Raw genomic sequence first — 60,948 nt, 5'->3', positions numbered from 1 at the left:
AAGCTGTGTGTCATCTCTTTTCAGCTGAAGTATTTGAAACCATGGGTACGAGCTGAAAAGACAGCTCAACTGCACAGATCACCTCCTGACATGAGAGCCTTTCTCCCTGCGAGTCTGTGCCCTTCCATGGGATCTCCCTTGAGATCTCCCAAAAGCTCTGCCCAAGAGGACAAAGGGGAAGAGCTGCCCACAGGGCCAGCTGGGGTGAGACCAGCAGCTCACAGGCTGTGTTTCCCCTTCTGTGGTGTGTCTACATTTAGGGAACAGCAAATACTTCTGACAAACTCCAGCAGGACCACTAAGAACCAATCAATAAAAAAAGGTGGGCTTATGAGGAGTCCTTAGATAAGAGGCCCCATGTGAAGCCCAAGAGATGCTAGGTCATTCTCATCCCTATGACTGATGCTCAGACCAGATTTATATGAGGTTTATTGTTATTTCCTTGATAATGTTCCTGCAAAGTTTTTGTTGGGAAAATTTAGTGTTTATCTTTGCAGGATTTTGTTCATTCATTTCCTAGACTCAGTTGGATTCCGATTGGACCAGCCTAGTAGATCACCACTCCAATATGGTTGGAGAAATATGGAGGAAAATGCCTTATCCTGAAACAGCCTCTTCTGTGCAGATGTCATGGGATCTAAGGGCCCACCACGGGTGATTCATAATAGCGATCACTTAATCACACATTTGTATACGAATGCCTTTTTGCCTGATCCATAGTATTTCTGAACAGCCTCCCATCCTCGTACTTAGCAGGCTCAGCAAACTTTAGCTGCCACCTAAGACTTGTTCAAGGTGGCACATCTCAAGGACATACAGCATTTCCATGCTTTACTAAGGTGTTTTCATATACGACCTCACTTCTGCTTCATTTTCTGAGGGTCCCCTGCATCATCCACCCCCACATGGCTGTGGGTGGGAGCGGGGGCACCCATTCATCTCTGGTCCAGCCCTGAGTAGCTCTCCCCGCTGCACTGGCTGATGATGGAAATGGTGAGAGGAGGTCAGACTGACGGCCCAATAGGCACAGCCCTGACCATCGACAGACATAGATACAACCAAGTCGGAAGCCCTAGTTGTCTGCGTGACTAGTGCCCATGAATTATAGAATTGTCTACTGGTGTTGGATCTGGGTCAGACTCACCAGCTCTTAGGTGATCTCATACAAGTTAACTTTGCCTCTTCCCTCCCTCAGTTTCTTTGTAAAATGGGGTTGATAACAATGCCGTTTACTAGGGGTTCGGTGAGGATCACAGGTGTTAACACACGTCCAGTGCTTGCACTCTCCAGCACTGATAATAGGTGCTCCTTAAATTACAGCTTCCTTTCCCTGTAGGGTAGGTTTGGAAGGCCCCATCGCCCTGGAACTTTAGCACTGGAATGGGCTTAGGGATCACCTGGTACAGTGGGTGGTTTCCAGACTTTTAGATTTCAATCATTAATAAAATTAAAAAAAAAAGGATCAGCTTGAGAGTTGCTGACACTTTCTTTGTGGTAAGGGCACAAAAATAAGTATAAAAGACTGCAACCTACTATTATTATTATTATTATTATTATTATTTTTTTTTTTTGCGGTATGCGGGCCTCTCACTGTTGTGGCCTCCCCCGTTGCGGAGCACAGGCTCCGGACGCGCAGGCTCCGGACGCGCAGGCTCAGCGGCCATGGCTCACGGGCCCAGCCGCTCCGCGGCACATGGGATCCTCCCAGACCGGGGCACGAACCCGTATCCCCTGCATCGGCAGGCGGACTCTCAACCACTTGCGCCACCAGGGAGGCCCTATTATTTTTATTTCATAAAAAAATAATCTTAACCACTCTGTTTAAAAAAAAAACAGGAAGGGCATACTATCCAAATAAATGTAGCTTTGTAAAAAAAAACTCTTTACATTGCCTTTTCTGAAAATCAGTGAAAACATCACAGACCAGTGTTAAGGAATCTCTGATTGTCAAACCATACCTTCGCTTTATGGATGAGGCAGCTGAAGCCCAGAGAGGTAGAGTGACATGCCCAAGGTCACACAGTGGCTCCATGTCTCACTGTTATGTAGGACAACACCCCTGGACATAAGAGTTCCTTTCATGTCGCTGAGACAGGTGCTCCGAGCCGAGAGTTAGTAGGTCTGGGCTCTACTCCCAGCCATTTGCCCTCAAGCCACACTTTACGCCTTTATCTGTTTTTCTAAAATGGGGATGATAATCACCCCCTCACTAAGACTGTCTGAGAACCTAATGAAAGATGAGCTTCAAAACTGCTCGGAGATGCATACCAGGGTATTAGAGAGTGAGGTATTAGGAGTGAAAAGTCTCACTGTCTGTGATCTACTTGAAAGTATTTCTGCCAACAAAAATAGATGAAGCAAATATGGCAACATATGAACAATGGTTAAATCTAGGTGATAGGTTTATAGATAGGTGTTGTTACTCTAGTCTCTCCACTTTTCTGCATACTTGAAATTTTTTAAAATAAACATTCCATCATCATAAAAAGTGCTCTGGCAAGGTAAATGGGAGGGATGGTGTTACTCACAGAGAAGACGCCCTCAGGGAGGTCCGGTCCTGGGCTCTTCAGCCAGGTGGGGCTCGCCACCCCAGGAGCTGGAGCAGCAACACAGCCACAGTCCTGAAGTGATTTTGGTTTCCCTGCTTCCTCCCCAGGCAGGCCTGGTGCCTGTGGCTGGGTAAGGGGAGCCTCCCACCTCTTCTCAGTGCAAGGCACCATCTGACAGACCCAGCCCTGCTGCAGCCGCTGGCACTGGGGACAGTGAGGGCTGCCTAGCGCAGCCAACCAGTGTGGGGGGGTTATGAATATGCAGATAGAGGCCAGAGCTGGTTGGCTGCCCCCCTGCCATCTCCCACTCCCACCGCATCTCAGATGTCCAGAAAAGCCAGCTCAGAGAGGACCTTCTTGAAATGCCATCTCTTCTGTCCTTGCCTGAGGATCCACGGAGCCCCTTGATATTTTGAGACTGAGTTACCCAGCTTCACCCATTACACTGGCTTCCAGCAGGGAGCTCCTGACCTCAGCTTCTAGATTCTCCAGAGAGTCAGCTCCAAAGTGAACATCTTTCTCTCTAACCCTCACGCATCCTGAGGATATGGAAACCAGGCCAGCACCAAAAATATGGCATCTCAGCTCTGCAGGAAGGCTATGCGGCTTCCCCCTCCAGCAGAGGTCTGAACACTTTTGGGGAGGCTGTTTGCTGGGCCAAAAGCCCCCTTCTTTGGCAGAGCTGGGGAGAACTCACTGGCCAAATCATTTCCCCCCAACATCACTAGAATTTTAGCAACTTCTCCTCCTTCATTTTGGGAAGTGGAGTGAATGTTGTGAAATACAGCAATGAAAATCGATGCACTAAAGCTGAATTCAACATGGATAAAGCCTCAAAATGTAATGTTAGGTGAAAGATGTAAATCACAGAATGACACAGGTACTGTGATTCCATTTATATTACGTTTAAAAATAGGCCAAAATGTCTAGATTTTCGCTGAGTACTCATCTATCCATTATTTTTAATTACAACTGAATGAAGAGATAGACAGATGGAATCTAGGTATCATGAGTAATTCAAAGTGAATATAGGGTATAGTCTTTATTTTATGGACCCCAGGCTCTAGCTCCATCTATCATCTGGTCAATAATATTAGAAAAAATATAAGTAAGGATGTGAGTGTATAGTTCAGACCACACTTATGAATACTGGGGAGTTTCAGTTAAAGAAAAAGAATGTTGTGTGTATTATTTAAGCTGAGCTGCCCTCTCTGTGGTGTTTTTATAAATTAACTGAGCCATTTATTCTTCCTAGAAACATTTCTTTTTCTTATATAATTTGAAACTAAATACATCTTTTCCTCAATTTAAAGAATAAACAAAAACATGTGTACAGTTTAGGACACATGCATATTGAAGCTGCAATGGAAGCCTGGGGATGGTTAATATATAATTCAGTATAGCAGTGGTTAACTCTGGGACAACCAGCAAGGAGGGTCACATAGTGCTTTGCCATTTCTTCTTCTTTTTTTTTTTTTTTGCGGTACGCAGGCCCCTCACTGTTGTGGCCTCTCCCGTTGTGGAGCACAGGCGCCGGACGCACAGGCTCAGCCGTCATGGCTCACAGGCCTAGCTGCTCCGCGGCATGTGGGATCTTCCCGGACTGGGGCACGAACCCGCGTCCCCTGCATCGGCAGGCAGACTCTCAACCACTGTGCCACCAGGGAAGCCCGGGCTTTGCCATTTCTTTGCCATTTCTAAGCTGCATGGTGAGTGTGGGTATTCTGTTACTTTTCTTTAACTCATACACATATATTTGTACACCCTTTTGAATATATATTTTGCCATAAAAATTTTCTTTTGAACCCTGCCATAAACACAAGTTTATGAACTTGTATTCATCAACTCCTGTCCCAATAGATGATGCTGTGTCCTGAAAGGCTTTAAATACAGAAGAAGGTGTGAGCTTATTGAGTTGGACCCTGGGCTCCACGGAAGCTCGTATGTAATTCTCAAGAAAATCAGTTTTAACCTTTATCCTGTGAGAGAAATTTTGCACGCAACTGTGTGTGTGTGTGCACTCCTACGTGTGTGGTGTCTAAGACTGTAACATCTAATTAACTTAGGCAATCACTGAAACTCCAGGAGAAATGCTTTGCCACATTATCCAGGCCTGAGCTTCTAAACTCTCAATCAGAATCTCAAAAATTAATTATTTAAAACTGAAAAAATTAAGTAGTTATCTAAGAAATATTAACAGCAACCCCTGCAAAGGATTGTCACAAGTCCTGATTACTGGTTTTGGACTCTTTAGCTGCATCCAGCAATGCTGTCAGCATGGCAGTATTTAATCATTCCACTGTATTTATTGAGTACCTACAGAGTACCAGCCACTGTGTCCTGTGCAGGGGATTTAGGAAAATAGAGTCATCTCTTTCCTTCTGCTGTTGTGCCCAATAGAGGAGACAGACAGGTAAAAATGACATTACAATCAAGGTGGAGATACAGACACAATGCTTTGGAAAAACAGAAAAGATATCTGTTAACTCTGCTAGAGGGGATTAGGAAGGGATTCAAAAGACTTTTAGAGGATGATTAGGAGTCCCTAGGCAAATAGGAGTTGGGAGCAGCCCGGGCAAAGATGTGGAGTGAAATAGAACTAAAGCTCAGCACCTGGGAGAATGGGGGTGGGGAAGGTAGGGAGAGGATCACAATATAGCCAGAGGCCAGGTTATCAGGTGCCTGGTCAAGTTGAAGAGTTTGGACTTTACCCTACTGACAGAGAAGCAACTTTAAGCAACTTTAAGAAGGACTTTAAGCAGGGGAGTGACAGGATTAGATTTGCATTTCAAAGACATCTTTGACACAGGTGTGGAGGATAAGTTAGAGGAAGTAAGAGTGGAGGCCCAGGTCCTTTCAGGAAGCTTTTTAAATTTTTTACTTTTTATAAATTTATTTATTTATTTTTGGCTGCGGGTGGGCTTTCTCTAGTTGCGGTGAGTGAGGGCTACTCTTCGTTGCGGTGCTCGGGCTTCTCATTGCGGTGGCTTCTCCTGTTGCGGAGCACGGGCTCTAGGGGCCTCGGCTTCAGTAGTTGTGATGTGTGGGCTTAGTAGTTGTGTCTCGCGGGCTCTAGAGCGCAGGCTCAGTAGATGTGGCGCGTGGGCGTAGTTGCTCCGTGGCATGTGGGATCTTCCCGGACTAGGGCTCGAACCTATGTCCCCTGTATTGGCAGGGGGATTCTTAACCACTGCACCACCAGGGAAGTCCCCAGGAAGTTTTTTAAATAATCAAGGTGAAGGATGCTGAGGACTTGATCAGAGGCAGCTGCAGGACAAGGATGTTTTCTCTATTTAAAGTTAGGGCTTCTGCTCATCCCTCCAGAACTGCAGTGGAAGTGCTTTCAGGGTTTGGGTGAGTGAAGGCATCATAAAGCTCCTAAGGATCAGGCAAGAAGACTCGGCTAAAGAAACCAACATGAGGCTTGCCTGGTGGCGCAGTGGTTGGGGGTCCGCCTGCCGATGCAGGGAACACGGGTTCGTGTCCCGGTCCGGGAAGATCCCACATGCTGCGGAGCGGCTAGACCCATGAGCCATGGCCGCTGGGCGTGCGCGTCCGGAGCCTGTGCTCCACAACGGGAGAGACCACAGCAGTGAGAGGCCCGCGTACCGCAAAAAAAAATAAAATAAAAGAAACCAACATGAGTAGGCACCAAGTGGCTCATTCATTCATTCATTCTTAATTCAAACTGAAGCTTATAGAACACCTTTTCTAATAGGAAGGCGAACTATAAAAGTGGATACTCAGGGGCCTGGGGCTTTACGGGGAGGATAAACTAAAGAGTAGAGGGAGTGCTACCTGCTTTCACTTTGAAGCATGGTCTTCCCAGAGCTGGGAGGCCCAAATTCAGCCCACAAATATTTATTGCACACCTAAACTGTGACAACCTCTGTTCTAAGTGCTGGGGATACATTATACTTCAAAAACAAGCAAACAAACTCATAGAGAAAGAAATCTTATTTGTGGGTACCAGAGGTGAGGGAGGTGGGGGAATTGGATGAAGGTATAAACTTCCAGTTATAAGATAAATAAGTACTAGGGAGGTAACGCACAACTTGATAGATTAACACTGCTGTAAGTTATATATGAAAGTTTTTAAGAGCATAAATCATGAGCTCTCATCACAAGAAAAAATTCTTTAATTTCTCTAATTTTGTACCTCTATGAGACAACGGATGTTCATTAAACTTTTTGTGATAATCACTTCATGATACACATAAATCATTATGCTGTATATCTTTTTTTAAAATTAGTTTCTGCTTTATAACAAAGTGAATCAGTCATACATACACATCTGTTCCCTCATCCCTTCCCTCATGCATCTCCCTCCCTATGCTGTATATCTTAAACTTACACAGTGCTACATGTCAATTATATCGCAACAAAACTGTAATTAAAAAAAAATTGCTGGGGATACATCAGTGAACAAGACAGACGAGGTCCCTAATCTCATGGATTTTATATTCTGGGGGTAGAGTGACAAATGAACGGCCTCCAAAATGCACAGGATGTATGGGGAACAATTAGCTCGGCTGGAGACAGTTTGAGTTGGCACTATGGAAGATCAGGAGATGTGGATGCAGAAGTAAGCCTACTTGGTGAAGATCTTCAGCTCGGTTAAAGGGCAATGGGAGCCCTTTAGAGGTTCCTTGGGGTTCTGTTTCTTTGTTCCGGGGTTAGGGAGCGAGGCAAGTGATTATTGCTTTTTTCAATACTTGAGGAACCTGAGGCTTAGGAAGGCAATGTCACCTGCCCAAGGCCACACAAGTGTAAGGTAAGGCAGGCATGTCTGCCAAGGTCCGAGTCCGAAGCCCATGCCGCCTTCGGCTCTTTTCCGGTAGTGCAGAGGAGGAACGGCGCGGTGCCCCTGGGTGCCAGGACAGAGGGGCACCTTCGGGAGGACAGGCCCCGGCCGGCTGGCAGCGCGGCAGCCTCACCAGCGCGGACAGCTGGCTTGAGGAGGTGGCACCTCCACGCTGCCCGTCGGTTCCCCCCGCCCGCCAGTGGTTCGCTCCGAACACCCCTCCCCGAGCGGCGGGTGCCGCGGCCCGCCCCGCTTCCGGTTGTTGCCGGGCCCTATATCCGGTGTCCGCCTGCCCTCCGCTCCGCCGCCTCCGCCACCACTAAAGCCGCTGCAGCCGCGATGCTGTCCCGGTCCCGCTTCCTGTCCCGGGCGTTCAGCCGCTCGCTCTCCGCCTTCCAGAAGGTATGGTACTGCCGGGCCGGGGCCCCGGCGGGTGAGAAACTCGCCGGTGGTGGACGGCGGCTTGGGGACAGGGGCGTGGCGCCAAGGGCACCGGGACTCGGAGGCCGCGGGCTGGGCGGCCCAGAGCCGCTGTTGCCCTCGGGGCCGTCTTGCGGAGCTCACCGGCCCGTCGCCTTCCCGAGGCAGCCGGCGCCCCGTCCCCTGCTGGACCCCACCCTCCGCTCCGGCGGAGGAGCCGCCTTAGAGCCGCGCTCGCCCCCGCACGAGACTCAGAGTTCGGGAGGAGGCGCGCGGAAGCCCCGACGGGATCCGGGGGCCCGTTTCTTTTCTGTTAAAGTCGGTGGATATCAGTTCGGTTGGGAAGTTGAGATAGTTTGGCAGGCCCCGTGTGAGCCCGCCCAGGCTGTTGCCTTTACCTTTTGGAGTCATGAGATTCGCCTGTCACCGGCACCTGGGCAGCTTTGAGTCTGTGCTTGAAAGAGAAAGCTGTTTCTTCTCTCCTTTCGTCTTGGGTGACGTCGATAATGTCTTCTTTCTCAACAGGGGAACTGCCCTCTAGGGAGACGTTCCCTGCCTGGTAAGTTCTGCCCTTGCCGTCACCTAAAATGCTCTCCTCCTGGGCAGAGCAGTATGCGAGGAAATCGGGGTGCCTGTGTTTCTCCACATCGTGTTCAGATAGATAGGAGTGAAACAGGTGTTGTTTAATGACAGCTATCGTTTATTCATTTGGCACTTAGCTACTTAGTATCTCCTGAGTGTCAGGCACCATGCTAGGCCCTCACAAGGGATCCAGCAGTGACGGGTTCTCGCCCTCCTGGAGCTTACAGTCTAGTGGGAAAGACAAAGTGTAAATTGCTAAACAAGTGAACCATCATGAATCTTGGTTAAATGCTGAGAAGGAAACGTACGAAGCTGGACACTGAAGCTGTGACCCAGAGGATGTGACAGGCCAGCCGGATGAAGAGCAGGAGAAAGAAAGGGAATAGCATGTACAAAGTCCCTGAGGAGGGAAAAGCTTGGCAGTATTTTGGAACTGGAAAAAGGGTGATTTGGCCAGAGCATTTTAGTTGAGGGAGAGAGTGGCATGAGATAGAAGATGGCATAGAGACTAGCGAGAATTTAGGTTTTATCTCAACAGTCCTTTATATGCGTGGCATAAGTATTTGTTGAATGAGTTGATCTTATTGTGGGCATTCTGTGTGCCAGGCATTGTTCTGAGCGCTTTCTGTGCATTTTTTCAGTTGATCATCAAGAAACAGTAAAAGAGGTGTTTTCTCTATTTTACAAATGTATGACTCAAGACTAAGAGAGGTTAAGTGCCTTGACCAAGGTCATGCAGCCAACTATTGGTCAAGCCAGGTCTGCCTATTCCTCAGCCCGAACTCCTAACCCACCATGTTATCATTTGCTCATATAATCAACAGATTATTGAATTCTTACTACATGCCAGGCAGTGTGCTACGTGACAGGGATAGAGGCGGTCTCTACCCTCCAGGATCTTAGGGGCTACCTGGAGAGAAAACAAATATATATTTATGCATACCTAAGGACATAATTGCATTGTGATTACTCTAAAGGAGAAGAGGAGTGTAATGAGAGGATGGGATGATGTAGCCAGGCTTGGGAGGGTGGAGAGTGTGGTGGCAACGTCAGTAAAGGCTTCCCCAAAGAAGTGACATTTAAGCTAAGTCTTGAAGAATACATAGGAGTTGGCCAGGAGAACGATATTCTAAACAAAGGGGATTGCTTGTGCAAAGGTTTTCAGGCAGGAAGAGACTTGACCGGTCATAGAAATGGAAAGGAAGCCTGTCTGGGAGGGCTGGACAGGAATATGGAAAGTTTTTGGACTTTATCCTAAGAGTCATGAGATCATAGGCACCTAGCACAGTGTTCGCTCATAGTGGACTCTTAGTAATAAACTTTTTAACTTAGAATTTTGAAAAATGTCAGTAAACATTTTCTCCACTTCATAGATTGGCAGGACAATGGGAAGAGCCTTGTACTTGGGGTTTGCGTTGTGGTTCAGGGCTTCTCCTTGGGCTGTCACTTAACCTCCAGAAGCCCTGCTTATATATGAAACGGGAGTAATGGCAGATGGTCGTTCCACTTCAGGGAGTTGTGAGACACAAAAATCAAAATGAGGTCATTATGTGAAAGCTTTTTATAAACTCTTAAACGCTGTACAAATGAAACTTGCTGTAGGATGAACTCTAAATTGGAGTTAGGGTTCCAAAAATCAGTAAGGGCTGCTGACTGTTCTAGCTCAAATACATGCTGTGTTTGGGATTTGTACTGCAACGTCATTGGTTACTGGATATAGAGGTGACTTAACTTGCCTCTGAAACCCTGGGGGTGTTTGTGAGGAGGTGGGCACAAGAGAGAATTGTCTCCCATTTGGTGCTTACCGTGCCCGTGGCTCAGAAAGAGTTGTTAATAGATCTGAAAAAATAAGACACATGAAAGAATATAATCAGGTGAAGCAGATACAGTAATTAGTTGTCAGTTGAGGAAGTGCAGTTATCTGTGATGATAAGGACAATTGGTGGGGCAGAAAGGAGCTCCCACCTTGTTGAGTATGACCGGGTGGAAGGTCTCGGGAAGAGTGTAGGAAGACAGTAAACTGAAAGGAGGGACAATGATTTGCTCAGTCCTAGAGCAAGCTGGAGACCTTAGGCCTGAAGTAGCCTAGTCTTTGCTACTGGGGTTCAGGCAACAAGACTTCCAGCTCAGTGCATTTTAAGTAACCAGGGAAACAAACTCAGATCAAACATTCCCACTGCTTCTCTGATTAGGCTATATGTAGTCACAGGATAAGCCATCATGTGTCTTTTTCAAGCTTCAGTTGTATTTGAAGTCTTGGGCAGTAGAGCGTTTTATTATGAAAACATAAAGGGATAGTGAAAGTTTATGAGTTTTAAGATAAATAAGATTATAGAATTCTCCCCTTTCTTCCTCAAAGCCATTCCCACCCGAAGTCCCACATACCTGTTGTTCTCTGCCATGACTATTGCTATGGTGGAAAAGCTTAAGAAGCAGGACTCTGTGTGATAAAGATTATGTTGTTGCCTGCTGTTGATACTGTTCTATCTCAGAGTTAGGGGGTGAACAGACTTCTTTTCCATTCCCAGCAGGTATCCTGTATAAGATAAAGAGTTGTTGGTTAAGAGTTGTTTTGTTTCTTGCAGGGATCTCCTTATGTCAGGGACCAGGTTACCCTGACAGCAGGAAGATTGTGTAAGTATCACTGGGGAGCACAGATATGTGGACATGGGGTATTTAAGACACCAGCTGAACCATCTGCTTTCTTAACTGTCTTTCAAGCCTAGTAATCAAGCTGGTTATGTTGAGTCCCTCTACCTAAACTTGATGTTAATTTATGACATGTGCTTGCACTTCAGCCCCATGTTAAGTGCTGGACCAGGAGTGTGTCTGTCCTGAGGTGTTTAGATTATAATGAAAGTGAAGCTGGAATCCTCTTTTTATGGGAATAGATATAGAAAGGTGCTCCTAACTATTCTGGTTGGATACAAGTGAAGCTGAAGGACTGGACGTTACATTTATTGTGGAGATTAAGAGCATCCTTTTGGTTGCATGGTTACTCATTTTAGAAACAGTAAAAGCAAAAGACTAGTCAGTTGAGTCATGGGACTTTGACTAGTTCAGAGGGAATGCTGTTATTGCATAATGCAAAGTTTGGAGAAAGGCCACCCATGTGTGTTTCAGATTAACTTCTGCTTATGAATGTTGCTTAATGCTACTTTGCATTCCAAGTATTTTCAGGGTGGTGGTAAGAGGATGCTCTTTAGTTACCTGTTGAGCAGCTGTCAAGCTATTTTCTCTACAGGTAGGATCTTCAAAATGAAGGGTGAGCAGATTGGCTCCTTCTTCACTGTGCATTACAAGCATAATCCCATTGTAAATGTTCTTTTTGCTGTTTCTAAGTATTCTACTGTTAACCTCTAATACTTTTGTAATTTAAAAGTTATTTAGGGAGATTCAAAATGTGTTACTCATCTGCAGTTTAAATGAAAAGTGGAGCAGCCACAAATCCTATGCAATAAATGCAATAAATAACTATTCAAAAGTAAATTATTTTAAAATACCCTAAACTTTGAGGGATAAGGATCACACATTAGGGTATTACTCTAATCTAATAACTGTTTTTGTGTTTTATATTGTCTTTTTTCATGAATAAGGTATTCATTTTACTTAAAAATCTTTTATTGTAAAACTATTTTTGGTTTTATGTTTTTATTTAATAGCTTATAAATTTACATGGTTCAGAAGTAAAAAGAGAGTCCATGAGAAGATTTTTTTCCTGTTCTCCGGTGCCACCAAGTTTCTCTTCCCCAAGACAGCCGATGCTCCAGGTTCTCGGGTGTCCTCAAAGAGCAGTCTCTGCATTTACACATTACCTGTTAGTTCTTGCCTACGAACATGTACCTGTACATGGCTGTAAACTTTTTGCAGAACACTTTGTGTTCTGTATTTTATTTATTTATTTTTTTGTGGTACGCGGGCCTCTCACCGTTGTGGCCTCTCCCGTTGCGGAGCACAGGCTCTGGACGTGCAGGCTCAGCGGCCATGGCTCACGGGCCCAGCCGCTCTGCGGCACGTGGGATCCTCCTGGACCGGGGCACGAACCCGCGTCCCCTGCATCGGCAGGCGGACTCTCAACCACTGCGCCACCAGGGAAGCCCTACCTTGCTCTTTTGAAGTTCCTCTTGAATGAGTCCAGAATGGACTGATATGCTGCCTCCTGGCAAGAGAACAGATTAGGAGATACTATATCAGTTTTTTGGTGTTTTGTTTGTTTGTTTGTTTTGCATATAACCCCTTGTTTTACTTGTTAACTGTCTCATCTTGCTGTCCTGTATAATCTATAATCATGTGGACAGAAATTCTGTTGTATGTGGCACAGTGGCATGTACCCTGAGGGCGCACAATTTATCTTACTTGCATTTAGTTAAGAAAAAACGTCATCAGGAAGCTGAGTCCTTTTGGTGGGTATGCAAAGGGCCAAGATGCTATCTTTTTCTTCAAAGACCTAAACTAGGTCTGTTCTGGGAGAGCTGGCATTTCACTGCAGCACATTTCACTCACCCAAGGGACTCGCTGTTTAAGGCACCCAAGTCATCCAGGCTTTGCTCTAGACCTGCTGAGTCAGAATCTCTGGGAATGGGGCCTAGACATGTATGCTTTGAAAAAGTTCCCCCAGGTAACACTGATGGGCACTCCTAGTCAAGAATCACTGATTTAAAGGGAAGGTGAAAGAATCTAAAAAAGAGTGGATATATGTATATGTATAACTGATTCACTTTGCTGACAGCAGAAACTAACACAACATTGTAAATCAACTATACTCCAATAAAAATTTAAGAAATGAAAATAAAAAAGGGAAGGTGACCCGTGGTGCCTTATCTAGACTAAAATGTGAGTGAATCACCGGTTAAAGGAGTTTACTTTTATGTTTGTTTTCTAGCATTAACAACGGTAGTGTCTTCAGTGTTCGCTTTTTCAGAACTACAGCTGTGTGCAGTAAGTACCTTCAGCTCCCTACCTTATGGAGCTTTAATGGGAAGAACAACAATTGACTGAATTTAATTAAAGAAAAAAATTAAAAAGGAGAAATGTGGACTATGTGATTTTTTTTTTTCCCCTCTTTTCCTAGAGGATGATGTGATTACAGTCAAAACCCCAGCATTTGCAGAATCTGTCACAGAAGGGGATGTCAGGTGGGAGAAAGGTAAGATTTAGTGCCTTCTCACTTCTTGAGTTTAAATACTTTTGAGAAGTCCCCTTTACCCCCACGATAATCAATGGCTCCACCGTTTTCTTTACATGCAGTGTACTTTCCCCTGGCTTTAGGAAAGGGGTATTGTAACACACCTGCCAGTGGGGATTTTGTGGCTACTGGAGGGTTCCCCCCCCCACCACCCCCCTAAGAGGTAGGCTTTGACTATCTTTTCAGCTGTTGGAGACACAGTTGCAGAAGATGAAGTGGTTTGTGAGATTGAAACTGACAAGGTAGGCTTGTCCTATTAGTGCCAACTTTTCATGGTCTCCCCTTGGTTTCTTAACCTAATGAAAGGAACAGGGACTTAACTGTTGGTTATAGATAATTTTTAACTGCCTCAGTTGTAAAATTGTTGGAATAGCTCATTAAAAAGAAAACTTAATAAGTTTAATTTTAGATTATTCTAGGTGTATGTACTATGTACTTTAATAGCTTTAGTTTTATAGCTTTTGTGTGTGTGTGTGTGCATGAGCTGTTTCCAGTTGTTTTTATGTATCACTGGGAAACACATGAACTGAATCTTGCTTTAGTGCTCTGAGAAAGGACAGAAAGGGTGAATCTTCACAGTAGCATTGATTACTCTTACTCTGAAAGTGTGGCCTTGGTGTTTCTATATACAGGGTCTTGTGTATCTGTGTTGCAACTCTTGTGACTCATTTGAGATTCTATACAATTAATTTTCTAATGCTGAGTAAAAATTTGGACTCTTTCTCCATCTGTCTTCTTTTCAAGACATCTGTGCAGGTTCCATCACCAGCAAATGGCATGATTGAAGCTCTTTTGGTACCTGATGGGGGAAAAGTAGAAGGAGGCACTCCTCTTTTCACACTCAGGAAAACTGGCGGTAAAGAAGTTCTCCTGGTTGTCAGGGTCTCCAGTGTTCCCCCTTGGAACTGGGGCTGAGCATAATATACTAATTCCTTGATACCTCAAAGACCATTTGGCATTTGGCATTCCTCTGCCCTTTTTGAGGCAGTAAGAGGGGAGCTATTTATATTGTGAACTTTAAATGTCAAGTTTTAGAAGAAAAGGGTATTAAAAAAATAAAGCTCATTATACTCTGTTCTTTATTGTGCTGGACCTTTTCGTAAGTAGGAATGAAGAAGATTCTAAAGACAGTGATTTCCCCCCACCCCAACCTTGGCGTCAGAGTCACATGGGGGCTTTAAAAATAATACAAATGCCTAGATCCTGAGTCCCAGGGATTCTGATATATTAAATCTGGGGTTTTCGGATCCTGGTTATCTTATCATAGTTTTCATTGTTGTTGTTGTTGTTGTTTTAATGCTCTCCAAGTGATTCTGATACACAGCCAGGGCTGGGAGCCACTCTTCTAAAATGAGAAGTAGTACTTCATCCTGTCTATTATAGAGAATTTGGTGTAGTTTTTTCATATCTATTCTCTCATAACATTTTTTAGGGAGGGTTGGGTGTCTCTTGGGAAGAAATGAGAAATAAGGAAATGAATTTGTACTGGATCTCACAGTCAGTATTAGAGATTAGAAAAGAACTTTCTGATTCTTAATTAAATGCTATAACTACTAAAGTATTTTTTTCATTGTTAAGATAGTTAAGCAGAAAGATGGTAGATTGCATTGTTATGATTGATCAGGGCAAGACCAGAAGCCCAGAATGGAAAGAACATACAGTAGAAGGCTAGGGGATAAGATTGATTCTTCTAGTTGGAGAATTTCATTTTCTGATCATTCCTTAAGAGAATGTTCTTCTAATTTAAATGTAAACCCAGATGTGATGTCCAAATTGGTAGAATCAAAAATATTTAAAGTTGTGAATTTATATTGCTTGACCACCTCATTGGTTTATAAGAGTTATCCTAGATAAAATGCTTTGAAGTCTTAAGTCTAAATGTGCCCTTGATTATTTAAACTTTTAATTTTTAAGTTAAGAGTATTCTCCCACATGGGATGTTAAAATAGAAGAGGAGAGGATCAGTATTACCATAACTAGAAAGGTGTTGCTCTTATGTGTGTATTTTAACATCTTAAGTTACCTGGGTTTCTTTTGCTTTGAAGTTTACATTACCATGGACTTTAGTAGGTGCTTTGAAAGTACTGGCTGAATTTGATGACCAGTAGATATTTGTGAAATCAGGAAGGCAGCTGAGTTAAGTCAGTTATCTAATGTAGGACATCTAGGAGCCCTGGGGAATAGAAGCATAGTGCCTTAAATCATTCTGTGTATCTCAAAGCCTTACATGTATAGCAAATACTCAGGAGGCATTTGTTAATTGATTGGAGATAGAGCTTTTGCTGCTAAATTCTACTTAGTGTCTGCAACTTGGTTGCTTTCCATTCCAGAGAGTGCCAATGGCATCTATTTTTCTTGTTTTTCAGCTGCTCCTGCTAAGGCCAAGCCAGCCGAAGCTCCTGCTGCTGCAGCCCCAAAAGCAGAACCTGCCGCGTCGGCAGTTTCTCCTCCCCCTGCAGCATCTATACCCACTCAGATGCCACCAGCGCCCTCGCCCTCACAGCCTCTCACTAGCAAACCAGGTAAGCCTCTGGCTTCCACGTGTCTTTATGTGGGAGAACAGCATCTCATCTTATGTCATGTTCCCTCACAGTCTAAGACTAATTATGGCTCTGAACAGGCTCCACTGTCTGCTTTGTGGAAAGAATTCTAAGAGCTGATACAAAGGGTTTGCATCTCAGCTTTTTAGCTGAGTGTATAGCTGTGTGACTTTAGGCTAGTTATTTAACTTCTCTGAGCAGATTGTTCGTTCGTGAAGTAGGAATGATACTAATACACCTCAGCATATCTTGAAGATTAAGTGACAGTACAGTATGAAAGCACTGGCATGTACTCAAGTAAATGTTTCTCATTTTCCGATGCAGTGTACCCTTTCTTCATTTTCAGTGTCTGCCGTAAAACCCACTGCTGCCCCTCCAGTAGCTGAGCCAGGAGCTGGCACAGGTCTGCGTTCAGAACATCGGGTAAGTCTCTGAGGAAAACTTCCAAGAAAGAAGCCGAGGGGCAGTGCTGAGATGAATGGAGTGGGTATGCTCTGCCTGCCTTTGAGTGGCTGGCAGCTGATCCCCTTGGCCTTGACAAGGAAATTGAGTTTAGGATGCGACTTGTTCAGTGACATGACTGTCAAATGACAGGACTAGAACCAGAGGTCTTCTGAACGCTTGTCCATTGGTTTTTCCCACTGTGTTAATGCTACCAGCGAAATGCTGTGGGTGAGTAAGATATACGCAGGGGATGGTAGCCTAGTGATGCATCCCCTCCCTCCCACGATAACACATACTTCAGAGAGGTGGCTTAGTGAGCTCTAGTCCTATACTTCCGGGATACTTAGCTGAGGGCTACCCAGTGGCACTCAGGAGCAGACATAAAACCTCAAGGAAGTATGGTCAAGAGGGTGGGTTCCTCTGCCTGAGAATACCTCCTAAAAATACTAGAGCCTCAAAAGTTTGTTGCTTCTGAGTTTCCATTCCACAAGTAGCTATTCTCGTGCCAGTCTTTATTACCAGAAATTTCCCTTTCTTCAATGACTCTTGGGCTGGCTAGCCCTACCCCACACTCTTCCATAAATTGGTTTTGGTTTTTAAATCAAACCATATCCGTGGCCTTTATTCTTTTTTTTTTTAAAACATCTTTATTGGAGTATAACTGCTTTACAATGTTGTGTTAGTTTCTGCTCTATAACAAAGTGAATCAGCTATATGCAGACGTATATCCCCATATCCCCTCCCTCTTGCGTCTCCCTCCCACCCTCCCTATCCCACCCCTCTAGGTGGTCACAAAGCACCGAGCTGATCTCCCTGTGCTATGTGGCTGCTTCCCACTAGCTATCTGTTTTACATTGGGTAGTGTATATATGTCCATGCAACTCTCTCACTTCTTCCTAGCTTACCCTTCCCCCTCCCCGTGTCCTCAAGTCCATTCTCTACATCTGCATCTTTATTCCTGTCCTGCCCCTAGGGTCATCAGAACCATTTTTTTTTTAGATTCCATATATATGTCTTAGCATACGGTATTTGTTTTCTCTTTCTGACTTCACTCTGTATGACAGACTCTGGGTCCATCCACCTCACTACAAATAACTCAATTTCGTTTCTTTTTATGGCTGAGTAATATTCCATTGTATATATGTGCCACATCTTCCTTATCCATTCATCTGTCGATGGACACTTAGGTTACTTCCATGTCTTGGCTATTGTAAATAGTGCTGCAGTGAACATTGTGGTACATGACTCTCTTTGAATTATGGTTTTCTCAGGGTATATGCCCAGTAGTGGGATTGCTGGGTCATATGGTAATTCTATTTTTAGTTTTTTAAGGAACTTCCATACTGTTCTCCATAGTGGCTGTATCCATTTACATTCCCACCAACAGTGTAAGAGGGTTCCCTTTTCTCCACACCCTCTCCAGCATTTACTGTTTGTAGATTTTTTGATAATGGCCATTCTGACTAGTGTGAGGTGATACCTCATTGTGGTTTTGATTTGCATTTCTCTAATTATTAGTGATGTGGAGCATCTTTTCATGTGTTTGTTGTAGGCCTCTATTCTTGGTCAAACTTTCGGCACACTTGAGTGGGTAGTTTGTGTCTGTGTTTCCTCGTTCTTGCACAGAGGAGCAAGGCCACCCCAGGAAAGAGAAAGCCTGGATCTCTCCCTGTATTTAGATACTACAGCCTGTCCTTATCCACGCCTAGCAAGCCCAGTGCTCCCTCAGACTAAGTGCGAAGGGTTAGGTCCAGAGAGACCAGGTGGTCAATACTTGTCCCACTTTCCCTTTCAGGAGAAAATGAATAGGATGCGGCAGCGCATTGCTCAGCGTCTGAAGGAGGCTCAGAATACCTGCGCAATGCTTACCACTTTCAATGAGATTGACATGAGGTGAGAGCTCTAGTCCTCTTCCTCCCTGTGCCCATTTTCTTGGAGAACACTTGAACTTGCCCAAGTCCCTACCTAGTGCTGATGCCCAAACTAACTTAACAGGAAAGAAGTCCTTCTTTGCAGTGCTTGTTGACTTACACAGAGTGACCCACTGGTTTCACTCTCTAATCGACTTTCCTAATACTGTGCCTGCCTCCTCTGTGACCTAAAGAACTTAGCCTTTTACTTTTATACCTGAATCTTGTGATTTCTGATAAACGAGGCTGGTAATAGTCTTAAACTCTAATGACTACTGTCGAGCTGACAAGTAGACATAGGGCATCCAGGCTGACAAGGCTCCCCTAGGGATACAGAATCACTTGAGAGCACGACCAGAGCCAGGCGCCATACCCTGCTTCCTTCTCACTGTGACCGCTCCTTATGTGTGCTCCTAAGCGACTCAGAATTGAGTGGGTGGAAAGGCATAGGCTTGTCATATCTTTCACCTTTCCCAGCTTTGATAATGAAATGGGAAGCAAGTTGTGCTTTTAAAGAAAAACCTCAGACTTAACCAAAGGGGCTAATTCAGTATACCCATTTCTGTAGTGAGCTAATCGTTGACTCACTTATCTTCTTCAAGACTTTGATGTTTACAGGTGTCAGGACTGTAGGGAAGGGAATACAGTCAAAGTCAACAAAGAGTTTTTGAGTGCTTACTGTGCACAAGATATTACACTGTATTTGAGGGGGATGCAAAGATGAGTGAAAAAGAGCCCTTACCCTCATAGAGCTACCATCTTGCTTAGATAAATAGAAAGTAAAATCTCTAGTATCAGTATCAGGAGGATACAAAACGTATGAAGTGGAGAAGAGAATGAGATCATTTGTTTTTGAGGTGGCAGGGTGGAGGGTAGGGATCAGGAAAGGCTTCCTGGAGGAAAGAGATTTTTAATAGACCTTAAAGAACGACTAGCACTTTGACATAGTGGAGGAAGGTCATTGCAGAAGATGTTAACAGTGTGGACCTGGCACAGACTGGAAAGTCCATGACACGTTTGAGAAACAGTCGCTGTGAGAAATATGTGTAGGAAAGAATGGTAAAGCAAGTTGGATCCATACTTCAGGATGTTTTAAGTGCCAGGGTAAGAGTTCATAGTTAATACAGGAGGTAAAATCATCAAGTCTTCAGGTCATCTCTTTGTTTTTTATTTTTGTCCCAAGTGTTTAGTCTGAATGTACGTTTCATTAAGGAAATTGGTCTCCTTTGGAAGGGGTCTGAGAAGTGTAGAGAGGGGAGTGTGCTGTGGCATTCACAGAGTAGGGCTCTGTGGCCCATTTCACTAGATGCCATACATCCTATTGTGAAGCTTCCCAAAAGGCTGGATGTCATTCAAGCCAAAGATTTCTCTCCTATCCGTAGGATGTAGGGAAGGACCTTGACTAATGAATCACAAGGGCTGCAGCTTATGTTTCAGTGCATTAGGGCCAAATTGTACACAAATCAAATTGGGCTTTGAAATTCTACCCAATTCCTTAAGACAAAACATGTAAATATTTGTGGCCTTGAAAGATGCAGTTGGCCCAACAGCTTTGATTGAAGGTAAGTACAATAGCTGGATCTCCTTTCAGCAGCTAATCGAAGTGTCACTTAATGATGGCCTGGGGTCTTACTGCAGTCAGTAATCTGGTTTAGATTGAGTGCCCTTTGGGTCTTGCACTGATCAGCTAACCCATAAGGGGCCTTTCTGAGACCTTCTCCTCTCCCCTGTTGTCCCAGCCTCTGCCTGCAAGGGCAGAGCTCTGAAATAGAAACTACTTAATGACCAGACAATAGCATTTGGGCAGTTTTGAGAGCAGAGATGTTTATCACTTCTCTTTCCCTCTTCTGCCGCTCTTGTGTCTTGGGAACCAGTAATGTCTTTAGGGTGGTAATCCTAGCACTAAATGAGGTTAGACTCAGGAAAACAAAACATTTTAAAACCAATCAGTCCCCCTAGGAAAACTTCCCTTTTGAAAAACACAAGGTCTAAAGGGGGGAGTTAAAGTTATACCATCTTATCTTTCGTGCTAATGTCAAATTAGGCCATTATAGAGAGAAAGGGAGAACTGAGCATTTGGGCCTAAGATAAAGTTAAATTCGATTTCCATCATGGAACTGTATTCCCATAAATACAGAGGTTTCTGCAGCAAAATGATGGGAAAGCCATTTCCCACTAACTCTGTTGCACATGTGTTGTATGTATGTGAAAAACCAGCCCCGAAGGAACAAAGACTGGTCACCTTGCAAAGGCTTCTCAGGGGCCTTGCTGCTTGTACTTTAAAAAGCTTAGGTCTGCACATGGTCACTTTTCTAAATACCCGGGAAACCACGTCCATCAAACTAATATTAACAGCAGGAATTGTGTCTTTATTATCTTTATATCTTGGTGCCCTGCATTGACCGCCACGTGTGGTGGGTGTTAGTACCTGTTTGAAGGAACAAGTGGATGGAACTGCTAACTCTGGGGAGATGAGTGAATCTACTGACTTTCTCATGAGCCTAAAACAACACTGGATTATACCCATCCACAGATAGTCATGACTGCTTTGGCTCACATGAAGCCCATGCACCTGTGGGGCTTTGGGGTTTTTTTTCATCTTCACTAGTTAGGAGACAGGAGGAATGTCACAAGGAAGTCATAATCAGGTTTGGTGGTATCTTGAAAATAAACAAGAGATAAAAAGAATGGTGCTTATTTTGCGGACTTTGTTTATGCTTAAAAAAAGCTTTTTTCGGGGTAGATGGCTCATGATTTTTTTTTTTTTCTTTTTGCGGTATGTGGGCCTCTCACTGTTGTGGCCTCTCCCGTTGCGGAGCACAGGCTCCGGACGCGCAGGCCCAGCGGCCATGGCTCACGGGCCCAGCCGCTCCGCGGCATATGGGATCCTCCCAGACCGGGGCACGAACCCGTATCCCCTGCATCGGCAGGCGGACTCTCAACCACTGCGCCACCAGGGAGGCCCGGCTCATGATTTTAGTGTAGCTGAAAGTCACTTTCTTGTCCAGGGTGAGGATGTTGGTGTGCTGTATGAGCTCCTGTTCATATTGTCTGTAACTGAAATCTTTGACTTCTGGAACACGAAGGAGCCCTGTAAAGGGCTCAGTCTACCTTCAAGACAGATTGGATCCGATTCCTTTGGGTCCAGGTTTTGTAAAGGAATAAAGTTATTGTGTTGACCTCTAGTGGACTATTTCAAAACTTGAACTTAGGTAGATGGTCCACACTAAGGGAAAAAAGCTTACCCAACTGTGTACACGGAGTTAGAAACCAGTATGAAAGTCAGAATTGAGGCTTCTTTTGTGGTCAGTTTGTTTTGTAATGTGTTTTTGCAGTAACATCCAGGAGATGAGGGCTCGGCACAAAGATGCTTTTCTGAAGAAACATAACCTCAAACTAGGCTTCATGTCGGCATTCGTGAAGGCCTCAGCCTTTGCCTTGCAGGAGCAGCCTGTTGTAAATGCAGGTGAGTTTGTGGTGGCTAGAATCACAGAGGTCCTGGGAGGTGTGCGTGTAAACACAGACCTGCTCCCACACACAGACACAAAGACGGCGGTTGACAGACTAAGGCTTCTTATTTCATACGTGTGAAAACTTGAGTACCTTCCCTGGGGGTTTCTTGACTCACCTTCCCAAATGGGCATCATGATTACTTCCTCCCCCCTAGCTGGACAGAACAGGTTCTCTTCACAGTGCATAGCTTGGCAGCTGCTGTGGTGACAGGCAGTTCTGAGCCAGCCCAGCAATCCAGGCTTCTCATGTCTGTGGGGAGACTTGTGTTCTGGCTGATGCCCACCCTCCCACAAGCCCTATTATCTTGGGACCTGACTCTTACACCTGGCATAGCTCCAGGGTGACCTTTGATTTCTGGTCAGTGGACCTCATTGGGAGGCCTTGGGCTTGGCCCCTCTTTCCTGGACTTGGTGCCCATTTTCCTTACTTTTTGCTCACCTACGTCATTGGAATGTTGACCTAACAAGCAGTTCTCTTTCCCATTGAGACAATTCTCTGTTCCCTGGAAGATTAGAGAGGACAGTGGCACTTCTGCAGCCCTCAGCAGTGCAGGGTCCCTAAAGATCTAGAAATAGAAGTCCTAGTCCCTTCCGCCAAGTGGTGTGCCCTAAGGTAGGTGGAAGGGCTTTGTTTCACCCCAGTGTGTATCTCTTTATTTCTTCCGTTCTTCTTATGCTTCCTGATGACTCTCTCCATCTCTTCTGCCTACACATACATGTAGGCATTTCTCAGAGTTCCCCTGACCTCTTTCTCACTTCACATGCTTTTCTGGGGTGTCTTATCTGTAATACAGTGCAGACTTTCTATGAAAAAGATTCCCAAGCCTGTATTTTCTCACGAGCATCAGACCTAAATTTTTAGCTGCTGGCTTGCTCTCTCAGGCTAGCATATTAAAGCCAGACCACCCTGCTTCCGAGTCTCCTAGAAAGAGGCTTGCCTCCTTGTTGAGAGTGGGCAGCAGAATGGGCAGCATCCCCACCCCCCCACTTCCACTTCCTTTACTCATTTGCCCTTTTGGGGAACACTTTTCCAACCTGCCGTTAGCTAAGGGAGGGCTGGAGTAGGGCTGCCTAACAAGAACTTTGGCACATACTTACCCTGTGTTAGCCTGTGTGTTGATCCCTCTGCGGGCTGCCAAGGAAACGGATGCTCCTGTGCTCATGCTTAGGGCACTTGGGAGAAGTTACAGTTGGCTGGCACGGGAGTAAGAGGAGTGTCAGCTGCCCCTTGTAAGGTGGTGGTTTTTGTGCTAGTTGGTCGGCCCACACTGTACCAAGCACCGTGGATTTTTCCTCTATTAATGCAAATTTTTCCTCAGTAGCCTAGGCCTGGGGCGTTGTATATAATGTGTGTTTTCTCTCTCATAGTGATTGACGATACAACCAAAGAGGTGGTGTATAGGGATTATATTGACATCAGCGTTGCAGTGGCCACGCCTCGGGTATGTTGGGGCAAGAAGTGGGGACTCTGATCTTTGACTCTCTCCTTACCTGTGTGAAGAAGCAGACCCCTGGGAGAGATCTTTCCTGTAATTCTGTCTTTTTAGAAGGGAGTTACTAGAAGAGTAACCTGTTTTGGATCATACCATGTTCTTCTATCTCTGGCAAGCCTAAATATTTTAGACTCTGTTAATCACATTGAGTAACTAAGATATTCTGGGGGAGGGGAGACTAGAGGCTTGAATCAGGAGAGTTACAACTATAAAGGATGCTATTAATTTGCAACTGAAAAGAACTTTTCACTCTCATCAGGGTCTGGTGGTTCCCGTCATCAGGAATGTGGAAACTATGAATTTTGCCGATATTGAGCGAACCATCAGTGAACTGGGAGAGAAGGTAAAATAGAAAGGATGGTATGAGCAGCTGGGCAGGTCAGGGAAGAGAGCCTGGGGAAGGCTGGGCCAGTGAGCGGTGCTCAGGGAGCTGGAGCCTCACTTTGTTCTGAAAGGAGTGTGTGGCCCCTGCGAACGGCAGTCACAAGCGAGAGCTGAAGTACAGCTACCTGGTGGGGCTTATCGTGCTCTTACGACTGAAGAGCTCATCAGATGAAACCTGCTCGGAAAAGAAAAGATTCTGAAGTCCTCTTCCCTGGTGGAGCACTAGTCATAGGCATCTCAGCTGAATGCTTTTGTGTTAAAGCTAGACCTTGGATCGTTGATCTCAGATATGAGCTTTCTGGACTTCCTTTAGGTGAAGAAAGCTGGGTTGACCTTACCTTTCAATTATAAAATCTGTTTTTAGGCCCGGAAGAATGAACTTGCCATTGAAGATATGGATGGTGGTACTTTCACCATCAGCAACGGAGGCGTTTTTGGCTCGCTCTTTGGAACGCCCATCATCAACCCCCCTCAGTCTGCCATCCTGGGCATGCATGCCATCTTTGATAGGCCCGTGGCCGTGGGAGGCAAGGTAGGGACCATCACCATTAATTTCCTAGCAGCTAGGCGATAAGGAGAGGGAAGTCTAACTAGATGCTCATTATAAAAGATTCGCTATAGTTTCAGGCATAAGTTGCATCTCCTAGTTTCTAATTACTAGCTGAGGCAGTGGTTCTTAAATTGTGTGTGGAGTAGCAGCACCTGGGAACTTGTTGGAAATGCAAATTCTTGGACCCCTTCCGAGACCTAGTGAAGCAGAAAGTACAGATGATTCTGCTGCACGTTAAAGTTTGAGAACCTTTGAGCTGAGAAAGCTTGCTCCTTCATCTGGGACTGGTCAACAGGCTTCATTCTCTAGGTGCTGTAGAGAGTGTGGGGATACAGTTGAAGACATGGTCCTTGCTCGTGGGGAGCAGAGGACAGCAGGGCAGAGCCATCCACAAGCTGCCAACTTGCAATGACGAGGCGTAGAGGTTTTCTGGGAGTTCACGGAATGAGGGCAAAAGGTCTTGAGCTGGCCCTGGAAGATAGGTTGGTAGGAAAATGTTTTCTGGGACTCCTGTGTTTAGAACCTTTTTGGGTCACTAACTCCTTTTTCAATCTAAAAATCATAGACCTTCCCTGAAAATGCCCATACACCCAACTTTGCATAGAGTTTCAGAGAATTTGTGGACCCCAGGTTAAAAAAAAAAAATTTTTTTTTTTTGTTACTATAACCCCAAAGAAGAAACTGCAGGCAGCCAGAACTGAAGAGGAACTTCCCTGTAGACAGCACAGAAGTGAGAGGGCAGAGCATGGTGTTTTGTTTTCTTTTGTTTTTTTAAAGGCAGTTGTAAGGAGACTCCTATTTTCTTGGTTTAAGCTTTGTTTTTGAGTGTGGGAGCTTTGCACTCAGGGTAGGGCTTGGTCTTTGAATATACTGTAAGTATCCAGAAGAAACAAAGCAAAGTAGGAAAGGCTCTGCAACTGGGAACTTAACTGTGGGCTATGCTTTGTCATCTCCCCTTTCATCTGGGCTTTCTCTGCCCCGCTGCAGACAAACCTGTCGACCTCTCTTCTCTCTGTAGATGGAGGTGCGGCCCATGATGTATGTGGCCCTGACGTATGATCACCGGCTGATCGATGGCAGAGAGGCCGTGACTTTCCTCCGCAAAATCAAGGCAGCAGTAGAGGATCCCAGAGTCCTCCTATTGGACCTGTAGGAGGAAGCCATGCGCCCTACACATCAACCATGCAGGAACTGAAAACCAGTCTTCTCCCTGTCCCCTCACGGGCCCCGGGTTAGCCTGGTGACAGACAGGCATATGCTGTCGTTCTCAAGCAAGGAAACCAGGGCACTATGTAACCAGCAGTCACAGGTCTCTTGGTGTTCTGCCAGGCTCTCTCCCTCTCTGCGCCGTTCTCTTACACTCGAATATCTGATTTCCTTAGGCTTGAGGGAGAGAGAGAGCCTTAATGGATGCTCATTAATATTCCTGCCTTTCTCCATTAGCCCTCCGCTGAGATGATTTTGCTTCTCCCCCGTCCAGTATACCATAGGGAAACTGCCGGGGACCATGTGATTAAGTTTCTATCTCTTGAAAGTCTGTTCTCCAGAGATGCCTAGGAGGATGCTGTGCCTCCCAGGCTCGGAGCACCCTCTGTCCTGGCTGTGCACGTCCTTACTCGGTTCCACCCATGTGGAGGTATTGACCACAGGCCAGGAGGTGCTGCTTTGCTTCTTAAGTGGCATCCTCATTCTCAGCTGTCACTGACTTCAAGCTGCCTCTTCTACCTCTTCCGGGAAGCACAGGCTGGGGGATCTGGAGGGGCAGGGGATGGGTAGGCAGTGTTGAGGGGGAGGACGGATTCTGAGGTCAGAGGTTGTAAATGAGACTGGAGCAGAACCCAGGCCTGCCCTCACACTCCCCGTCACAGCTTTGTACCAGGAAGACCCATTTTGGCACAAGCACTCCCAGCTGTGGTCGTGCCGCCCTTTCCAGACCACTGGGACCATTCTAGCACGTTATTCTCATCTAGAGCAGATTCTAGCACACCTTGGCAGTGAGAGCGTGTCACAACCAAGGGCTGGATGGCGCCTGGTAGAGATGGGAGTGGAGGAGGCATACTGTGGACTGGCTCACATTGTCTGGAGCTTTTAAATTCCATTGGCTTAAGCCTGTGGGCTGAAGAGGCAGTTCTGTTCCTTCCTGTATCGTGGCCCTTAGGGAGCGGAGCCTTAGCTCTTCCTCCACAGAACACAGGTCTGGGAGAGGATGGATTGTGGTGGAAAGCAGCCCAAGATGCTAGTGCACAGTGGGGAAATGGCCGATGTCACCTATGAGGCACTGCCTTGGGTCTGGGCACAGTCATTGGAATTCTTCGGAGCATGGTTAAATGCACACATCTTGTCATGAAAGCTACTGGGCTTCATCGCTTCGTATCCAACTGCATCCAGGCGTGAGGCTGCTGACACTTGACACAGGGAGCCATTTATTTAGTGCAGGGTGCCCATTTGTATTTTGAGCGAAGAAGCAGGGCGCGAAGAAGCAAGGCCTAGGGGTTGGGGGAGGGGGAAGGGGTGGGAGCCAGTACTGAGTGCCTGCAGCATCTCCTATGTCTTCACTATCCAGAACTTGTGACTAAAATATTTAAAGAAACTGATTTTAAATGCAAATTAAAGGGCAGATGTTCACAAACAGGGTTCCTGCTTCTGTACTTCTTTTGGTTACTGAGGTTGTACAAGTCTCCAGCACTGTAACTGTCATTAGCACTGAAAGCCACGTAATGTCCCTCCCATCCAGAAAAGTGCCCTGGCTTCCAGGGCACTTCCTTCCTTCCTCGAACCCGGTGAGCCCGGCAAGCCACACTGTTAAAGAGAAACTGGTTCTCACCTGCGTGAAGCCCCTTCAAACACCAACAGACATTTACATTTTGATGGCGCCTTGCGTTATTTCTGGGATGGATGGGGGAGTGGTGGAGCAACATAGTTTTGCATTTTGCACTTGATTGCCACGTGGGTACCCACATGATCAAGGTTGATTTGAACAGATGAGGGTAGATCACCTCCTAGGAGCAAGTGGTCTGTGAGGGCAAGTGGAGAGGGTTGAGAGCTAATCTGTGCTGACTACCTGTGATAGGCTTGATGGTGTCCAGGCTAAACTCAGCCTGGCTTTTCCACACGCAGTCCCTGCCTGCTGATCTTGCTTGAGGTGATGCCATCTTTATGTGAAGGGCTGTCACGGGAACAGAGTGGCTCCTAGAGGGTAGAACTAGAGCTAGTAGAAAAACTTAAGTTCAGTGAAAGGAAGAATTTTAGGTCAGGTTTGGGGCATGGAGCTAGAAGCTTTAATTTCTTTAGTAAACCTACAAAGGAGGTATATTTAGCCCCATTTTTATCAAATGGAAATAGACCGTATGCCCCTTAAGGGCTGGGACCACAGTATTCTAAACTCAGGGCCTAGCAAAGTGCCGGATGTGCAGTGTTCATTGCATGAATGAGGCCCGGAAGTTCCAGAAGCAACTTGCACTTTGTACAGTAGTTGGAGGTGCTCTGACCTGACTGAGGGAGGGTAGCGGAAGGAACACAGACTTGGGAGCGGGCTCCACCAGGCTCTGGCCAGGTCCCATCATTTCCCTCTTTGAATTCCAGTTTTCTCAGGAGCCACCATCTGTTGAAGAGGTCACGGTGAGGGTTAGGTCCACTCCCCTGCACCACCCCCAGGCACCATGACCCTCTGCAAAATGTCTTTTCCTGTTTTACTTCCCACGGAGCCCAGTGCCGCCACTTTCCGGGGGGCTCACGGCTGCTCTGCTGGGCACAGGCTGGCGTGCTGTTCACTACCAGCCCTGCTTCCTCCTTCCTAGCAGGATCCAAGCGCACTCTTGGTTATCATGGAGCTTGCTCTGGAGGAACCCTCCCATCTCCCCATCCCCTCTCATTGCGTTAATGAGGCAAAAGGACACCAGAGGCAACAGCAGGCTTTATTGGAGTCGGGGTGGAGGGACGTGGGCAAGCCCCAGGGAGAGCCAGGACCTTCCAAAGGCTGCACCTCCCACGTCCCCAGACGCGTCCAGAGGGCCCGAGGAGCGTCGAGCCACGCCCACAACAGGTCCCCTTGGGGCTGGGCCTTCACAGCCAGACTGGAGGGTGGTGTCAGAGGCGCCACCTGCTGGTGTCGGAGACGCAGGCGGGAAGGAGTTGGCGGAGATGTGTGGAAGTCTGTCTTAGATGCCACACCCCAGTGACAGGGCGAGTCCTGAGAGGAAGAAGGCCCCCAAATCTGGGGAGGGAGTTGTCTTCGGGGGTAACTACTTACCCCAGTTCTTCCGAGACCAGAAACGTTTTGCTTCCAGGTAAAAGCTTGGGCAATCATTCCATGTGTTTTGTGGTTTCATTTCAAAAGGAGATGAAGTCCCAGTGGGCAGTGGATTGAGTGGACCCTCAAGACTAAAATGCAAAATGGTAAACAGGACGAACGTCCGAGAAGGGAGTCCTAGTGGGTACAACTTTTCTTCAAGTGGCTTCAGCCTGGACACTGAATGGTGGTCTCCCCTCAGACCCATGGGGCAGGTTTTCCTTTCTCTCCACATGGGTGGGCTAGCCGGGGAAGGGAGCTCTTTGTTTCCAAAATTTCTCTTAAGTGGCAGAGCTGTGCCTTCCTCTCTCCCCCCATTCCTCTTTGTCCTTATTTTCCTCCCCTCCTTTCCTTTTGCTCTGCAGAGTCTAATCACAAGATAAGGGGCATGGTCAGGAGGGGGGAATGGGTTGTCTTGTCCCATTCCCTCACCCCACCCCATGCCCACTACAGACTTCTTCCCTGCTTCCCCAGCCTCCCGACCCCCTGCAAAAGTAGCCTCTGGTGGAAGAGGCCCACTAGTTGCATGGTTAAGATGACCCGCCAGGGCAGCCCTGGTTTGGGACCACAAAGCCAGTGGACTAGTATCCTGAGATGAGCTTCCAGAGACATCCCGAGTGGGGCACATGGCAGATAATGAGTCACAAAATTTCACGGCTCAGCAGGTGGTCAGTAGCTCAGAGCTAATGCAAAGGAAGGCACCTTTTAACATGGTAGGTCCAAGTTCAAGTACAGGGTGTGCACTCAGCAGGTGACTGCTGACTGATGGGTGGAGGGGTTCAAGCTGCCTAACAGGCTGAGATCTCTCTATCCCTCCCACTCAGCACCGTCTGGGAAGGGTTTCTCCAGGACGTGGCTGGGGGACTCCGTAGGCCCTTCCTGGTCAGTGAAGAGACTTCTGAGGCCCAAGGGAGGGGCCCGACCAGGAAGGGCAAGCCGCCTTTCATTCTTTGCCCGAGGGCCGCTGATGAGAAGGGCCAGCTCTGGGTGGCAGGCAAAGAGAAGAGAGGAGATCCAGACCAGTCCAGCTGCTTCCATCGCCTACTCCACCCCCTCCGGTTACCCCACCAGTTTGCTCCACTGGATGGTGCTGAAAAAGGGGTGGGACTTGAGTTTGTTGACACCGCCTCTTCCAGCGCCCAGGCGCCCGGAGGGCTCAAACTGCAGCAGCTGTGGAGAAAGGCCCAGTCAGCACTGGGCAGGCCTTCCTAACCCCGTTGCTCCCTGCCAGCCCGGCCCACAGAACCCCCAGTGTTACCTTGGGAGACATTGGTGTTTGGCCACCAACATCTAGAAATTTGTTGTCCCCATTAACCTCCTGCACCCACATCAGACACCTAATACGCTGGGCGGCTTGTTCACACACAGGGTCTGTCCTCCCTTCTGTCCACCCTCAGGCCAAAGAAGCCGCCTGCTCCGGGCCGGCCGCACCTCACCTCAGTCAGCAGGGAGGCCGCGGGGCAACTGAGCCACTCGGGCAGCTGGAGCTGGGTGTGGGGTTGGATTCCTGAGGGGTGGCTCTGGGACAGCGCCTGGGAAGACACACGGGGCGACCCCAGGAGGGTCTGTACACTCCAATGGCGGCCAGGTTTTATCTTTTTCCTCCTTTGTCACATCTCATGGGGATGATGATGATGCTGATTGTTGCCTCTTGCTTTGGATCTACTGCATGTCAGGCTGTGGAGGATGCCTGAGACCCGTTATCCGTAATTTCCACAACAACCTTCAGAGTAAGTATTATTACCCCAATTTTAAAGACAAGAAGCAGGCTCAGAGAGGTCAAGGGATTTGTGCTGAGTTCAGGGTTTGAACCCAAGTCCCTCTGGCTCCAAGCTTGCTAGAAACATCGGCCTTGGGTTGCAATCAGGGCAGGCACTCTATCAGGAATAGCACCGAAACTTGTCTCCTTATAGAAAAAGAATTTCCATGGGCGACTCATTTGACATGGCATGCTACTGTCAGGGCCAAGGCAGGGCTGTGGCGAGGGAAGAAGGCAGGACCTCTCTGTGCTCCAGAAGGGTGCAGCTGCAGGGAGCAGAGAGGTCTGTCTGGAGGTCAGGAAGAGAGGCAAGAAGCAACCAGGAGGAAGGCCAGGAGCCCTGATCTGGAGAGGTGGTGGGAGGCCAAGAGGAGAGAGCCACTCTGTGGGGCTGTGTGCAGCCAGGGCTCTCAAAGGCCCTGGCTACAGGACCAAACCAGGAGGGAGCCAGGAGGGATCAGTCAGATCTGGACTTCCGGTCACACTGCACCCACTCGGGGCATTTCCTGCTCAAATGCCGTTTGACCTCTCCCTGCTGCCTGACCTAACCAGCCCCAGGTGTGGCGTTGAGCTCACGAGGGAAGATGGAGGGCGGAGGTCACCATCCTGAGCAAAGGGTGCTTTGCCAGGGGAACTTTAAGCTCTGGGTTGACCCAGGCTGGACAGGGCAGCTGCCAGCCTGGGATGAAGGAGGCCCTCTCTCTGGTCTGCCAGCCAAAGTCTGGGGGTTATAGCTCTGAAGGGTGTGGATGCGGGGAGTGAGCAGCGGGGAGAGGAGGCTTGGGGGATGATCCAGTGGCCTTCTAAGTAAAAGGGCTGTGTCAAACTCCACCCGCCCTCCAGATCCAGGCCCGGGCGCTCTCTCCCAGAAACCTTCCCTGATCATCCCGACTCAACTCTCCCTGAGCTGACAGTCTCCCTAGCTATAGCCACTCATCTGGCAGCGGTGCGAAGCGTGGCCATGGCCTGGGTGGGAGTGGCTTCCATGGTCTCTCATGGCCTCGGCAGTGGAGGCGGGGGCTGTGCTGGCAGAATACTGGGCCCGACGGCCAAGTCTCGGGGAACCAGGCAGGCTCTGCCCCAACACCGACTGGCTGGACGAACCCCAGCCCCTCCTACATTCAGTGACACCCACCAGGCCCTACACCCTGCCCACACACCGCTCACCATTCCCGTCAGCAGTTCATACAGCAGAGACCCAAAGCTCCACCAGTCGCAGGCTTCGGTCAGCTCAGAAATCCCACCCACCTCTGTGGGAACAAGAACATACGTGTCTCAGTCTCGCCCGCCCAAGGAGGCGGGTCTCCCCTCCACTCACCCTACCCAGATGGCCCAGTTCCCTCTGTCATCCTCAGCCCCCTGGCTCAACCCACATACAGACACCCAAGGGCTACCCCCTACCCCTTCCCTTCTTGCCTGGGGCGCTGTAGAGTTTGTCCAAAGCCTCCCTGCAGCACTGGGGCTCCACCTCTGACCACTGGCCAAAATACGTGAGCCGGATGTGGCCTTGTCATGCAGTGCATGCAGGGAGGAATAAAAGGGGACAAAAATTGCTATTAGTCATCTTGGAGCTGCACAGGCGTGAGGCAGGGGACTCCAGCATTTCTCCCAACAGCCACAAGGCAGGGGCCAGCGGCTGCGCTGGGCAGACGCTCCCTAGGGGCCCGCCCCCCCACCCCACCCCGAGGCCCCGAAACAACCTGGTCTTCACAGGAGCCTTGCCCTGAGCTCATTGAGGGAAAGGGTTTGTTTCCCAAGCTCAACCCTGGCCAGCCAGGCTCAGCAGAGTCCTTCCTGAAAAGGCCGGGGAGGGGAGGCAAGGGAAGAAGCAGACAACCTCTGCATCCGCTTGACTTTGGGGAAATTTCCTTCTCTGTCTTGAGGCTTCGGGGGCCTCCCGCCGGAGGGGTGGGGTAGGGTGAGGGCCCACTCTTCTGCCCCTGGGCCCAGGGCTCCTACCTGCCTGGTCCAGAAGCAGGTTCCGGGGATTGAGGTCCCGGCACAGCACCCCCTGCTCGTGCAGCGCCTCCAGGGCCACCAGCATCTCGGCCGCCCACTGCCTCACCTGCTCTTCCCTCACACGCCAGGCGGCCCCACCGGCTGAGGGGCGGCTCCGACCTCTGCCTCGGCCACAGCCCCCCAGCACCCGGCCGGCCCCTGCACGAACCCAAGGGATCCCCCGAGGGGGCCCCGGATCAGAGCTCTGGCCGGGCCCCCGCCTGGCATGGTGGTGCAGGTGGCCACCTGGGGCCTTTGGAAGGTCCCAGGAGCAGGAAGGGCCGGTCCCGGCTGAGGGTTCACCTTCAGCCTCTCTCTGGGGTCTGATGGCTGCGGCCCCCCTGGCCGGGGTAAGGCTCTGAGAAGTCCGGGGAGGCTCCAGGGGGATTCCGTCCTGCAGGCAGGTGTGGCCAGGCGGGAGGCGAGCTGGGGTCCGGAGGCTGAGGCGGGAGTTGAGCTGAGCCTTCATCCTCTCCAGGCTGGAGCCAGACCTAGTCCCAGACTGTTGGAGGCACGGCTGGGAGAGCAGGTGGGACCACAGAGTGCCTCCTGGGCCGTGCAGAGGGTGCAGCAAGCATGGGGACGGGAGTAAAAGAGCGTGGGGCCCAGGTCCCTGTCCCACTCCCGCCCCCCCGCCCCCCCCGGCCCCCCCCCCCCGCGTCTTGGGCACGGACCCTTTGCCTTCCAGGTCCTCACCTCTGCTTCCTCCTCTCCCTTAGCCTAGGGTGCCCTCTCTCCTCCTCTCCACCCACCTAAAGCAGCCCCAGCCTCACAAGCTGGCACAAAATAGGTGCTTAACCCCTAAGGAGATGTAAATTATTCTTAATGTCCTTGGTCTAGGTGGTGGGTTCGCCAGTGTTCAATGTATTATAATTTTTTTAAGGGAGAAAAGCGTAATGAAGCTTAAGTAAGTAAAATAAAAACAAGGCCAGGCATGGACCTGCAATGACTGTATGTCATGACCCAGAGATGTGTACCTCATTTAAAAACAAAATCATAGCTGATCAATAAATATCTGCTACGTGACCCAGTTCCTGTCCTTACAGCTTCAGCACCATCACCCCACGGGGCCACTCTGAGGGGTGGGCACAGACTAAAAAAGTGAAAAGAGCCAAGACTGGAGGAGAGGGTGACAAAGGGGACATCTGCATAAATGCCCTCTCACCCGCCCAAGATGTGAACATCCTCCCAGGATGTCCCCTGCCCCCCCTGGCACCACACAGAAGCCCCCAGCAGCCATCATCCTCCAGGAAGCCTAGGTCCCCTGGTCTGTGCTGGGCATCTGGGTTTGGCAGTTTAAGAGGATGAGACGGGACATCCCAAAGGCCTGAGGAGCTGACAGGGCCCCCTCACCTTGCACATGCTCCAGGTGCAGGAAGATGGAGTCCTCGCTCACAAAATACCGCAGCAGCTTGGTCATGTAGGGGACGCCGTGTGGGATGATGGTCAGCCGCTCCCGGCTCACCGCGTGGCACCTGGACAGGCTCTGGGGAGGGAGCAGAACGGGCAGATCAGCTGGGGACCCTCTGGCCCTCAGGGGCAACCAGATGAAGGGTGGGAGCCACGCTGGAGAGCAGCTGCCTGCTCCCAGTTCCTAACTGACCCTCAACCCTCTTTCCACCCTGGAAGGCAGGCCCTCCCATCTCTGGTCCAAGGATGAGGCAGTGTGTGTGTGCGTGTGCGCATGTGCACATTTCTGGGAGGCAGGGTGCATGCTGGGGGCAGAACAAACAGCTGTTGGATTTGGAGGAAGTGTGGGTTTCCCATACGGCTTCTGGGTAGAGGTTCCCCAGGGGGTAGGGGTTTCCAAGAGCTCTGAGAAACTCCAAAGGGGAATGCAGAACGGCAGGGGGTTGGGCGGCACCTGCCTTCACCACGAAGGTCCCTCCAGTCGCTGGGTCCTGGACCAGCTGCACCTGCCGAGGTCCAGGAGGCACTAGTCAAGGCACATGCTAGTTCCCGGGACTCCACGGCCCCAGCCCCAGCCTCCCAGGGTCCTCCACCAAGGCTGGGCTGGGAGGCCAGGCTGTGGTAGTGCAGAGTGTACCCCCCACCGCCAAACTGACATCGAACCTGTCCTGCTCATCCACCCTTGTTAGATCTGCAGGTCTTAGCTCAGGTACCACCTCCTCCAGGAAGCCTTCCCAACCCTTGCGTTAGGCTGGGGCTCCTAATCTGTCTCCAGTGCTCTCTGGGCTCACCCTATCACACTGTGTCTAATTTTCTGTCTCCCCGCTGGGCTGTGAGCTCCGAGAAGGCAGGGACCACATGTCCAGCTCTGTACTCCCAGAGGCCTGCATAGGACAGGGAGGTAGTCGGTGCTTCCCACATGCATGCTGAGTGGTCCATCCTGTAGGGTCTGAGGGTGTCATGGCTGGAAGGGACCTCAGAGCCAGTCACCTCCTCTGATCTCTTACTTTACAGGTGAAGAAGCCAAGGCTCTCAGAATGTGGCCCCAGTGGTGCCCGAGACCATGTGGTCTTGCCATGCTCCTTCAGGTCTCATCCCCTGCCCCCAGCCCCTTCTTTTAAATGGTCTTTCTTTCTGGAGGCTATCTTTGGAGGGCAGCCCACTCCTTCTCCTGTTGGTTTTGCTTGGAGGCAGTGGTCTACCAATTGCTGGGCAGAGCCTTGTTTGGAATTGGGCCCTAGACTCATCTCCATGGTGGGCAGGGGTGGACCCCAGCCATAGGAGAGGACACGTCAGGGGAGGAAGGCGGAAGATTCGGGCCAGATGAGGGGCATGTGGGGGGCAAGGCCAGCACCCTGGTGTTGTGACTTCTTAGCCGTCAGCCTGCTCTGCACACGTTCCCCGTAGTGGCACATGGGAACCAGGCCCTGAGGCCAGGTCACTGGGCAGTGACGAAGGCTGCAGCCTAGGATTGGGGTTCAGATCTTGGGTGAGCGAATTGATTTTCTCATCTACCAAACAGGAATTACAAATGCCCACCCTCCCTTATCACTGGTTTGTTGAGGCCACCAATGGGAAGGGCCTTGGAGGATGTAAAGGCGGTGGGAATGTCAGTTACCACATTTGCCAAGTCACATGGCCTCTGTGAACCTTGGTCTTCTTCACTGCAAAATGGGTCATAGCAGTACCTCCTTCAGAAGGCCATGAGGAGGATTCTATTAAAGCAAGCAACTCAAGTACAGCAGCAGCCTGTGCCTGCCACATAACATTCTCTCAATTGTCTATAGTGACGATTATTAATATCATCACAGGGAAACCCCACACTGGCTATAGAGCATTTACTCTGTGCTAAGGGCTTTATCTAGGTCATTTCGTTTTATTCTCCAGCCCTACCAGGTGAGCATTACTAGTGACTCATTTTACTGATGAAGAAACTGAGGTTCAGAGAAGTTAGGTTGCCTACGGTCCCCCTGCTAAAAAGTGGTAGAGCCAAGATGTGACTCCAGACAGGCTGATCCCGGAGCCCTGGAGACATAACTGCAAATAGGGGCACAACCAGGTGACCTGGTGCATGCCTTCCCCTCTGGGCCTCAGTTTCCCCATCGTCAGTGAGATGAAGGTGGTGGACTCTGAGCACAGGGGCAGCAGGAGTGAAGCATCCCTTCTGACCACTAGAGGTCTCTCCTCCAACAGCCAGAGATGGAGTCCAGCCTAGTCCCGGCTCCTTGGCCAAATTTACGCAAAGCTTGAAAAAGAAAGAAAGAGAACTCTGGGGTCATTTAGGATAAAACTTGATAATTCCCACAAGTGCTGACACCCCGGATAATTCCCCACTGCCACTTGCCAAGTGGGATTCCCCTCCACCTTGTCTTGTCTTGGGCAAGTCTTCTCGTTTACAGCGTACAAAAAAACAGCAGTGAAGGTCGTGGAGGCCAGAAATAAAACTTGATCAGTACATTGAAACAAGTGTGTTAAAAAAGAGAAGAAAAAATACATATATACACACACATCTATCAAGAAAGAATTAGACCAAACCATTAACAGTGATTATCTTGGAATGAGATAGGATGGTGGGGAATTTTTTTTTTCTTTTCTGCTCTAAACTCCTTTCTCTTTCATGATATTTCAAAAGGGTAGAAAAGGGGGCATTTTCCCATTAAACCAAGCAAATAAAAAAATCCCCTTCCTCTTTTGCTCTGTGCTATAGAGCACTAGTTTGTCCCTTGACCTCTATGAAACTCAGTTACATTCTCTGTAAGACAATGATTAAAATGCAGCACTGTCCAGGGACTTCCCTGGTGGTCCAGTGGGTAAGAAAGACTTGGTGCTCCCAATGCAGGGGGCCTGGGTTTGATCCCTGGTCGGGGAACTAGATCCCACATGCATGCCACAACTAAGAGTCCGCATGCCACAACTAAAAGGCCGCACATGCCACAACTAAGAAGTCCACATGCCACAACTAAGACCTGGCACAGCCAAAATAAATAAATACATAAATACCTTTAAAAAATGCAGCACTGTCCAGTAGGACTTTCTGCCATGATGGAAATATTATATATCTGCACTGTCCATTAGAAGCCATTAGCCACATGTGGCTATCAAGCCCTTGAAAGGTGGCTGGTGCCACTGAGAAATAGAATACTTAATTTTAATTAATTAAAATAGTCTGATGTGGCTGGTGGCTACTGTATCGGACTGTACAGTATAACCCTTTTCCTCCTCAGGGTGACCGAGCGGGTTTAATGCAACAGCTTGGCAAACTAGAATGGGCCTTACGAATGTCAGGTGAGTATTGCTATCAGGAAGATGGAAGGCAGTTCTGGTGATGGGTGCCTGCCCTCATCTTTTTAAAAAGGGAAATCTCAGGCTTCCCTGGTGGCGCAGTGGTTAAGAATCCGCCTGCCAATGCAACAGACACGGGTTTGAGCCGTGGTCCGGGAAGATCCCACATGCCGCGGAGCAACTAAGCCTGTGAGCCACAACTACTGAGCCTGCACTATAGAGCCTTCGAGCCACAGCTACTGAAGCCTGTGCGCCTAAAGCCCATGCTCTGCAACACGAGAAGCCACCACAATGAGAAGACCGCGCACAGCAACGAAGACCCAACGCAGCCATAAATAAATAAATAAATAATAAATAAATAAATAAATAAATAAATAATAATAAATAAAAAGGGAAATCTCTTTTTAAAAAATAAAACCCACTGAGTTCTTGGGATTCGGGGACAATGAAAGCTTTGGTGAAACACATTAAACCTTCCTTTTAAAATGTCCACAGTATCAAGGCCAGGAGGACTCCTCCTGGAGCAAACAAATCCAGAAGTTTCAAGCAGGTTCTCAAGCACTAAGGTCCACAGGAGCTGGGCATGTGAGCCAATGGGCAGGATGAGAAAGGGACAGACGGAGGGCAGGTGCCCCATTAAATCGGGCAGCCCGTCCTCTGCTCCAGCTGACATGAATGTGAACCAGCATTTCCAGATCTTCTGATTTCTCAGGATAAGTAGGAAATCTGGACTTCTCTATGAAACCTGCCCATTTTTAAATGCTGATAACTAACAATAATTCAAAAAACACCCCTGTTTGAGCCAAAAACATGGAAGTGACTTGGCTGGTCTTCTCTTTCTTCCCCATCCCTGACTCAGGGCCTGGCTCCTGGACAAAGCTCAGCAAATAGGCAGCATTGTCTCCCAAGCCCCCCAGGCTCCCAAGAGCAGACCCTGGCTCTCCTGGCCTGCTGCCTGCCTAGTCCTTGATCCACCCTCCTTGCTGTTCCCTGCCACCCCCTACCCCTGCCAGTATCTCTTCGGCCCCGAGGGACCCCCGGCTCCCCAGCCCCTTTAACCCTCACAATGGGGTGTTTCTGGGGGCACTCAAGGCTTCCTGAGTGGGGCCTTCTGCTCCCACTGAGTCTGCGAGCTGCTGCAGGCTGGCACTGCCCTCCCACTTGCCTGCCCAGATCTGCCTGGGCAGAGCTGTGGTATGGAATGTGGTGATACTCATCCAGGCCTGGCTGCAGGGACCTGGGCCCAGTGGCCCCAACACCTCTCCTAATTTGGGGAGATTGGTGTTCCTGGGAATGACTCAGAAAAAGGAAGCAGGATTTTAGGAGGGAGGTGGAGTAGGTAAATTGAGTGCCCAAGAAAGTATATAAAAAGAAAGAAAAGAGGGCACTCTCAAGACAGAATGGCTGGGCTTGGCCTGAATTTCTAATTCCCATATGCACAGGCCTCAGAATATGGGATTCCAAAAATGCTTTGCACATGTGTGTCCGGGGTTAAATTCAAATTCGGGGAATTCTGTCACAGACCTCCCTCTTGGAGATTCACTGTGTACATTTGCATCCTAATGTAATGTAACTTTAACTCACTGTTTCCAAAACTTATTTGACCCAGAACCCCTCTCTCCAAAACACCACTGGTTCAGTGGGATCCCACACGGGGAAACAGTGTTGGCTGTCACCTCCTCCGCCTGCCCGGGGCAGCGGCCAAGCCACGTGGACTCGCGCAATGGGAGGGAAGGGCTGGGCAGATGGAAGCTGGCTGGGCCTTGGCTGACAGACTGGGGCCTGTTCCAGGGACCTGGGAGCAGCAGCTGGAGCAAGGCCGGGATGGGAAGCCTGCTCGCCACACACTCTCGTCATTCGCCTCCATGGCCATCAAACTTGTATCAAATGCTTTAGCGTGTGCCAGGCCTTTCCCTCGAATCATTTCACTTTAGTTCCCACGTCACGCTGGGTGGGGCGGGGCTGGGTGGGAGGATCCTTACCCCACTTCCAGATGAGGAAACCAGTGCCCAGACAGGGAAAGGAGGTCGTCTGTGACCACGCAGTGCCAGCCCGGGCAGCACTTCCCCCTCGGCATGTCGGGGAGCACGCACCGGTCCCCTTTTCTCTGCGGGCTCCCAGACCCATCCAAATCCCCCGTGAGTGTTTTAAATTACAGGTGCCTGGGCTCAACCCTAGAAATTCTGACTCAGTGGGTTTGGGATGGGGCCTGGGCATCTGTATTTTTAGGAAGCTCCCCCAGGGGATTCTGATAAACAGCCAGTTTGAGGAAAAAAACGCTTTAGCAAATATTCAGGTATCCCTGGGCTGGGGCGGAGAGCGATCAAATATTGGCTCAAATCTCATTTGACCCAACTTGTCCGTCCTTCTGATGAGTGTCCCAGGTTCAGGTTTGGCGGTCAGCTCCTATCTTCCTGTCTGCCCTGACTTAAGGGAAAAGATCCTAGATGGGGTCAGGATGGGGGGTGGCCGGAGGAGCCAGGAGAGAAAGGGCAGAGCTGCCAAGGCCCTGGACAAGGCACCAGCCCGCTTCGACCGTCCGCAGAACGGGTTTCTGGAGATAAGCGCACTCCCGCCGCTGGAACCTCTGGGCTGTGCTAGGTAGGGAGGCTCCTGGCTGCAGTCCTGGGGAAGTGGAAGTGGGGCCGGCAGGGCAGCGCGGGCTGGCTGGGCGCCCCGGAGGGAGCGGCTTTCTGCGTCTGAGCTGGCGGGCTGTGGAGAGGAGCTGCGCGCCCCTGCTTCTTCCTCACGCTTTCCTTTCCAGAGCTGACAGATGCGGGCTGGGGTGGAGGAAGGGTGCGGGGCCGCCACAGCTGCTCTCCTCCCCATGGACCCTCTGACCCCTTTCCAACACCTGCCCCTCCGAATTATACGCAACTCCTCCTCCCACACCCCGGGCGGTGCTCACTCACCTTCTCGATGACCGCGACCACCTTGCAGCCCCTCAGCTGCTCTAGGGCAGAGCTCAGTGTGCGGATGGGCCGCAGCCTCAGGCTGCTAAAACCCTGCAGAGTCAGGACAGAGCCACGTAGCGGCCTCAGGGTGAGTCCTCCTCAGCCACGACCTTCTCACCAGGCAGTGGGCAGGGCCCCGGCTGCCAGGAGAGCAGTGGCCACAGAGGGCAGGACCGGGGTACAGGCAGGGCCCACCTCACAGGGACAGACTGAGCAGAGAAGCAGGCCTTGGTCCAGGGTGGCCAGGCCACCCTCTCAGCTCGGTCCCCACCTAGTCCTCCTCCCAGGCCCAGGGAGTTCTCAGGGCTTCAGAAACCCCCTCTCAGAAGCCCCGTCCACAGGAGGCAGATGTGCCCGGGGAGGGGGGAAGTAACCTGGGAACATGTGCGTCTTGGGGAACACGCCTCGAAGACCAAGGCATGTGGCCCAGGCACCTGTTTTGGGAGAAGCAGCTTACAAGGTGCAGCAAGCCTAGAAGGGGTGTGTATGTGCACACCTGTGGGCTTGAGAAGTGTGTGTGCATCTTCAACCCTTTCTGAGTGCCCCCTGGGTCAAGAAAAGCCTTATGGGGAGAGGACTTTTGCACATTTATATATGCACATATTCCTGTGTGTGTATATGCATGTGGGTATTTGTGTCTGCTCCGAATACTCACTGCAGCCCAGCCAAACACAGAGAGATCTGGGGGCCTGAGTGTGCACATAGGTGAGCACGTGTACGGGCCATGCGTGAGGGTGGGAAGGTAGGGGTGTGTGTGTGTGTGTGTGTGTGTGTGTGCTCTGTGGGGGCGTAAGACTGGACTGGAGATGATTCACTAAGCGTTTGGGGAGGTGTGTGTGTGTGTGTACTCTGTGGGGGCGTAAGACTGGACTGGAGATGATTCACTAAGCGTTTGGGGAGGTGTGTGTGTGTGTGTGCTCTGTGGGGGCGTAAGACTGGACTGGAGATGATTCACTAAGCGTTTGGGGAGGTGTGTGTGTGTGTGTGTGTACTCTGTGGGGGCGTAAGACTGGACTGGAGATGATCCACTAAGCGTTTGCAAATGAATGAATTACGGAGAGTGTGGGATAGAGAGGAAGCCAGGAGGAGGAGGGCAGGAGAGCAGCCCTGGCACATACACCAGCCGGCCTGTGCTTTCCACCATCTGCCTCTGCCGCTTGGGAGGGCAGGCGACAGTTCCCTGGCCTGTGGGGTGAGGGCCTCAGCTCTCTCCCCTCAGAGCCCTCAGGACTTTGGGGTCTCCTTACCGTTCCAGGGCTGGCTCCACTGCCCAGCGTCCTCTGCAGGTGGCAATTAAAGATCTCCTCCGCCCGCCGCAGGTACTTGGTAATTTTCAGCTTTACAGCCTCACATCTCTCCTTGTTGGGGTCAACTGTGGGGAGGAGGGGTCCTGTCCTTGGGAGGACGCTGGGGTTTGGGCTCCCAGTGCCTGCCCTCTATCCTCCATAGGAGGTAGTGCCTATTTCTGATGCTGGTCAGTGGATTCTGACCCCCCAACTGTTCTTGGGTCCTCCTCTGGATGGGAGACCAGCAGGGGAGGAGGAGGAGGGATGGTGGCAGGAGAGGTTGGGAACCACAGTGGCCACTCAGCCTACAGCACTTTACAGTTGGCACCTACTACCTCGCTGGCCACCATCACACCCTGGGAAGGGACACAGTGTGGATTTCCATGTCCGTTTTTCAGAGTAGGAGACAGAAGTCCCCAGAGAGCACACGTTCTTCTATCTCTGATGCCCAGGGTGAAAGAGGCCAGAATGGGGATCAGGACTGGAGGGTAAAGGAAGTCACTGGACAGGCATGAAGCCCAGGTACTGAGAGGTCTCATCAGCGGAAGGGTAGGAAGCGTGAATTGGGGCCTGACTCCTACCCCCAGCCTGGCCACCAAGGCCCTCAGGGGTCTCCAAGTGGCCTCAGAGCCAGCCTCTCCCCCTACTTGGAAATGCCTCCCTTTTCCCTGAATAGGCCTCCCCTCTCACCTCCAGGCCTGTGCGGTTCTCCCTCCGGAGCCCCACCCAGCCCTTCAGCTGGACAACATGTCCACCATTCTTCAGTCCTCAGATTAGGGTTTTGACTTCTAGAAAATGCCCTATGCCAGCCTAGCCTGGCCTCAGTTTCCCTCTTCCCTCCCTTCACTTCCTCCTCATTGTTCTTGCCACCTGGGACTATAATAGTCCATCATCAACTCATCAATCTCCCCCCATTAGAATGCAAGCCCCCAGAGGGCAGGACCACAGCCCAGCTCCAGGGGCAGGCAGGCTTAGTGAGCCGAGCGCACAGCCTCTGGAGCCCACACTGTTCCAAGCCCAGCTTTGCCACTTGACACCTGTGGAGTCTCAAGCAAGCTATTTAACTGCCCTGTGCCTCAGTTTCCTCATCTGGAAAATGGGAATAAAAATCATTCTTATATATTTGGAAGTACATGCAAGAACATATACAGTGGTTTGTATTACTGTGAATGGGAAATGAGTTGATACAGGTAAAGCCCTTAGACCAGCGCCTGGTGTATAGGAACCGTTCGATAAATGAGAGCTGTTATTACTGTCCTTTGCAGAGGCCCTGCAGGGCCCACAGAGAGCCCTGCTCACCCAGCTCAGATGGACAGATGGCGGGATGAGCCCTTCACCACTGGCCTCCATCCCTGCCCAGCCCCAGCCTCACCATTTACGCCTCGGAGCAGAACGTCCACGCCATTCTGGTAGTGGCTGAAGGCTGCCTCATAGTCCTCACTGACGTCACGCTCCAGGGCCAGCCGGATCTGTGTGGCTGCATCCACAAGGTAGTCGCGCTTGGTCATGTCAGGTGCCCCCGGAGTGACCCGGTTGCGAATCTGCTCCAGGTACACTAGGGCCTGGGACTGCACTCATGAGCAGGGCTCGGGGTCCAGGCCAGGGCCAGGGGGACACTCACAGGCCACCAGGCTCATGGCTGCCCTGGAGCAGGGACCTGGAGAGAGCAGAGGCATTAGGGAGAATCCTGCTGGGAGTAACACCCCATCTGCACCCTGGTTTCCTCCACTGAGTATTGGGAAGACTAATGCTCGCGTCCAAGGGCTGGAGGGATCAGAGCTAATGTGGGTAATATCCCTCACTGAGCCAGATCTTTCCTAAGTGGTGGTAAAAACAGAATAACATGCTTTGGGCTCTGGGTTTTTTGTTTTCAATTTAAATTCAGTTCATCGAGTATTTCTTGAGCACTTACTATGTGCTGAGCACTGGAGAGAGCTGAGGGTATGCGTGCAAAGGGCCTCTACACACATTAAACATGGAGGTCACACACTCTGAGGCTGAAGCCAGGGCCCGGGGCCCAAAGGCCATTCCTTATACTGTTCCCTCCATCCTGCCTGTTCTCCCCTCCCTGCTCCTCCCATGGGAATCTCATTTATCTTTCAAGGTTCGGCTCCATGGCACCTCCTCGAACAGGATGGATTGCCCCTGCTTTATTTCATTTCCCTAGGTTCTGAGGTCAGTGTGGCCAGGGAGTGAGGACCCCCAAGGAGCCAGGCAGAGAGCCGGACACAGGGCTTGGCCTTAAAGTCTGCAGGCAAATGAAATGACTGAGTGGCAGATTCAGTGCCACGCTGGGTGGAGTTAGAGGAATGGGGTCAGAGCCCAGCCAGCCCTAGGGAGGGGATGCCTCTGGCCTCCTGGCTCTGCTCTGAGAAGGCCAGGAGGCCACGTGGCCTCCAAGGACCGTACAGCAGCTCCTCCTCCCTGAGCAGTGTGCGATACAAGTGGCCAAAGGGATAAGAGCAGTGTCTTCAGGAAAGGAAAGGGCTCAGAGAGAGGCCGGCAGAGCTGCCTTTGCCCGTCACTGCAGCCCCTGCACCTTCGCTCTCTCAGGCCCCATTGGGAAGGGGCAGGGCCCAAATGACCAACTCCAGGTCATTTCTGCCTCTGTGGAGAGAGGGAGGAGAGAACAGGATGGGGAGTGGGGCGGGGAGGAAAACCCACATCGTGAAGCCAGCGGGGAGCTGAACCCTGGCCAGAATGCGGCCAGGAGGTGGAGGGAGCGGGGAAGGGAAGCCGCACCCTCCCCACTCGGCCCAGTCACCAGGGACATGCCGCTCTGAGTCCTGTGCTCAGAGGCACCAAGGCCGAAAGGGCGGGCTGCTCTGTGTCAGGGTCCGGCTTCCGGGGCCACCCGCCGGGCCGGGTCCTTCCGGGCAGAACCGCATAGCCTCGCCTGGACCCAGAAGGCGGCGCGTCCAACCCGCGAGTCCCCGGCACGCAAGGTGCACCGCCCCTCGGGGGTCGCCGAGGAAGGTGGGCTGGGGGAGTGAGAAGAGGGGTCATCCTCTCCTGGGGGAGGGGGGATGGAGGAGGAGCCGGGCAAACACCATACCTGCCCGAGCCAGGAACTCGGTCCGCGTGGCCAGACCCAGCCCTGCCGCCACTGACCCTTCGCCCCCGCGGGGGACCTTGCACCGTGGGCGGCTGCTTTCAGCCCTCCACCCAGGTGCAGGGGTCTGGCCGGATGCAGCTCGGTCATTGGTTGCAGATGAGCTCATCCTCTATCCGTTAGAATAAACCACCAATCAGCGCCCGGCTCGACTTCTGCGGGGCCCTTAAAGCAGAAGCGCCCGCAAAGCGGAGCGCTGGGGGAGGGGGAGGGGGAGGGGGAGGGGGGGGAGGGGAGGGGAGGGGAGGGGAGGAGAGGAGGAGGGATTGGGGTGGGGGTAAAAGCTGCGGAGAGAGGAGGTCCAGAATCTCTCAGGAATGCGGAAGGAGTTGCTTCAGAAATCTAGGCCGACTAAAAGCACACATGCAGCTTCCAGGACTTTTCTCATCCATTACTTCATTCATTTATTCAACTATTTAAATATTATGTATTGAGAGACTACTGTGTGGGAGGAGCTAGACGCCAAGATATCGCGACGGAGGGGACAGTCTCTGCTCATGTCTTCATGGGGTTTACAGTCTAGGGAGGGTTACAGGGATTAAAGAGCTAAAGAATACAGTTGATATTTCATTCCAGTTGTGATCAGAGTTGTGAGAGAGAAGCACCACAGCGGCCATGAGGCAGCAAGGGGAGTGACCTAGTCTTGCGGGGAGAAGACTTTCGGGAGGGGGTGATATCTGAATTGGGCACACAGACCTCACCTGCACCCTAATGCTGCCTGGACTCACACTATTCTTCCCTAGTGCACTTGCTCTCTTCTAGATACCTTTTCATTCCATTCCCTTCTAATTCCCAACACCTCCCCCTCACTCAGCCAATGACCATGCTTCTTCCATCCCTTGAAAATTTAGGAACACAGACTCCTACCCTGCCTGCTATCTGCCTGCTGGCCAGGTCTGCATGCACATACCGTCTCCCCATCTCATTCGATAGATGACCCGTACGAGCCCCATCAAAGGCCAACCTTCCCCTTGAGATCAATCTTGTCCCGTCACCTACTCAAGGAACCCCCTCCGGCAATTCTCCCCTTTCTCTCCTACATCATTAATTTTTGGCTCCTACTGTGTCGTTCATTCCTATCTGAAACAAACATCATGCTGATTCTCCCATCTTGAAAACAAAACAAAAAACACTCTTGGCCTCACTTCTCTCCTATCTACCACCCCAGGTTTGCAGCAAAACTCCTCAAAAGAGATGTCTCCACTGTCTCCAGTTTCTCTTCTCCCACTCTTTCTTGAACCCACTCTGATGAGGCTTTCTTCCCTGACATTGCTCTGAAATAGCTCTTGGTCAACCAGGAGCTCCATGACCTCCTGGGTGCTAAACCCAATGGTCATTTCTCAGTCCTCATCTTACTTGACCTCTTAGGAGCATCTGACCCAGGTGACCACAGCCTTCTGTCTATGCACTTTCTCCCCAGGCTTCCAGGACCCATACTCTCTATTGCCTCCCTCTCACCAGCAGCCCCTTCTCTGTCCCCTGTGATGGCTTCTTCTCTTCCAGATGTTCGAGTGTGGCAGTTTTGGGCATCTTCCTTCTCTCTGTCCTTACTCACTTGATGAGGGATTGCACCTAGTCTCATGATTTTAAGTAGTATTCTTCCATATATTGATGATTCTGTATATCTATTTACAGATATCTTATATTTTCTGTAACCCTTAGCCCTCACCTCTCTACCAGACTTAAATATTTAATAGTCTAATAAAACACCTCAAATTCAAAGAGTCCAGAACCTTGGAAAAATTATGCTGGATGAAAGAAGTCAGACACAAAAGGCTACATACTGTATGATTCCATCTATATATAATTTCCAAAATAGGCAAATTCATAGAGACAGAAAGTAGATGTCTAGGAGGGGGAGATGGAGAGTGGATAATGGGTATGGGTTTCTTTTGGGGGGGTCAACAAATATTCTGGAATTAGATAGTGTGATGGTTGCACAACTCATAAATATTCGAAGAACCATCAAAGTCACATTTTAAAGAGGTGAATTTTATGATATGTGAATTTTATCTCAATAAAAAAATTATCATAATGAAAAAGAAAAAAAAACTGAACTCTTGATCCTCCCCCACCTGAAACCTTCTCCACCTAAAACTTCTTCCACTCTTCCAGCTCCATCCTTCCCATTGCTCAGGCCAAAATTTTGGAGCCATCCTGGCTTCTCTTATTTTCTCACACTCCACATCTAATCCATTAGAATATCATCATGGTTTTTCCTTCAGAATGTATCCAGAATCTCAGCACTTCTCACCACCTCCACTGCTATGACTCTTGTAGGAGCATCTTCATCTCACACCTGATTTATTGTAGGCGATTCCTCCCATCTTCCTGTTTCTACCCTTGCCACCCTAAAGGTGGTTCTCACCACTGCATCAGGGGGATCCTTTCAAAGCGCAGTCAGATTCTGTCCAAAAGTCTTCAAGGGCTCCCACCTTAGTCCAAGAAAAACTCAAAGGCCCTGCTATGACCTCTAAGGCCCTCATGGTCACCCTCCTCTACTATTTCTCCAGCTTCATCCCTTGCCAGGCTCACTCACTCAGCTTCAGTCCCAGAACTTCCTCACTGCTTCTAGAACCCGCATGGCAATTCCCACCCCAGGGCCTTTGCCCCACTGCTGCCCTCTGCCTGGAACAGTCTGCTTTTGGATACCTACCTAGTAAACTCTGCCCCTGCTTTGAGTCATCGCCCTGATGTTATGAGAGACCTACTCTGACTACACCCTCCCAACATCGCCATTTCCCCCTTGCCCTGCTCTGCTTCTTCTCTGTTGTACTCAAGACTGTTGGCATGCTATCTAATTTACTTATTTATTTTATACGTTTCTTTTCTTTCCTCCCCCCAGTGTAAGATCCACATGGGCAAGACCTTTATCTGCTTTGTATCCCAGATGTATCACAGATGTATCCCAAGTGCCTAGAACAACATCTGGCACATAGCATTGCTCAATCAATATTGGCTGGATGAGTGAATGAGCTCTAAAGAATGAGAATTAACCAGGAAAACTGTTTGAAGAGGACAGTGGAGGAGAATGTTCTGGGTAAAGAAACAGCATATATAAATGCCTTAACAAATTAAGGGAGAAAAATAACATTTACACATCAAACAGATGACATAAAAACAGTTCATAAAATTTAACACTCATTCATGATAAGGACAAACTCTTTACTTAACAAGTTCTAAACAAACTCATGCACTTACTTCTAAACTTGATAAAGGGTTATCTACCAGAAACTTAGAGCAAACACCATGTGTAATGGTGGAGCATGAGAAGCATTCCCACGGTCCAGCTGTTCTTCTGGCATATGGAAGGATCACACTTCCCTACCCCTTTGGAAGTTAGGCTTGGCCATGGGACTTGCTTTGAAATGTCAGTGGACAGAACAGCAGTTACTTCAGGGTGGAAGCTTCAAAAGCCAGTACATAATTCCTCCTGCCATAGTGATTGTGGAAGCACACGTCCATGTGCTTAGCCTCCATAAGCCTGAGTCTCTGAGAAATAACAATAAGGAACCCCTCCCTGATCCATGACTTGTGTTGAATATGAGGTGTAAGTGAGAAATAAATTTTGATTGTGTTGAGCCACTAGATTTTGGGACTGTTTGTTACTGCAGCAAACTTTGACCTATCTTGAATGATACCCCAGTGCAGTCAGAAATGAGCCAAGACCTCTACTCATCAACAATATACTGGAGGTTACAACTAACACGATAAGAAATTAAAAACAAAGAAGAGAATAAAGACGCAGATGAAGAGAACTGACTTGGGGACATGGGGGGAAAGGGGAAGCTGGGAGGTAGTGAGAGAGTAGCAATGACATATATACACTACCAAATGTAAAATAGATAGCTAGTGGGAAGCTGCTGCATAGCACAGGGAGATCAGCTCGGTGCTTTGCGACCACCTAGAGGGGTGGGATAGGGAAGCTCAAGAGGGAGGGGATATGGGGATATATGTATACATATAGCTGATTCACTTTGTTGTACAGCAGAAACTAACATTGTAAAGCAATTATACTCCAATAAAGATGTAAACAAACAAACAAGCAAGCCAAAACAAAAAAAAGAAGAGGTTTCAAGATTGGAAAGGAAGAGACCAAATTGCCATTATTTGTGATAATGTGATTACCCACCTAGAAAACCCAGAGTAACAATTAGTGAGCTAGAACGGTTCCATATTTACAAATCAAGAGAGCTTTTCTATATATGAACAATAAAAATTTGAAAATGTAATAATAATTTTAAAATTCCATTCATCACAGTAACAAAAACTATGAAATACTTATGAATAAACTAATCAGAAGTATATAAGACCTTCATGGAGGAAATAATAAAATTGAAAGTCACAAAAAATGAAGAGACGTGCTGTGTTCAATAATGGAATGACAAGAGCTTCCCTGGTGGCGCAGTGGTTGAGAGTCCGCCTGCCAATGCAGGGGACACGGGTTCGTGCCCCGGTCTGGAAAGATCCCACATGCTGTGGAGCAGCTGGGCCCGTGAGCCATGGCCACTGAGCCTGCACGTCCAGAGCCTGTGCTCCGCAACAGGAAAGGCCACAACAGTGAGAGGCCCGCATAATGCAAAAAATAAATAAATAAAAAATAATGGAATGACTATCATCGTAAAGATGTTGATTCTCTCCAAAATAATTTAAAACTTCAATGCAATCTCAATCAAAATACTAAAAGGACTCCATAGTACTTGACAGGATGCTTCTAAAATCCATATGTTTATTCATTCCCTTAACAAAAACTTATGGAGGGTCTACTATGGGCCTAACCCTGTTCTAGATAGTAAGGAGATGGTGGTAAATAAAACAAAACAAAAACACCTTCCTGGAGCTCTTTTTCTAATGGAGAACAACAGTAGTAAAGACACAGACATACAGATACATAATATCTCATGATGATTTTACACAGTATATGAAAATGTGCAACAATAGCCCCTTGGAAAAAAACAAATGGTGGGGGTTAGGATCTTGCCTTACCAGATCTAAAGAGTTATTATAAAGCTGCAATTTTTAAAAGAGGTGACGTTGGTACACATAAATAGATAAGAATAGACTAGAGTCCAAAAAAAAAAAAAAATTTATGCATCTAGGGGATTTGACTTAGGATAAAGAAGGCATTTCGAACCAGTGGGGTAAGGATGAATTCTTCATGAGAGGTGTTGGGACAACTGACTTAAGGAAAAAAAATTGATCTCTTCCTCATACCTTATACAAAAATAAATTCAAGTTTAAAATTCTGAATTAAAAAAAAGAGAACAACCTCAAAATTTTAGAATAAAGTATCAAAGAATATCAGCATGATCTTCAGGTAGAAATCACCTTTTAGATATTCCTGGTGGGGAGGGATATGTGAATTAGTATATTTTGGAGGGTGATTTATCAGAACTATTTAAAATGGAAATACACATAATCTATGACCTATCAATTCCACTTCTAGACATTTAATCTAAAAAAAAAAACTTGCTCAGATACATAAGGATTTATATGGATATTCACTGCAGCATTGCCTGCAATATTAAAAAATTGGAAAAAATTCCAAATTTAGTATCTTGTGACATATCAATGTAGAAATGAATTAATAAAATGTGGTATATTCATATATTGAGTTATTATTATCATTCAGCATTTTAAAGGAATGAAACAGAACTAAATCTATGTGAACGAACATGCAAGATCTGAAAAACATATTGTTGAGTAAAAACAGTCAGTCCCTAAGAGCTACCTGCCTTATGATGCCATTTATATTTATTAATTTATGTATTTATTTTTTAGAAAAAAAATTTTTTTTGAATTTTTGACTGTGTTGGGTCTTCGTTGCTGCATGTGGGCTTTCTTTAGTTGCGGCAAGCAGGGGCTACTCTTTGCTGTAGTGCGCGGGCTTCTCATTGCGGTGGCTTCCCTTGTTGCGGAGCATGGGCTCTAGGTGCACAGGCTTCAGTAGCTGTGGTGCACGGGCTCAGTAGTTGTGGCTCGTGGGCTCTAGAGTGCAGGCTCGGTAGTTGTGGCGCACAGGCTTAGTTGCTCCGCGGCATGTGGGATCCTCCCGGAACAGGGATTGAACCCGTGTCCCCAGCATTGGCAGGTGGGTTCTTAACCACTGCGCCACCAGGAAAGTCCTATATTTTTAATATTTATTTATTATTTATTTATTTTATTTTTTGGTTATGTGGGGTCTTAGTTGCGGCATGCAGGCTCTTTTTTGTGGCGCATGGGCTTCTCTCTAGTTGTGGCATGCAGGCTCCAGAGCTTGAGGGCTCTTCATTGCAGTGTGTGGGCTCCAGAGTGTGTGGGCTCAGTAGCTGTGGCACGTGGGCTTAATCGCCCCACAGCATGTGGGATCTTAGTTCCCCGACCAGGGATCGAACCTGGGTCCCCTGCATTGGAAGGTGGACTCTTAACCACTGGACCACCAAGGAAGTCCCTATATTTATATTTTTAAACTACACAAACACAAAAATACTATATACGATCTATATATTATAGAGTATTAGGATTCTCCAGAAAAACAGAACCAATAGGTTGGATAATCAATAGATAGATGATAGATAGATAAATAGATAGGTGATAGATTTCTTACTGTAAGAAACTGACTCGTGCAATTATGGAGGCTGAGACATCCCATGATCTGCTGATCTGATGTCTGCAAGCTGTAGACCTAGAAAAGCCTGGCATAGTTCCAGTCTGAGTCTGAAGGCCTGAGAACCAGGAACACTGGGCATAAGTCTCAGATCAGTGTCCCAGCTCAGTCAGGCAGAGAGAGTGAACTTTCCCCTCCCTCACTTTTTTGTTCTATTCAGGCCCTCAGTGGATTGAATGATGCTCATCCACATTGGGGAGAGCAATCTGCTTTACTGAATCTACCAATACAAATGCTAATCTCATCTGGAAACACTCTCACAGACACATCCAGAAATAATGTTTAACCAAATATCTGGGCACCCCATGACCCAGTCAAGCTGACACATAAAATTAACTATCACATATAGTAATAGCTAACATCTATTCAGCACTTATTATGAGCCTGGCACTATCCCAATCACTTAACATGGAACATCTCATATAAATCTTAATCCTACACTATTAGTTACTATTATTAATCCATAGTTTACAGATGATAGAACTGAAGCAGAGAAATGTTAAGTAACTTGCTTAAGGTTACATAGGAAGTAGGAGCAAGCACTGAGACTCAAATCTTAGCAGTTTGGCTCCAGAACCCAACCTCTGAGCCACTATGCTGATCATATTAAGCTCATAACAGTGGTGTTATCCAGGAAGTGGGGGAAGGCAGGGAGCGAGACTTGGGGGTGGAGCTGGGTAGTGGTCAAATAAAGCTCTACAATACCTGTAATGTGCTATGTTTTTGTTTTTATTTTTTTTTTGTTTTTTTTTTTGTGGTGCGCGGGCCTCTCACTGTTGTGGCCTCTCCCGTTGCAGAGCACAGGCTCTGGACGCGCAGGCTCAGCAGCCATGGCTCACAGGCCTAGCCGCTCCGCGGCATGTGGGATCTTCCCAGACCAGGGCACGAACCCGTGTCCCCTGCATCGGCAGGAGGACTCTCAACCACTGTGCCACCAGGGAAGCCCTGTTCTATGTTTTTAAAGGGCAAAGTAAACTCGTATATTATTTGTGATAATAAATTAATTTTTTTAAATTGCATATGAAATATATATATATATATACATGAAATTATATAATTATTTTTCAGGATATAGTGATTAATGCTACAAGGAAGTAGACAGTGCTCCATAGCCTTTAATGGTGGGCTAGACCTAGTCTGATGGGGAGGGATGTTTGGGAAACTTTCCTGAGGAAGTGTCTTTGAGCTGAGCTGTGGATGATGCATGTGTATTAGTCAGCAAGGGTAAGGCGTGGGAAGGTGGAAAGATTTCCTGGCATAAGAAACAGCATGAGCAAAGGCCCTGAGGGGGGCAGCACAAATTCCCAGAACTAAGAAAAGGTAAGTGTGTTAGGCTTTAGATAAAGAGGGGACATGGCTTGAGATGAGGATGGGGAGCTGGACAGGGGTCTGACCTCATGGAGGCCTGTAGGCTGAGGAAAGGACTGGGAGTTTAATTCTCAGAATATTGTGTGCTGTTTGGTAAGATGAAAACTGGACACTCTGATTGGCACCATGGAAATCGCTGGAGTCACTTTCGCAGGGCTGTGTTATGATAGTGAGTAGAAATGCCAAGAAAGAGACTGAAAATATAGACAAATCTCAAAACATGTGGATCTGAAGCACAAGACTGGGATAGGGAGGCCCCTGGAGGGTGAATGTGTCATTGAAGTCTGGGTTTAATTCCGGCTGCTGTTGTTATTTTTATGATGGGAAAGACTTTTACACACAAAGACATATCCACAAGGACATTCATCATAGCATTGTTTATTACAACAACAACAAAGAGAAACTAAATAACCAGCAACAGAGCAAGTAATCAAATTATGGGATATCCAAGTGACGCAAAGCAATTCAGTGCTTAAAAAATTATATCGTAGAAGAATATCTATTGTTGTGGGGAATGTCTACAGCATATTAGGTTTAAGAAGCAAGTTATAACATAATGAGTATATTACGATCTCATTTTGGTGTCAGGATGTCTCCCCCACCTCCTCCTTTCTCCCTGTCTTCATGCCTGGTGGTGGGAGGAGGAGGGGGTCTTTTGACATAATGCAACATGCCAAAAATTAAGCCAAGGGAAGTGATCCACTTTATCAAAAGAGACGTTTATTTGCCTTGTGGATGCTCCACGTGGGTCCAGGATGGAGCTGGAATGTTGGGGGAGGGCAGAGGGATAAGAAGGAAGGCACTTCTGGTCCCAGCTTAGGCCAAATTTATACCAAAGCTGAAAACAATGTATTGCTCGTTCTCTGGATTTTGGAGGAATTTGTGATCGGTTATAGGAAATATCTGGGTGGGGGGCAAAGTTTTAAAGGAAGATGTGACCCCTCACTATCAGAAACAAGAGTCTTGAGTGTACTGCTTGCTTAAGGGAGCTGTACCTGCAAAGGCATCTCTGAGCAAGGGGGAGAGGTAATCTCATATAGGCTTTGGGGAAGCGTGGAGTTCAGCGATGGGTCAACTTTCAGAGTGTTTAGGAATGGTCGACCTTTGGCTCTAGAAGCACCGTCAATGGAGTGAAGCCGCTGCTGACTGGTTATTCTCAGAAGGGTGGGCTATGACTGAAGGAGCGCGCAGTTCCAGGATCATGGTTACTGAAACAAGTGGTCACAGAAGAAGCCGGGTAGATAACTGGTGCTAAGAGTTACTTGTTACTATAGCCACATAGCAATCCATCTTTTCCTAAGAGGATGGGAAGAGAAGCAAAGAGAAGGGAAGAGATGGCAGGGCAGTCTACACATACATGAAGATGAAGGGTCTCAGTGAAACAGCCCAGGTGGAGTCTTTGTGCTAGAGCTAATCCTGATTGGCCAGGACTGGTTTCTAAAGAAGGATCCCAAAGGCACCCAGAGTTTCCTGGATTTGGACTCAGGACTCGCTTGTGAGACAAGAGTGCTATCCCCTCCTTACCTCCGCAGGTCTGGTGAGAAGTTGTATTTCCAGTTGATCTGGGGCGGGGGAGGCATAGCTCCCGGGTGCCCCCCTACCCTCAGGTTCCCCCCAACCCTCAGGTTCCGACTGGGCCCTCCCTCCTGAGTGATGACCTCCATGACCCCAAAGGGCTGGCCCGGGGTCCACGAGCCCATCAGAGCCTGCGAGGCCTCAGCTTCTGCCTCGCTGTGTGGCAGCTGCGGCCAGCTGTCAGCCCCCTGGACCCTCCAGAGACTCTGGGGCTGGAATTCCTCGGGCAGATTTCTCACCCTCTCAGTACTTCCTTCCAGCTTGTCTGGCAAATGAAAAGACTTCACAGGCTTCCGAAGAAGACTGTGGCAGGGACAGCTTTGGAGGGATAAAGAGCTCAAGGAGGGGCGGATATCACCATCATTACAGTCTAAACCTCAGACCCCCGCTGGGGGAGTCAGGCGGTTACATGTCTGTAAACAACCGGGGCTGCTGGCCTGGCTGTGTGAGCACAGAGGCTCCCTGTTGCTGAGTGGCCCACACGGTGACTCATGGGGGGCCCGGGCTGACTGCTGGGTGGCGGTGGGGGGTGGGGGGAGCCGGGGCCTTAGATGGGAGAGAAGAAGGGGAAGGCCTAGAGATGGGGGCTGGCGGGGGGGGGACCCTCCTCTTCCGAGTCCAGTGAGGACAGGGGCTGATTCTCCAAAGTGTCTCTATGGAAGGTCAGTATGGCCGCAGGGCCCTCTGCCCGTCACCCAGGTAACGCCCTCTCCGTGGGAGGAATGCGCGTGGGAGGGTGCCCAGCTTCGTGGGGAAGCCCTCACCCTCCTCCCCGCCGGACTGTCCTGCCTGGTGGTTGCCATGGTAAAAAGCCACCTCAGGGGCTAGAAACACACTATCTTTTTGGCCCGGAGCCCCATGGCCTGTGAGGTAGGATCCACAGATGGCTAGCAGGGACCAGGCCCTCATCTGCCTCAGTCACAGCCAGCGTCGGGGGAGGGAGACCACTCCAGGCTTCCCTCAGGAAGGGGAAGGGTCAGCCTCCTCTAGGAAAACAGCTGCTGGGCTCCGGTGCTGACAGAGCCGTCTTTCCACACCAAGGCTCTGTCCTGTCACCGCCCTGTCTGGGAGCCTTGGTTTCCCACCAGCGTGTGCAGAGGGGCCCGTTCTGTGGACCCACCACGCAGAGGTCTGGCCTGCTTCTTAGGTTTGCAGCAGACACAGTTCTCCTCCCCTCCTCTCCTCTGCGCTCCATCCTGAGAAGAGATGATGCGGTGAGGGGTAGAGAGCACGGGTTTTGGATTCAGATCTGGATTCAATTCCATTCCTGTCACTTACGGGTCAATTGTGAAATTCTGACTCACTTAACTTCCATGGCTCTGGACGCACCTGGCCCTCAGCTTCTTCATTTGCAAAATGAGGATATGGAAATGGATTATTTGCAAATTTTCTTTCAGCCTGGAATTCCAAGATCATGTCACCCTCCTGCCTAAAACACTTCCGTGCCTCCCGCTGCTTCTCAAAGTCCTGCCTCCCGTGGATGGCGCCCGGGGCCCAGCCCACCTTCTGGCCTTATCCATCACTCCTCTGCTGCACCTACTTCAAGCATCAGTGACACTGAACCACTGGAAAACCCCTGGCTTTCACACCTCTGGGTCTTTGTTAGCGGGTTGCCTCCACCTAGAACACCTTCCCCAGCCATCTCCCCGCACTCAGGCTTACCTATTCCTCAGTGTCACTGACTTTGCAAAGCTGGCCCTGATTTTCTCCATGGGTAAATCAGCTCAGCTCAGATTTCTTTAGTAGCACTCCATCTGCCTTTGCTGAAGCTACGTGGCCTTATTTCCTTCTGTTGTGATCACCTGTGCGTATCTGATTCCTTTGACGAGTTTTTCTAGGAGCAGGGACAATGTCTTAGCTGTCTCTGTGTAATCTTAGCTAATCCAGGTGTTTTACTGGGTTCAGTTTCTGCCTAAGAACATTAAGGCCTTCAACATTAGGGAAGTGTAGCAACATTCTCCAAACCCTTCCTTCGCTCCCCACGCTGTCTTAAATCGTCAGAAGCTCCAAAGAGAGCACCAAGCTCTTTCTCTAGCTCTGGCCCTGGCGTCTTTTATTTCTCTCTCAGAATCGTGCCTTCTCTCTCTTAGTTCTCAGGTAGACAACTTAGTCTTTCCAGCTAAGACCTCTCTCTTTGTCCTTATTTCTTCCAGAATGGGATTTTCTTTAGTAAGTGGAGACACCGGAAAGACTTTCACGTGCTAACATATTTTGCCCCTTCACACATGTATCTGCTACAAAATGCTTGGTCCTAGTAGATTCAAAAAATGTTCATGAATGAATGAATGATCAGGGTAACGAGCCCACATGCATAATTAGGACCAAACTCTACTTCTCTCCATCCCATGTGCTTCTTCCTAGACAAAGCCGCCATAATTGGTTGTCTGGATTGGCTATAGCCTTCTAGGTGGTATTTGTACCTCTGGTCTTGTGCCCTTAGAGTCCATTCTCCTCATGGAAGGCAGAATGATCTTTCAAAAAGGTACGTAATATCACTTCATTCCCCTGCCTGAAACCCTCCAATGGTTTCCCTCTACATTACAACAAAATTCAACCTCCTTACCCTGCAGAGCCCTTCATGATCTGCCTACCTCTAACATCACATCTCCTGGCCCTCCCTTCCTTACTCATCACGCTCTAGCCACACTGGGATTCCTTCTAGGCTTTTGCATCAGCTGTGTTTTCTGTTCAAAGGGCTCTTGTCCTGTTTTGGAGTGATCTTCACATGACCAGAACTCCACCGTAAATGTCACCTCCACAGACAGGCCTTCTGTGACCTCCTGGTTTAGAGAACCTTCCCCAAACACTATCTCATCACCTTTCCTTATTTTCCATTCAGCCCCTATTGCTGCATAGCAAACTGCTCCCCGACACTTTGTTTTTATTACATCTCATAATTCTACGGATTAGGAAATCAAACAGGGCACAGTGGGTACAGCTTCTCTCTCTCTTCTCTATGGGGTCTGGGGCTTCAGCTGAGATGACTGTAATGCCTGGGAGCTGGAGCAACTGGAGGCTGGCTGATACCCCTGCCTACATATCTATACATATCTATATTGTTAGCTTGGGCTTCCTTCCAACATGGTGACCTCACAATAGTTGGACTGCTTACATGGTAGCCCAGGGTTCCAAGAGACCAAGGCTTCTGCCAGTGTTCTCTAAAGGACTTGGAACAATTATAAAGTTCCTTCTGCTATACTCTATTGATCAAAGCAGACCCAGGTCAACTCAGATTCAAAGGAGGGGCCATCTCTAATATGCCAGAACCGTATTCTGGCAATAAGACATTTTCTCATTAATTTCTCTGTTTATATGTATAAATTGCTTATTGAGCAAACCGTGGGAGTACAAACAAACGAGTTTCTTTCTCTCATCATTGCTTCTAGATTAACTATGTTGATTCTCCTTTTCCTGTTTCTTAATAGCATCTTGGGCAGATCTTCTAATGTTCCTGTCACTTTAATTTATTAAAGGTCCAGCCCCATCTAGGTTGGTCCATCCAATTTAAGACTAAGCCCTTTCTCTCCCCTGGGCAGGGCCTGGACTTGGCTCAAGGGAGCGGGGAGAGGCGTAGTCTGCCCCTGTACTCCTCTCTACTTTCCTCGCCAAAGTCCCTTTCTCTTTTTTCTCAGGGTCGGGAAGGAGAAATTAGGGGAAAGTTTCTCTTAGCTGTGGCCATTTCTTCTCCAGCTATGAATGTGCCTCGTATGACAGGCATCCAGATGCCCACTCTCGTGTGGGTGCACTGCAAACTGCAGGGCTACCCCACACACTGTTCCCTACTGTGTGCCCTTTCCAGATCTATACCTGACACCTCCACTCAGCTACTGTCCCAACCCTACGTCCACAGCCTCGAGCCTCTGGGGTCTCATCATCTGCACGTATCCCTCTTGGGACAACATGGGAAAGGAGGCTCATGGCCATTCACCTTCCCCCATGTCCCCCTGGAAACTCCTGCTGGAGGTGCTGAGGTGTCCCCTCTCCCCATCCTCTGTCACTCACTAGTCAGTTCTCCATTCCTCCAACTAGCCACCTAGCACATGGGCTAATCTGAATGACAAATCCACTCCAGGGAGACGAGGAGAAGGGGCCAGCAGCCCAGGTCTCTGGTGACCTCCCCTCCTTCTCTCTCCTTTCCCCCTCCCTGGTCCTCCGCTTATGGAGACTGAGGAAGGGGATGCTGGGTGATGTTAGAGCCTAGCAGGATTACTTCAGCCATCTCTTAATAAATCCTGTAGGCAGATGTGTCCAGCCCCAAATTGCTTCTTCTTTGTTTTAGAGTGTGGGATACTCAAGACCCCTTTTTCCTAAGTTATGGTCCAGTCTCCAATCTGAAAAAGAATAAAGTCCACCCAACATCCTTAACCCACGATTATGGTCTGTCTCTCCACTAAATACAAGATCCATGAGAGCAGGTCCTGGGAGTTTTATTTCCCACTGAATCCTTGGTGCCTAGGACAGTGTCAGGTACACAGGTGGGGCTCCACAAATATATAAAGAGCAAAAGAAAAGGGCCTTCTAGGTCCTAAATGATTTGAAAGGACGGCCAGTGTAGTCAGGTGGACCAGTCAGCTCCTTTCCTACTGACTCCTGCTGTGAGGCTCTGGCCACGGATGCAGATTTTTGCTTCTGGCCTCTGGATGCTCCCCTGGTCTCTGTCTAGTTCTCTACAGAGGTGGCTGGTCTGGGTGGGGAGGCAGACCTCCATGCGGGTGACTTGTGAATCTGAGAGCCTTGGAGATGCTGCAAGGGCTGCGGTAGGGTCCCTGGGGCCACATCAGAGCCTAAGGGGGAGGGGTGCTCTTCTCAGTTCTCAGTCCCTCCGAGGCAACGGCTCGGAATGCGTACAGCCCAAGAGTGGAGAAGCTGGAGAGAAAGTGCGTTTCTTCTGCAAAGCGTGTCCCCCGGGGCTGGCCCACCCCTACTCTGTGATCACCAGCCAGAAGCACATTCTGACCAGACTGTCCTCCAGAGGGGCCCGGGCCTCGGTGAACAGACCACCAAGGGCCTCAGCAGGGCCTCCCCACTCCACCTACCTCACTGGACCATCCATGGCTTCCTTCCAAAGCCTGGGGCAGGCCCCTGCCCCCGGGCCTTGTGGCTTTGTCTGAGCAGCCTGCAATTAGAGAGAACAGGGAGCTCCTCTTCCCAAAACACAACAGGAAAACAAACACATCTTGTGGGTCAAAGGTAGAAGGGAATCAGAGAGTAAGTGTATGGGATTGAAAGAAGAAAAAAAAAGCATTTTTTTCTCATTTCATGCCAAGGTGTTCAGGAGGAAGACAGGAAGACAGGAGGTCAAAGGAGGAAGAGATCAGGCAGCATCTGCCCATCCCTGCATCCGGCAGCCAGAGTGGGTTGGAGGTGGTGCAGTTCAGTCCCCCGGGGCCACGATCTGTGGCACCTGGGAGCCCCCATTCACTCAGGGTCCAGAGGGTCGGGCACTGGGCTGGGTATAGGGTGGCCCTGGGGGAAGAGGAAGGGGACTGTGCTCTTGAATTTGAGGGTGATCGGGGTGGCTGGGGTCAGGGCCTCCCAAGTTTGGGGCCAAGCCTCCATCCTGGGAACCCCTCATTATGGGAGGAGTGGGCCTCAGGGTTGTGCCTAAAGCACCTGGGAAAAGATGCCCCAGGGAGCTGCGGCAGCAGGCTGGAGCTACCCCCCGGGCAGCCTTGGAGCCCACGGTCCCTTTTACTTCTGTCCTGCTTCCATTTCCTGCTATTGCCCGCTGCTCTGGCAGACACACTCCCCTGGAAAGCTGTTTCCAGACTAAAGTACTTTATTCAAGAGAATCTGGCTTGGCGGTCAAACAGCCACGCGGGGGCAGCTTGCTCCATGTCCAGCCTGGGGCCACTCTTTGCCTGTGTCCCTGGGAGGGGCAGGATGGTGACGCCTTAGCGGTAAAGAACAATGTCCCAGCACAAGCAGTGGCAAGATGTGAGGCCAGACCTAGGGGACAAGGAGTGGCCAAGGCCCCCAGGCAACCACTGTTCTCCAGAGCTGAACGTTCTGATCTCCAGGGGTAGAGCTGCTGCCAGGAAGCGGGTGCAGAGCTGCTGCCGGTTCACCCTGCCATCAGGGCCCGTGGGAGCAGGCTTCTCCACTCCCACCCCGGCCAGGAGCTCCCCCAGTAAGGGCTGCTGGTCCATGCAGAGCCCAAGGCCGGGGGGAAGGCGGTGGGTCTCCAGTCCTTCCCTCTCCAGCCCCCTGGTGACCCCCGGAGCCTCTGGGGCCTGGCCTGCCCCTCACAAAGCCACACGTCTTGCTTCTTCCCAAGCTGAAGCCACATGGGTCTGTCTTCTGTCTTTCTCTCACGTTCTGTTTAAGGCACTGAATTCCTGAGGGTCCTGTCCCTCCCTGCCCCTCCTCTTGGAGGGAGTGAGTCATTCAGCAGGGATACAATTGGCTAATAAATAGAGGGCAGGTGCCAGCAGGGAGGTAACTGAGAGTGTGACGGTAATAAATACACGAGCTGGGTGTGGGGTGTCTCTCCTCCGAGGGGCTGGTTACCTCCGGGGAACAGTATCGCCGCACCTGCCAGAGACCAAACACAGAAAGCGGGTATCAGCCCAGTGTGGAGGGTGGGGTCCCTCCTATGGGAGGGGGGACAAACCCAGAGGGGAAGCTTGGACAGGGAGCACGGGAAGCCTGGATCTCTGCTTGCACGAGGCCAAGAAGCAGCTAGGAGCTACCCTTCACCAAGCACGCACCCAGGTGCCCAGCCCCGCACTAAGCACTCTCTCATCTACCCTTAACAATATCCCATGAGTAAGGCACTATCATCTTTTTGCAGATGAGGAAACTGAGGCTCAGAGAGGTCAAGAAACTTGCCCAAGGTCACACAGCTAGTCAGAGACGAAGTCTACTTTGAACGCAATTTGGCTCCATGCACCAATG

The 60,948-nt window shown here is 49.2% G+C and overlaps 3 protein-coding genes across 5 annotated transcripts in view; 1 reads left to right on the top strand and 2 right to left on the bottom strand.

The window, feature by feature from the left end:
• The first annotated feature begins 7,625 nt into the window (after positions 1–7,625).
• Positions 7,626–25,774, top strand: DLST (dihydrolipoamide S-succinyltransferase). Of its 2 annotated transcripts, XM_060095813.1 has the most exons (15): positions 7,626–7,755; positions 8,299–8,332; positions 10,941–10,989; positions 13,238–13,293; positions 13,427–13,501; positions 13,727–13,782; positions 14,285–14,396; positions 15,907–16,062; positions 16,427–16,503; positions 18,320–18,417; positions 21,770–21,900; positions 23,315–23,388; positions 23,699–23,782; positions 24,188–24,355; positions 25,392–25,774. In XM_060095813.1, exons 1-15 carry the CDS (start codon positions 7,693–7,695, stop codon positions 25,524–25,526), a joined length of 1,368 nt encoding a protein of 455 aa, XP_059951796.1. In that variant the 5' UTR covers positions 7,626–7,692; the 3' UTR covers positions 25,527–25,774. The 2 variants fall into 2 exon arrangements, with proteins under 2 accessions (XP_059951796.1, XP_059951795.1); XM_060095812.1 differs by lacking the exons at positions 18,320–18,417; positions 23,315–23,388; positions 23,699–23,782; positions 24,188–24,355; positions 25,392–25,774 and having other exon boundaries at positions 21,770–21,790.
• A 2,494-nt stretch (positions 25,775–28,268) lies between these two features.
• Positions 28,269–44,524, bottom strand: RPS6KL1 (ribosomal protein S6 kinase like 1). The gene is made up of 11 exons (XM_060095811.1): positions 44,406–44,524; positions 42,723–43,007; positions 41,312–41,436; positions 40,023–40,115; positions 34,287–34,334; positions 33,772–33,904; positions 32,380–32,967; positions 31,837–31,926; positions 31,588–31,670; positions 30,098–30,193; positions 28,269–29,831 (listed from the first exon to the last, which is right to left on the bottom strand). Exons 2-11 carry the CDS (start codon positions 42,856–42,858, stop codon positions 29,721–29,723), a joined length of 1,503 nt encoding a protein of 500 aa, XP_059951794.1. The 5' UTR covers positions 42,859–43,007; positions 44,406–44,524; the 3' UTR covers positions 28,269–29,720.
• A 15,300-nt stretch (positions 44,525–59,824) lies between these two features.
• The window catches only part of PGF (placental growth factor), a 12,707-nt gene continuing 11,583 nt past the window's right edge, over positions 59,825–60,948 (bottom strand). For both annotated transcript variants that reach the window (XM_060097998.1, XM_060097999.1), the window contains one exon: positions 59,825–60,585. In XM_060097998.1, the coding sequence (XP_059953981.1) occupies positions 60,558–60,585 (28 nt within the window). In that variant the 3' untranslated portion in view covers positions 59,825–60,557. The remainder of the gene's footprint in view (positions 60,586–60,948) is intronic.

This window comes from Mesoplodon densirostris, chromosome 4 (assembly GCF_025265405.1).
Source record: "Mesoplodon densirostris isolate mMesDen1 chromosome 4, mMesDen1 primary haplotype, whole genome shotgun sequence".
In the NCBI taxonomy this organism is placed as follows: domain Eukaryota; kingdom Metazoa; phylum Chordata; class Mammalia; order Artiodactyla; family Ziphiidae; genus Mesoplodon; species Mesoplodon densirostris.
Note: the sequence above shows the minus strand (reverse complement) of the source record. Positions and strands in the feature narration are given on the sequence as shown.

What these genes read in the sequence shown, in the direction of transcription:
- RPS6KL1 (XM_060095811.1), bottom strand. Translation starts at nt 42,858, where the DNA reads ATGACCAAGCGCGACTACCTTGTGGATGCAGCCACACAGATCCGGCTG. An exon ending in TGGTCGCGGTCATCGAGAAG is followed by an intron (nt 34,335 to 40,022) that starts GTGAGTGAGCAC and finishes GGACCTCGGCAG; the next exon opens with GTGCAGCTGGTCCAGGACCC. An exon ending in CCTGCTTCTGGACCAGGCAG is followed by an intron (nt 31,927 to 32,379) that starts GTAGGAGCCCTG and finishes CTGCATGACAAG; the next exon opens with GCCACATCCGGCTCACGTAT.
- DLST (XM_060095813.1), top strand. Translation starts at nt 7,693, where the DNA reads ATGCTGTCCCGGTCCCGCTTCCTGTCCCGGGCGTTCAGCCGCTCGCTC. An exon ending in CAGAACTACAGCTGTGTGCA is followed by an intron (nt 13,294 to 13,426) that starts GTAAGTACCTTC and finishes CTCTTTTCCTAG; the next exon opens with AGGATGATGTGATTACAGTC. An exon ending in TCAGTGAACTGGGAGAGAAG is followed by an intron (nt 23,783 to 24,187) that starts GTAAAATAGAAA and finishes ATCTGTTTTTAG; the next exon opens with GCCCGGAAGAATGAACTTGC.